The sequence below is a fragment of the Dipodomys spectabilis genome, unplaced genomic scaffold (assembly GCF_019054845.1).
Source record: "Dipodomys spectabilis isolate Male_0828 unplaced genomic scaffold, ASM1905484v1 ptg000312l, whole genome shotgun sequence".
Classification (NCBI taxonomy): domain Eukaryota; kingdom Metazoa; phylum Chordata; class Mammalia; order Rodentia; family Heteromyidae; genus Dipodomys; species Dipodomys spectabilis.
Window position 1 is genome coordinate 3,962,558 of NW_024870989.1, and position 72,089 is coordinate 4,034,646.

The 72,089-nt window shown below is 40.4% G+C and overlaps 1 pseudogene; it reads left to right on the forward strand.

Moving 5' to 3' along the window:
- Positions 1–32,271: 32,271 nt before the first annotated feature.
- On the forward strand, positions 32,272–38,587 carry LOC122127788 (annotated as a pseudogene).
- Positions 38,588–72,089: the final 33,502 nt, after the last annotated feature.

Below are 72,089 nucleotides of genomic sequence, written 5' to 3' on the forward strand. Positions count from 1 at the left end.
TAATGGGTACATTTCTTATCAAGCATTGTTGCCTCCCACTTTGTTTCCTCTTACCATCCCTAATAAGAAATGTACTCATTACCTTGCTCATGTACTCATGTAATTGTAACTTCTCTGTAAGGTATTTTCACAAATGTGTGTGTGTGTGTGTGTGTGTGTGTGTGTGTGTGTGTATGAATACAAATAAAAGAGATCTCATAGAAAAACAAACAAGAGAAAAAGACTGAAAATGAAAAGTAAAATGGAAAGGGAACCCGACTTTTGGGCCTAGCAGAAACTCAGCAGATCTGGAAGGAATTGTTCTGCATGGTGTGGCAATATTTCCTGGAGAATGTTTGCAGGGAATAGAAGCAGGACTGGTTTTTGGTTGTTACCAGTGGCTTTGTGCTTGTTTTGCTCTGCATCCAGCTCAGTGAAAGCCTGAATTGAGGGTGAGTGAAAGATTGACTCCTACCTAATTCCCCCAGCTCAAGTAAGACACCAGGTATAAGAAAACAGGCGTGGCCACATGGTTCCACGTGGAACCTGTCAGCAGGCAGGTTCCAATCAGTGCCTGGCCAAGGATATAACACTTGGTCCCCAGGGGACAATAGCCCTTCATCCAGAGTAGAACATTCAACTTGTGGGCCTGGTCAAGGACGTCTCCTTGTGGCCTAAGAGAGCATAAGCCACTTTTCATTTTCTGCTTCCTTGTGAAAACAAGCCCTATATAAGTCCAGCCAAAATATAGTCCCTCGAAAAACCTCCAAACCTGAAAGGTCTGTGCACCTTGCTGGCAATAAACAGTCCTCACCTGTTGATCATCGAGTCTGGCCTATTCCTTTTCTGTTTTCCTCCATTTTCCTAACAGTGAGAATGCTGAAATAGGTATGTGGTTTCAGGAGACAATCATTCCCAGGTTGCCAATGGATGTTCATGGCTACTTCTAGATTTTAGGTCTGCTCCTACTCTATTCTTACTTTGAGGTTACCTGAGATATCCTTAAAACAAATTCCCCTCATTAGTGTCTAAGACAACTTAATCACTGTTATTTCAATTCTTACAGGGTCTGAGAATGAGTCCATCAAAGCGGGCTTAGAGATTAAAGAATTTTGTTAGGTGCTACAGAAGTTGTCCTGCCAGGGACAAAGTGTAGACTTGGGAGCTAACACTATGACCCTAAACATGGACACAGCCTAGGCTAATGAAGGCAAAAAACACAAGCTGGTACAAGCTGCAAAGTTCTATTAATATGATAACATCAACTTTTTTTTTTTCAAACAAGGGACTTTTACAATAGCAGTTTCCTGTTATTTCATTCCTCAGTTTCAAGCAAGAGATTATTGCATTCCTCAGTTCCCCATAAGAGGTTAATATCCTGACTCAGTGTCCTTGCTTGGTCTTGGGGTCTTTTATCCTAAGGGATCCTTACATTCCCCCTTCTTTCTGTAACTGAGTCAAATTCTTGACTCTTCTTCCTGACTCAGGAGGCTTTACTGGGCCTGAAGGGCCATCAGCTTGACAGTCCCAATTATTTTTTCTATAAGTGATATCAAAGAGTTAACCACACAGGAACCAGTAATAACAAGTAGAAGAAATAGTATAATTGCTGGTGGCTAGGGATACTAGCCACCAGGCCAAAAGGCTTTGAACTCATACTAGATCTAGTTTAGCGGATGGGTGCTGGTGGAGTCCTTCACACAGTTTATCTAGAACCTTTATGTTTTCTTCTCCAGCCGTGATTCATTTACACAGTATCAGCACTCTTCCCTTAGAAAAACATAGGTTGCCTCTTTGGAAGCTGTGAGAAGGTCTAGTGCCCTATAATTCTGCAAGGCCACCCCCGCTAGAGAGTTCAGTTGTCTTTGTATGCATGCCAGAGACACTGAAGAGGCATGAGTATCCTCATCGACCCTCTCCTCAAATTCCTGAGCTAGTTTTAAACTATGTCTTACAGCACCTCCAGAAAAAGCTGCTCCTCCAACAGAGGTAACCAGACTCACCCCTAACAGTATAGGAATAAAATCTGTCCTGTTGGTTAAGAGGTGGGATAACAATCTCTGAAAATTTTCACTTTTGGTACAAAGATTTAATTGGGGAACTGCTGTTATCAAAATCCAAGAGTCCAAGGTTGGATTAATGTATGACCATAGGCTTCCATTGCACCAGAACATAGTAGGAGAAGGGGTGTGACATCAAGATGCCTGAAGCATTTTGTCATATTCCGCAAGTTGAGTTGGTTGGTAAAATTAAATTGCTACAATCAGGGACATTACAATAGCAGAAGTAAGAAAACTGTCCCCTTGTCTCTTTGATTCTAAACTGCCAGTGGTAGTTAACAGCATTTAGAGCACAGAAGCATAAATCAAAAATTATGATGAGATAAGTCTTAGCTTGAGAGGCTTCTCAGTGTCCTTATACACCATCCATTTGTCTCTTCTGGTAGCCGGGCCACCTTAAGTGTTGAAGCGTGGATCCAGGACCAGATTTCATTCACCTTGACAGTGGTTGGAGCTGTTAGGATAGCAGTATAAGGTCCTTTCCACTGAGGAGAGATAGTTTGTTTTTGATGTCATATGACCCACACAGTGTCTCATGGTCAGTAATTATGGCCAACTACAGGGGCTGCCTGCAGGAGTGTCTGAAATTGGGAATGGAGTTCCTGTTGAACAGTCTGCAGTGCCTGTAAAGACTGGAGCAGTCATCTATGTCAACATTGCAGTTTTTAAGCGAGGACACAAGAAGGATGATGGTCTCCCAAACATCATTTCACAGGGCATAAACCCTTTGGAATAGAGAATGCAATGGGAGCGCAAAAGGGCAAAGGGAAGGAGTCATTCAATCCTGGTAAATTTAAGAGAATCCTCTCTCACAATGAGTCTACCTGGCTGCTCTAATTAGCTAAACCAGCATCTAGATTGAAGTGAGCATATCCTTCCTCCCTACCATACAGATAAACATAAAAAATAGTTCCACATCAGTTCACCCATCCTGACTCTATGTATATGAAAGCTAGCTTAATTTCATACCAACTTACTCATAAGCTTCAGTTCACCCATCCTGACTCTATGTATATGAAAGCTAGCTTAATTTCATACCAACTTACTCATAAGCTTCATTTTTAAGACATACTCCTACCATTTATTACATACTTAAACTTTCTGGGGTTTGTCTTCTTCCCCTTTTCACTGTGACAAACATTTTAAGACAATCCTTATTTTTATATCCTTTTTTTTTTTTAATCCAGAGGAGATTTTTTTTTCAATTCCTTTCTAAGGCTTTATTTACTACACTCTTTCTTTCCCTGAGTTTCTTTGTGGCTTTTGGGCCCATTTTGTTTCTTTGGCTTGAGGAACCAGATTACCAGAACTGCCTCAAGGCATCCCTTGGGTGGAGAATTTTGTTAGATTTTTATTTCCAATAGCTGGGGTGAGTTTCATTCCTCTTACTACCTCCATTGATAAAGATCTCTCCTTTATAGCCATTGTTGGAAGCGGCCTTTTACCACACCCGAACCAAGCAAGGCTTTGATTGTAGAGTGGATTTCTAGTTTCCTAATCCTTGAAGTGCCTGAGGCAAGCCAGTGATATCATCCTTGCCCTCAATATCTACTGTGGGAATAGAGAAGAGTTAGAGGATATCACTGAAATAATATGCCACAGACTCAGTTTCAGCAAATCCAAAGCAGCTTTCCACTGGGAAGCAGTCAGAGGTGATGGAGTCAGGCAGGAGTCCAGTCCACTGTCACTATGGTCAACATGGTCAGGATGACAACATAGATTTCCATCCATATGACTATCAGGCCGTCCTTGAACTTTATCCAGAAGGGTGGGTAGAAGCAGCAGCAGGGTCCCTCACCGGCTCAAAAGGATTATCACACATTTTTCTGGGCTGCAAATTTCTACTAAGACTGGTTAAAGATATGTGGCATAGGTTGATAGGCGTGTGTCCAGCTGGTTTTTAAGGCAACATTTGAGGCAGTGGCCCAGGACAATTGACCAGGGTGACAACTTTTATTAATTAGATAGTTCTTTTAATAAGGCTTGTAACCATTTCCAAAATGTGCAGTCTCCACGCTTATACAATGTTAGCACTATGTCCCATGCCTCTTCCTTTTCAGGTAAGGAAAAAATTATTTCCAACCCCTTTTTGTGGCTATCAGTACTTTAATACAAGAACACATACACAAAGACATTAGAGAGGGATATGATACAATTCAAATAACATCTGGAGCTTGATAATATTGTGCAAATGTGAATGTCTTAGAATCAGTAAATGAGAGTGGTTATATAAGATGTTAATAGTATGTTCATAGTAAAAAAGCAGTGAAGAAGTATGTGGGAACTCTCACTACTCTTTGCAACTCTTCTTTGAGTTTAAAATAATTTCAAAACAAGAAGGCTTTCAAGACAAGATATGGCTTAAGTATATCCATCCCATTTTTTTGGTTTTGTTTTTGAGAAAAGTGTTAAATCTTTGAAGAAGAAGCATTCACCCAATGTGAGACAAAACATTCAAATCCAACTATGACTCCCTAACCTGTGGCATATATCTCTGAATTTTTTATTTCCCTATAACTTCTCAAAGTTCAAGATAGTTCTCAATTTGACACTTCGAGATTTGACTCATGGAGGTAGTTGGCACCAAAGGTGAGCATGTAAGAAGCAACATTAGCCAGGCACCAGTGGTTCACACCTGTAAACCTAGCTACTGAGGAGGCTGATCTGAGGATCACAATTCAAAACCAGCATGGGCAGGAAACTCCCTGCGATTCTTTTTTATTTTGGGGTGGGGGTCGTGTCGTGGGGCCTGAATTCTGGGCCTGGGTGCTGTCCCTCAGATCTTCAGCTCAAGGCTAGCACTCTACCACTTGAGCCACAGCGCCACTTCTGGATTTTTTTCTGCTTATGTGGTGCTGAAGAATCAAACCCAGGGCCTCAAGCATGCAAGGACAGCTCTCTACCACTGAGCCACCTTCCCAGCCCTCCCTTCGATTCTTATCTCCAAATAATCACCAGAAAACCAAATAGAGTTCTCGCCCTCAGCTGAAGAGCACAGGGACAGCGCCAATCCCAAAGTTCAAGCCTTACTATCACCAAAAAAAGAGAGAAACAACATTAAAGCTGTTTGTTTTTTGGGCTTTGTGTATAAGCTACACATTCCTCAATTGTGAAATCAAACAGTTTTGCATAATCTCCACTTATTTATGATGCATTCGGCTTTGCAGCAATAAATAAGCCCCATGATGAAAGTACCTCATTCTGTTCACAGCTTTGTACCCAGTATTCAGGACAACACTTGATATTCACTGAAAAGAAAAGAGGCCATTATAATAAGAGATAATGCCTCGATAAAAGACATAAGGTCTGGGGATATCAACTTTCCACCACCCCCCTACCTCGAGAGCCCTCAAACAAGCCCAGATGAGCTGGTTTCTAAGATGATGTCCAGGTCCAATAGGCACTTTGGGCAGGTGACCTCTCTCCTGGGGACAAAGCAGCCAAAGTTTTGCGAAACTATTGCTGGAAACTTATTTTGGAACTCTTGGGGCAAAAGAACACTGAGAATTGCTTTGATGTGCTGATGTTTTCATCATTTTCTTGGTACTTCAAAGACATAATAGTCGAGAAGCCAGCAGCAACAGCTAGCTCTGCTCAAAGCTTCAGGGTAATCCGTTTGTATGACACTTCTAGCTCCACTAGGATTAAGGTGCACTCCCATCCATAGATGGTGAATTTGCCAACACAATGCTACAAATGACCAGACTTCGTTTCTTTAGACAGCCTAAGAAGTTTGTGTGTAAGTAATAGGTAGCTACCTCTTACTGTCCCCTCCAATGTCCCTGGAAACATCAGCTTTTGATGTCACATTGGCAATATAGGAATTGTCTACATGACCAAGGGTGGAGCCACAAAGAAGGCACTCCAGCCCAGGAATGCTAGCTAGTGAATTGAGAGGCCTCATGGAGGGAAGACCATATTCCAAGCAATTTCCAATCTATGACTCTTTCTCTAAGCTCTTTAGGGAGGTCTTCCATTTCACTGTTGTCTTTTTCATTCATTCCATATTAGCTGCAGCTCTGAGTGCCCAGTCAAAATCCTGGCAGATGGGATTGGGCAGAAACCTGAGTTATTGCCCAAAGAGGTATTATGTCTCATTCTCCCTGGAGACAGAATGCATCTTCCAAGAAAGCTTGCTCAGCCTCTTGGAGAGGAGCACACATGAGCTGAATCCTGACAACAGGAGGAAGAAAACTTCAGAGGAGGTTTCAGGAGCCAGGGGGCAGAAAAGTCTTTTTCGTTTGTTTGTTTTATTATTAATAAGTTTTATTGTTAAAATATTGTACAGAGGGGTTACAATTGCATGAGCAAGGTAATGAGTACATTTCTTATTAAGCATTGGTGCCTCCTTTTTTTCCCCTTACCATCCCTACCAGCCCACCCCCCCCCCCCCCGCTGAAAAGTCTTTACGTTACAAGGGACAGTCACTTCCATAGGAAGTGTCTAAAGACTAGAAGTGCCCGTGGACAGTGCCAGCTGGCAAAGGCAGACTCAACCATCAGTTGATTTCATTCAGGCATAACATCCCAGTACTTGTAATATTCAGTTGTTGAAACTCAGGGGTTTGAGGACAACACAGGACTTACATCCAAGTTCACTGTAGAAAAAGCAACTGAAATGTGCTCTTTCCTAAGGTTGTAAACAAGTAGCCTTATTCAAACACCAAACAATAAAACCAGATTACATTAAGTCAGGAAGCAGGTGCAGGTAGTTCTCTTTTTTTATTTCTTTTCTTTTAAAATTTATGTGTTGTCATGCGTATTTGTGTACATGCACAACAGACCTGGGCCTGTACATGGTCCCTGAACTTTATTACTTAATGCTAGCGTGTTCTGTCACTTGAACCACTGCTCAACTCCTAGTAGTTAATTGAAGGTAAGGTTCTCGTGGGCTTCACTCTTACTAAGCTGACTTTGACCCACGATCCTCAGATCTCAGACTCCTTAGTTGCTAGGAATACAGGCTTGAGCTATTGGAATCCAGAGGTTCTTTAACTGCCAGGAATGGGATTGATAGATGACTAGTTCCAAGGTAATGATGAGATTATGCATGTCTGGGTAGAAGGTGAGAAAAGGGAGAAAGGATGTAAAAAGATTGGAGCTAGAACATGGCAGGGAGATGCCTCATGTGGTGAAGGCTTCGGTAGGGTCTAGTGGGATGAAATCACAGGCTTTGAGACTGTCAGTTTTGGCTGCCTCCATCTTGAAACCATGGACAGAATGGGTAAGCTTTCTAGGCTAGAAACCCTTTGGGTGATGACACAAACCATAGGAGATGTATGAAGATAAGAAGTCACCCAGGGGTGGCTCACACTTGTAATCCTAGCTACTTGGAAGGATGAGATCTGAGGATTGTGTTTCAAAGCCACCCTGGGCAGGAAAGTTCATTGCCTCTTATATTTAATTAACCAGCAAAAAATTGGAAGCAGAAGTGTGGCTAAAATGGGAGGCTGACAACCTTGAACAAAAACAGCTAAGGAAGAGCATGAGGCTTTCAGTTCAAACTCCAGTACTGGTACACAAAATAGAGCATAGATAGACAGACAGAGAGATTAGATAGATAGATAGATAGATAGATAGATAGATAGATAGATAGATAGATAGATAGATAGATAGATAGATAGATAGATAGATAGATAGATAGATAGTTGGATAGATGGATGGATGGATGGATGGATGGATGGATGGATGGATGGATGGATGGATGGATGGATGGATGGATAGATAGATAGATAGATAGATAGATAGATAGATAGATAGATAGATAGATAGATAGATAGATAGATAGATAGATAGATAGATAGATAGATAGGTAGGTAGGTAGGTAGGTAGGTAGGTAGGTAGGTAGATAGATAGATAGATAGATAGATAGATAGATAGATAGATAGATAGATAGATAGATAGATAGATAGATAGATAGATAGATAGATAGATAGATAGATAGATAGATAGATAGATAGATAGATAGATAGATAGATAGATAGATAGATAGATAGATAGATAATGGACTAATGGACTTCAGGTACTGTAAGGAATATCCTATCTCAAGTTGGGAGACATGGACTGGAGATTGGGGTGGTTAGTCTTCAGTGTGCAACCATAAAGCTTCCCTATCTGATAGAAACCTGGTGGGAAGACAAAGCCATGCCAGTGTGTCAGGGTGATGTCAGGACCAGCTCTAAAGCAAGAAGGCTATCAGAATCTGTGTTCTGCCTACGAAGAAGAGAACTCATTGTTCTAGAAAGTGAGGGAATTGATACCTAAATTACCCATCTTGAATAGAAATGGAAGTGGAGTTGTTTTTATGATAACTTAATATTCTGTCTAAGAGCTATTTCTGTACATACTACCTCCTAAATAAAAGCAGGTTTATTGACAAAAATACCAGTTATGTATGATTATACATTTCAATAAAACAATTGTAGTACTTAATACTTTAGGGAATATATGTTCTGAATATAATGTTCTGAAAATGTTGTTATTCCCTATTTTTACCTGATACATAGTGTACTATGTGCTACCACATGATGTTCAGATGCATGTATAACATGGCATATTTTTTAAATCAGAGTAATTCTAGTGTGAGTTAGTGCAAAGTAGTCAATCAGAACATGTAGTCTATAGAACTGGCAGATGGCATGATCAGCTGCCAAAAGTTAGCTGACATGGATATGGGGGAAGAGGGCTACAGAAGAATAAAGAGTATGCTCAAAATGTTGAGTACATAAGGATGGGGCAATAAATCTTTGAAGTCATAACATTACAAGAAACAGAAAGGATAGCCACCAATTGGAAAGCCATCTTCAAGGACTACAATTCTCCCTATTTAACCCAAGACCAATCTCTGTAATGAGGAAGATGGCCAAGATGGGTGACCTGGGCCGAATTGCCCTTTTCTCTGTGGTGTGTCTATAATATGTTCTCTTTGTCATTTTTCTCGTCTACTAAACCCTTCGATCATCTTTACATATGTTTTCTTCTTACCTAATTCTCCTTATGCTGGATGCAAGGACCCAGGTTGGATAGCTGTCTTATAATTTGTGGTAACATGTAATGGATTCCATTAAGTATGTTTTATTCTGATTTAGGCTCAATGAATGGACACAATTCTATCTGTCTGTCTGATCTGTTCAAATACATCATTTATAGTGAACACAATAAAAATTCTGTCTTCAAGCCTTAAATATTTGTCATTACCTATCTGTCACCCTTGTATGTGAAGGTACACCTGAACCTCTTCTTCCTAAGTGCACTTTATACAAACATTTGGGACTACATAATTTCTTGAGCATGGTTCTGGTTGGATGAAGACAGCTATTTGTGTTTAGAAAGTATTTCAATATGTTGCTTAGGTGAGTCCTGAACTTGAACTCTAACTCAAGCTCACTTGAACTTCTGGCATTAGGTTCCAGAATAGCTAGAACTATAGACATATGAGACAAGCAGAAACGGTCAGATAAGTTGATGCTAGGCGAAATGAACCCCAAGATAACTCTATTATTTTTAACACTTTGTTTTTGTTTTGGTTCCTGTGTCAAGAATACCTTTTCCTTTCAATATGCATGCAGTATTTTAAGAATTGGTTTCCAGTTAGTTGAATACATTCAGTAATAATTTTATCACCTAGGTTATTTTTCCAGACCTTGCCTAGGAATGATATATGGTGCTGAGGCATGCTTGCCCAGAATATATTCCTCTCTCTGTGACTTTCTTTGAGGAATATTCAGATGGGTCAAAGATGAGGCATATTTCATTACTTAATGTATTTTGTCAAGCTGTCCACAAAACACTTAATTAATTTGCTCTCCCAACAATAGATTCTAATTTCTTGCTTTCTCTGCAAATCTCACAGTATTAAAAAAAAACAAAAAAGAAAAAATTTCTGCCAGGTGCTGGTGGCCCACGACTGTAATACTTGTTACTCAGGAGGCTGAAATCTGAGAATTGTGGTTCAAATCCAGCCCAGGCAGGAAAGTCTGTGAGACTCTTATCTCCAATTAACCACCAGAAAACTGGAAGTGGAAATTTGGCTCAATGTGGTAGAGCTCTAGTCTTGAGCAAAAAAGCCCAGGGACAGTACCTGGACCCTAAGTTCAAACTCTATGATCAACAACAACAACAATTCTAATAGACACAGAGAACTCTTCTGATATTTGCTAAAAGCATATTTCTTTGTCCCCTTGCTTATACCTCAGAAAGTGAGACAACTGAGAATTAAGGAATTTAAAATTAAAAGAGAACTCAACCTCATAGGATTTCTATCTTGCCACATTAGCAACACTGCTCCACCAGAGCCTTGCGTTACAAGAGAGATAGTATATATACAAAGAAACTTGTGTGAAATAAGGAAGGCAGAAGGAGGCTGTCCTCTGCTGCCCTACCAGCATCCCAGGACTTGACTCCTGGTAAGCAGAGACACATCAGTGTGGAAGACAGATGACTTCGAGTATTTTTATTCTCTAGATAGAACTGGAGTATAGGGAAGTGGGCACTGAGCATGGAGCTAGTTAGCTGGCAGGCAGGAAAAGAGAATTTTCTTATTTGAAGGTCAGAAAAGACAAATGAAGTGTAGGTTCACAGCTGGAGTCATAGATCCAAGTGCCAGCATTGCTGCTTACCAAGGAACTCAGGCTCATATCTCTGAGCCTCAGTTTATTTATAGAGTGTTGAGTACAGTGTACTGTATCATCCTTGGCATTTGGGTGAACTGTAAAGGGAAACATGCAGGTAGGCAGAATCCAGGAGGCACATCAACTCAGTGAATGATTTTATTTCACAAATCAAGTGAGGCTTAAATTGAGGGCTTCCACATGTGTGCACCTCCTCTTCTAAGATCCCTAACAAGGGGCTAGGACATCTCTGTGTCTCTGTCGCACTTTCGATCCCCTCTGTTTTTCCTTTCAGTGTCTTTTCCAAGACAAGCTCTAGTGCATTAAGCAGCCTTTAATGTAGGCAAAAGAAACACTGAGAAGAAGTTCTGAAATCCCACAAACCAGCTATTCCCAATGCTTAGACAAGAATCTCTCACTGGCATTACTGATGATCTTGTCTAATGTAAAATCTCACCTATCCCCTAGGGTCATTAAGGCCAGCGATGGACACAGCTAACACCATCACTTTGTTGCCTGTATTTTCCATGTCACATATTAGTGAGATACCCCTTCAATTGTTCAGCTATCTTGGGGAGGGCAGAGATACCTATGCCAGCAACAAAGAAAGGTACTTTCTGCTTTATTAAGCTGGCACAGGGAAGAGCTTCTCTGTGGAACAAGTGGCCAAGGATGCCGCTTGCTTCTAATGCAACCCAACCTGCAGCCAGCATTCAGGGTTAGCTCTGTCCACCACATTTAACAGAACTGAAAAATGTGGCAGAATTTCTGTTATTTCTGAAAGACCAGGTTACGCTTTAATCACTGGTTGTAATAGCTAATCTGAGAGGGTGATCTATCCCACTGCCCAGGGGCCTTGAAAAATTAGCTCAACTTCAAGGGTTACCCACAATGATTTCCATGGTGTCAAGTGAGTACAAAATCAGCAGAGTGGGAAACAAATAAAAATAGATGCATTTGGGGATATTCCAGTTTCCCATCCAGGAAACACGAATTCAATCAATCTTGAAAATACATTCTTAAAATATGGCTGCAGAATTTTAGCTCAAAAACATGAAGGAGAGATGGGAATTCCATTGCTTATTTGTCAAGACTTTTGCTTGGGGCTGGCAAAAGGTGAGCTGTTTTGTAAGACATTGGTTAGGGTGAAGCCCTGTCTCTGAGCAGGGTAGGAGAAGGGCTTTAACGCCCATGATAGCAGAGGTTGGCAAAAAAATTTTCAGGGGACTGTAGTAAGGGCAGGGATGGTCTACATCCCAGTTCAGCTGCAGATATGTCTGAAATCTGGCCTGCGGTTTCCATTTTTAGTGTCTCAAAGCCATACTTGACATTCTTCCTCGATAAATTGCCATTGTCTCTGAAGCTCTCCTATTCATTCTAATTGCCTATTATTCCCACCAGAATATAAATAAGATAAATAAGCCATGTTTGCTGCTATTGCAATTTGTTGAAATTCTTATCTCTTTCTAAAAATTCCTGTATAGATTTGATGGCTAAATGGTTATCTAGAAATATCTGCCCAGTATCAACTTTGATAATTCAGGAATTTTTCTCTTCCTTTTCCCTTTTGTTTCCCCTGAAGATTGAACCAAAGTCTGTGTATGCTACGTAGGTGCTATAGTATTTGAGTTATGTCCACAACCCCTTTTGTTTAATTTGGGGGTTATATAGTTTTGCTAATCTACTAGGGCTGTACTTGAACAAGAAATCTTCCTACTTTGGCCTCCAAAGAAGACAGTATTATAGGTATATACCAGAACACATAGCAATTTTTTATTATTGTTTTTTATTGTGAAAATACCACACAGAGAGGTTACAATTACATGGGCAAGGAAATGAGTACATTTCTTATCAAGCATTGTTGCTCTTCCTTTGTTTCCCCTTCCCATACCTTCCCATTTTATCCTCACTTCCCCCCTCCCCACTAAAGTGGCAAAGTTTTTTTTTGCCCCATGACCGACAAAAATAAAAAATAATGAAACACATAGAAAATTTTTCTAGCTAAAATCTCCACAGGATCTATTTGTATGTGAAAGAATTTTCCACAATTATTTGAAACTCATTAAAAAAAAAAGAATGTACCAAAAAAACGAAAAAATCACATAGTACATTAAAACTGCAACAACAGGATGGGAAGGTGGATCAGTAGTAGAGTACTTGCCTCTATTTATTGCAACCATGAGGCCCTGGGTTCAATTCTTCAGCAACATCTAAACAGAAAAAGCCAGATGTGATGTTATGATTCAAGAAGAAGAACATTAGCCTTGAGCTGAAGAGCTGAGGGACAGGCCCCAGCCCAGAGTTCAGGCCTCATGACCACCCGCCCCCTGCCAAAAAAAAATAAAAACAAGTAAATTTTTTGTATTTTCTTCCCACTATGATATATCCCCTGTTGTCACTGTATTTGATTTTGGTACTCTGGTATTTTATATACATTTATCTGAATAAGGAAAAGGAAGGGGAACAACAGAAAGGTGAGAAAAGATGACAGAGCAGCAATATACACAGAATAATATGTCGGAAATGATTGTACAACTTGGGGGGAAGGTGTAAGTGGGGAGGGAAAGTATGAGAAAAATGAGGGAAGTGGTAACATGTTTGACAAGAAATGCACATTCTACCTTACTTAGGTAAATGTAACACCTCTGTACATCACCTTGAAAATAAAAAAAAAAATGAGTAAACATATGAATGATTAAGTGTTTGCAGCTGCACTAGTTCAAAATACAGTTACCTTGATGGAATGCCGTATGCATTAAATAATTGATGGTGATGTAATTAACAAAGCAGATCTGTAGAAGGTGCATTTCTCCAATGTTTCAATTATAGAAGATGGAAAAGGTTTCAAAGTAGATCACAGGACAACATCATTACTGTACTAAATTGCATGGAAATGCACATTTTAAAATATCTAAGTTGTTAATAGTAGATCTACTATGTGATCTTGTCCATATTTATTGCAATCATTAAGAAAGCTGTAGGTCCACCAATGATGAATGGGTAAAAGAATAACACAATCCCTATATATGTGTGTGTGTGTGTTTGTGTACACATTTTTGGTTATGGGGCTTGAAGAACTGGGCCTAGGCGCTGTCCCTTAGCTCTTCAGCTCAAGGCTAGCACTGTACTTGAATCAAAGTGCCAGTTCTGGTTTATCTTGTGGTTTATTGGAGATAAGAGTCTCATGGACATGGAGTTCCGGGAAGATGGCAGAGGAGAAGCTGGAGTCTAAACAAGCTCTCGCATAGAAAGCAGTTTTAGAGTTCCAGTGAACAGTCCTAAGCCAGAGAATCACACCAAGTGTGCCATCACAGAAAAGAGAGTCAGATCAGAGAGAGAAAATCCAGGCTAGGAGACAGATCTGAGCTCTTACTAGCAGCTGCGGCGGCGGCGACGACTGTAGTGGCCATACCTGAACCACAGAGAGTCTGGGATGAAGGAGCCAGATGCAGCGGGCAAATAGATTCTACTCAACACCAGCAAGAACCGACAAGGAGTGGACATCTTCATCCTGCAGTTCGGAGAACCAGAGACGACCCAGGAACCAAGACTCGGCAGGAGTAGAAGCCTGACATCCTCACTCCTTCCCAGGGACCAGAGGAGGGAAGGTCACCCCTCCCACCCCCCCATGTACTGGAGATCTCCATCTTGGATACCAACAAAGCTTGGCGGAGCTGCTAGCTCCAACTCAAGCCTTGGAATAAAACGAGTCATTTATCAGGTCAAAAGAACTTAACAGCAGCGTCACCTGCCAGACTCAGCTCCACCCAGGGAAAAGTCACGCAGCTCAGGTGCCAGCCCTAGGAGTGGCTTTCTTCACTGAGTAATCAGAGCCAGAGGCTGCCCCTCCCTTTAGCAGTCTCGACATCAGTAAACAGAAACCCTGAGAGTGGCTCCAGGCTGGGCTCTGTGAGTTCCTCACAAAGTAGCCCGCGGAAAAGCTACTGTTTGTTGAAAGGCCTCAACTCTACCCAGAACCTAGCCTCATCACTGCAACTCCCTCTTTTGTGATACTCAAAGCAGATCTGCCTCCCATTGAACTAGCCTGGGAGGAGGATCGCCAAATCCTGGGTAAAGCAGAGCATGTTTCTGCCTGTTTGAACAAACTGACTTAAGAAACCATCCAAGCCACAGGATCACAAGCAGACCAGAGACTCCAACAAGAGGCTGGTTACAGACACAAGGGAGATACAGGATTTTTCCCACCCCTCCCAAAAAAATCAAAGAACTTTTTGTTATTTCTTCTTCTTCACCTTCTTTTTTTTTTGGTACCTTATATAAAAAAATTTTCTTTTCTAAAACTTTTTTTAATCTTTAATTTTTGCCTTTTTTGAAAAAAAATTGTTTTCCACTAACTTTTTTTTCCTCTTATAATTTTTATTTTAGGGATACGTGAATGTGCGTTTTTCTGCCTTTTTTGGTTTTCTTTCTCTTTTTTTCTTTTTGATTACCTTTTTGTTTTTTGTTTAGCTCTACTGGACTTCTGATCTTTTTTTCTTCCTTTCTTATCCTTTTCACCTTTTCCTCTCTTTCGTTCTTCTTTATGTGACTTAATTGTTGTCCTGCACATCCTCAGATAAACCCATAGTTGACTATTAGACAATATCCCCCTTTGTGTACACACTTAATCCACAAATTTATTACTCAATTCAAAACTTCTGAGACTAAAATTCCTTAATAGCAGTACTACCTCTTTATACCTATATAATATTTTAAGCATTTTTATTTTTAAGTTTTTCACATCTCCTTTACATCCCTCCCCTTCTCTCAATATATTCACGTTCTTCTCTAAATAGATTGTCTTCGTTCTGCATAATATTACTAATTTTTACTTTTATATTTTTTCTGGTCTTTTTTCTTTTCCCTTTCCATTTCTCTCTCTCTACTTTCAGCCTACACAACCTATTTCCTGCTTTGAGATTAGGACTTAGTTAACTCTCCCTGTGCCTTCCACATCAATCTATTACTTTTTTTAATCACATCTCTGCCTAACCCTAATAATTTCTGGTTGTCCAAATTCTTCTTCACGGTTCGTAGCCCATTAACATATAGTTGTTTGATGTTGAATAGATGTATCTGTTGAACTAGATTGTATCTGTAGACTATTGTCTGTGCAAATTCAGACTTTGGTTGATGCTTGCCGTAAGATAGTGTACTAGCACAACACTGGTGCACTTTTCATCTCAAATGGGCAGAATAAGTCGGAAAAACACAAGAAAAATGGCAAGTCTGGGTATCTCAATTCCCACTCTTGATAATCAGGGGACAGAACAGATAATGAATAATCCAGAGGAGAGTGCCCAAATAGCTCTATAAACACTGCTGGCAAACATGATAAACGAAAAGACTGAAAACTTAAAAGGAATCAGTATGAGCGTGATAGGGAGAGAGAGGAGGCAACCCAAAAGTTTAAACAGGAATATCATAAGCATGAGGAAGCTACTCAAAAATTGATACAGGATTTGTGTGAGCAGCTTGAGAATACTCCAAGAGAAAGGCAGGAATGGCATGAGCAGGCTCAGATTACTCAAAGAGAACTGCAGGAATCCCACGAAAGGGAGGAAGCTAACAAAGAGTAATATAGGAAATGAGAGAGCAGGATGAGAATACACAAAGATCACTAAAGGAATTCATGGCATCCATTAACAAAGAGCTGAAGGAAGTCAGGGAGACCGCAAAGGCAATGCTGAATGGAACCTAACAGAAGGAATGGGAGTCCAAGGAAAACATAACAAATCAACTAAGTGATTTGAGAATAAACACTGAACACCAAATTAAGGAAGTAAAGAAGTTCATACAAGATCTAAAAGAAAGCTTCAACAAAGAATTTGAACCCATCAAAGCTGACCAATTAGAAGGAAAAGAGATAAAAAACAAAGTAGAAAGTCTTGACAGCAGGTTAGACCATCTCAGGGATTGAAGACAGCCTAGATATTACAGAGAAAGAACATACAACCATCAAAGACAAGTCCAAGAAATATGATAGATCTATCCAACAACACTTGGAAGACACCATCAGAAGACCTAATCTAAGGATAATGGGTGTAGAGGAGCACCTAGAAACAGAAGTTAATGGTCTAGGAAATTTGTTTAACAGGATCCTAACAGACAACTTCCCAAACATGCAAAAAGATAGGCCTATTCAAATACAAGAAGCCTTTAGAACCCCATATAGACCAGACCAGAATAGGACATCCCACCGTCACATTATAATCCACACAGGATCAACTCAGATCAAGGAAAAGATCCTTAAAGCTGTCAAGGAGAAAAGATTAATCACTTATAAAGGGAAACCAATTGGAATAACCTCAGATTTCTCAGCAGAGACAATCAAAGCAAGAAGATCCTGGAATGATGTATGCCATGCCCTAAAAACAAACAACTATCAACCAAGAATACTGTACCCAGCTAAACTCTCCTTCATAACTGAAGACCAAATAAAAAACTTCCATCACAAAGAAAAATTGAAACAATATATCTCCACCAAACCAGCCCTACAAAAGATTCTTAAAGATGTCCTACACATAGAAAACCAACAAGACCACAATAAAGGCCAAGAAACTGCACCCAAACTGAGAATCCAAGAACCATAGGAAGAACCCAGTTTTCGCAGCCCCCAAGAAGGTGGATAACATGGCAGGAACTCCCAAATATCTCTCAGTCCTATCTCTTAACATTAACGGACTGAACTCTCCAATTAAGCGACATAGACTGTCTAGTTGGATTAAAAAACAAGATCCTTCGATCTGCTGCCTTCAGGAGTCACATCTTGCCCATAAAAACGAACACATTTTCAATGTTAAAGGCTGGTACAAAATCTACCAAGAAAACAGACCCCATAAACAGGCGGGAGTTGCACTCCTAATATGAGATAAAATAGACTTCAAATTAAAATTCATAAGAAAAGTTAAAGAAGGTCGCTACATACTAATTAAGGGATCTCTCCTTCAGGAGGATATTACAATTCTAAATATCTATTCAACAAAAAATTGAGCACCCAAATGTATCTAAGAAACACTACTCTCCCTCAAAACCCACATATATCCAAAGGCATTAATTGTTGGGGATTTTAACACACCACTCTCCCCACTAGATAGACCAACTCGGCAAAAACTCAACAGATAAACCGCCGATCTAAACAGCTGCATAGAACAACTAGATTTAACAAACATCTACCTAACATTTCACCCAGCAGAATCAGAATACACGTTTTTCTCAGCAGCCCATGGAACATTTTCTAAAATAGACCACATTTTAGGCCACAGACAAACTCAGAAACATTGAAGTTATACCATGCATTGTCTCTGACCACAAGGGAATAAAATTAAAACTCAACACCAAAAGCCACCAAAGAAAGTCTGGTAACACATGAGGCTGAACAACACACTGAAGAATCACGAGTGGGTCATGGAAGACATTACAAAGGAAATTCAAATGTTCATGCTATTCAACAAAAATGAACACAAAAATTTACAGCTCCTCTGGGATACAGCAAAGGCAGTACTCAGAGGCAAGTTTATAGCTCTGAGCTCCTACATCAACAAATTGGAGAGATCTGAAACCAACAATTTAATGACACATCTAAATCTCCTTGAAAAAGAGCAGCAAGATAAATCCCAATCCAGTAGAGGGAAAGAAATAATTAAAATTAAATCAGAATTAAATGAATTAGAGTCGAAAAGAACTATAGAAAGAATCAACAAAACTAAGAGTTGGTTCTTCAAAAAAATTAACAAAATTAACAGATGCTTAGCAAATCTTATTAGAAAAAGAAGAGAACACACCCAAATTAATAAACTCAGAGATGAGAATGGAGGCATCACCACGGAAACAACCAAGATACAGAACATTATAAGGGAAGACTTCTCAAAACTTTATGCTAATAAGTTTGAGAACTTGACAGAAATGGACCTTTTCCTAGCAAATATTGACATACCAAAACTAAACCAAGATGAGTTAAACTATCTTAACAGTCTCATATAAAGCATTGAAATAGAAACAGCAATAAGAGACTTCCTGCTAAGAAAAGTCCAGGACCAGATGGTTTTACAGTGGAATTTTACAAGGCCTTCAAAACACACCTCACACCAATACTCCTCCAACTCTTCAATTAATTTGAAAGGGAAAGTTCACTACCGAACACATTCTATGAAGCCATCATAACCCTCATCCCAAAACCAGGCAGGGACTTATCAAAGAAAGAGAACTATAGACATATTACTTTGATGAACATTGATGCAAAACTGTTCAACAGCCGGGCGCTGGTGGTTAACGCCGGTAATCCTAGCTATTCAGGAGGCTGAGATCTGAGGATCACAGTTCAAAGCCAGCCCGGGCAAGAGAGATTGTGAGAATCCTATCTCCAATAAACCACCAGAAAACTGGCAGTGGCGCTGTAGCTCAAGTGGTAGAGCGCTCGCCTTGAGCTGAAGAGCTGAGGGAAAGCACCCAGGCCCAGATTTCAAGCCCCACAACTGACAAAAAAAAAAAAACAAAAAAACTATTCAACAAAATTTTGGACAATCGACCTCAACAATTCATCCAAAAATCATACACCACTATCAAACAGGATTCATTTCAGGGATGCAAAGCTGGTTCAATATATGCAAATCAATTAATATTATTCATCTCATCAACAGGAGCAAGAATAAGAACCACATGGTTATCTCAATAGATGTAGAAAAAGCATTCGACAAGATCCATCACCCCCATATGATGAAGATTTTGGAAAAATTAGGAATCCATGGAACATTCCTCAATACAATAAAGGCTGAATATGACAAACTTACAGCCAGCATTATATTTAATGGTGAAAAACTAAAGCCATTTCCTCTTAACTCAGGAACAAGACAAGGACGTCCACTCTCTCCACTTCTCTTGAATCTAGTATTAGAATGCCTAGCTACAGCAATAAGACAAGAGGCAGACATGAAGGGGATCTAAATAGGGAAATGAGAAATAAAATTCTCCCTCTTTGCAGATGACATGATCTTGTATTTAAAGATCCCATAGACTCCACTCCCAATTACTCAAACTGATTCAAAACTTTGGCAAGGTAGCAGGGTATAAAATTAACCCCCCAAAATAAATGTCAACAATGAGAAAAGTGTGGCTGAAATAAGGAAAGCAACTCCATATGTAATAGCCCTACAAAAAACAAAATTCCTAGGAATTAACTTAACCAAAGAAGTGAAGGACCTCTATGATGAAAACTTTAAAAACTTGAAAAAGGAAATCAAAACAGAACTGCGAAAATGGCAAAACCTCCCATGCTCCTGGATTGGAAAGATTAACATCGTGAAAATGGCAATACTTCCCAAGGCTATCTACCAATTCAAAGCGATACCTATCAAAATTTCAACCTCATTCTTCAAGGAAATAGAAGACGCAATCTAAAAATTCACATGGAACAATAAAAGACCCCAAATAGAAAAACGCTCCTCAACGGAAAGAACACTGCTGGAGGAATATCAATACCAAGTTTCAAACTCTACTATAAAGCCATAGTAATCAAAACAGGTTGGTATTGGCATAAGAACAGACCTCAGGACCAATGGAATAGAATTGAAAACCCAGAAATGAACCTACAGACCTATAGCCATCTAATCTTCGATAAGGGAGCTAAAACAATAGAATGGAACAAAGACAGCCTCTTCAGTAAATGGTGCTGGAAAAATTGTTTAACTACATGTAGAAAACTAAAGCTAGATCATTGTCTATCACCCTGCACCGGAATCCACTCCAAATTGATCAAAGACCTCGAAGTCAAAGTAGACACTCTGAAAACATTACAGGATCGAATAGGAGAAACCCTAGGTCTTCTTGGCTCAGGCCGAGATTCTCTTAATAGAGACCCGGAAACACAACAAATCAAAGAAATGTTGGACAAATGGGATTGCATGAAGTTGCAGAGCTTCCGCATGGAAAAGGACATAGCTAGCAAGATCAATAGAAAGCCCACGGGTTGGGTGAAGATCTTCACTAGCCATACAACAGACAAGGGACTCATATCTAAAATATACTTGGAACTCTAAAAATTAAATCCCCCAACAACAAATCCTCAAAGAAACAATTGCCCAATAAATAACTGGGCTAAAGACTTGAAGAGAAACTTCTCTGAACAAGAAAGAAGGATGGCCAATAGACACATGAGGAAATGCTCAACATCCCTAGCCATAAAAGAAATGCAAATCAATACAACATTGTGATACCTCCTCACTCCAGTTAGAATGGTAAAAATCAAGAACTCTAACAACAACAGATGCTGGAGGGTCTGTGGACAGAAGGGAACCTTACTGCATTGTTGGTGGGAATGTAAACTTGTTCAACCACTTTGGAAAGTAGTATGGAGGTTCCTCAAAAGACTTCACATTGAGCTCCCTGATGACCTAGCAATCCCACTTTTGAGTATTTACCCAAATGTTTACAAACAAGACCATACTAAAGCTACCAGCACAACTATGTTTATTGCAGCATTATTTACCATAGTTAAGATATGGCACCCACCCAGATGCCCCTCAGTAGATGAATGGATCAAGAAAATATGGTATATGTACACAATGGAATTCTATGCCTCCATCAGAGAGAATGACATTGCCCCTTTAGTTATGAAATGGAAAGACTTGGAAAAAATTTTATTAAGTGAAGTAAGCCAGGCCCAAAGAAACATAGGTCCCATGGTTTCCCTTATTTGCAATATCTAGTATATGTATGAGTCAACCGGAAAAGTTCAGATAATGTGATGTTAGGAAAATAAACCCTTAGATATATATTTTAATGATTTTTTCTTTCATGTATTTGTTTCTAATGCATTTATAAGATTATTTGTTTGTTGCTTTGTATGTCCTTCCCCCAGAGTATAACCCCTGCTTCCACTATATTTGATGTCGGTATAACTTGTGGAGGAGATGGGGAAAAACAAGTCATTTAAGCAAACAGGTGGACCTGTTGCAACCATGAGAAGTACAAGTTGTCATGTAGAAAACGAGCTTTACATCGTTGGTGCAGAGGGGGGGGAGAGGGGGAGGATTGGGTAGGGAGGTGGGGGGAGGGCTGGGAAGAGATGTGAAGGATAAACAAAGGAGGAGGCTGCAATGCTTGATAAGAAATGTAGGCATTATCCTGCAATGTAATTGTTACCCCTCTGTACAGTATGTTCACCAAAAAAATGAAAAAAATAAAATGAAAAAAAAAGATTAAAAAAAAAAGAGTCTCATGGACTTTCCTGCCTGGCCTGGCTTTGATCCTCAGATATCAGCCTCCTTAGTAGCTAGAATTACAGGCATGAGCCACCAATGCCTAGCATACAAAAATGTTTGCTAATATCTAAAAATTATAGTTCAAATATTTTATCATAAGTATGAACTTAACCATGGTTATTTTTTGATAATGAGGTTCCATTTAGTATTGTCACTACATGTGCAACATGGACTGATTAGGCAGAGAAGTCTGTGATATTCTTATGTCCAATTAAGCACAGACAAGTTGAAGTGGAACAGTGGTTCAAGGAGCACAGTACTAGCCTTGTGCAATAAAAAGCTCAGGGACAGCACCCAGGCCCTGTCTAAGCCACAGAATTAGCACACACAGCAAACTCTCTCCCAATTTTTGTTTCAGCTGAGTTGAATAACTCGTGTTGTAATAGCCAGAATTCATCTTTGCCATTTACATTTTGTCAGATGAACTTTTCTATTGACACTAATAAACTGAGTCATCTAAGGAGACCCACAAACACTCACTTGTTGCCTGCTAATTCATTTAAGTACCACTATTGTGAGTAATCAAATCTCTACAACTTTATACAACTTTGTATTAAAACTTAAAAACACAAACCTTCAGTGTTTCTCAGGCCTTTTGCCTCTGTGCATCTCCATTGTCTCCTTTTATGTCTGCTAATCCTGAGGCTTGAAATCTGAGTCCCTAAACTGTTTGATAAAAGCCTAATGCCCTATAATTTGAGCCACAGCCCCACTTCTGCCAATTTTGGGCTGTTAATTGCAGATAAAAGTCTCATAGGCTGTCCTGATAGGGCTGGTTTTATCTATGATCCTCAGATTTCACTTTTCTGAGTATCAAGGATTACAGGTGCGAACCACCAGTACCAAGCTTATATGTCACTTTGATATACAAAATTTAATCAATTAAATCCCCGAAGTTGTAGGGGTTTTTAATGACAGCAACAAAATTAATGCACATACTATAATTAGAATATGCAACCAAAACTTTTAAGGAGAATAATGATTTGTTCTATTTCTGCATATAAATGAACGTGTTAAGATCTCTATAATAAAAGCTTTCAGGATACTGATGATATATTCATAAATCCCAGCTACTCAGGAGACTAAGATCTGAGGATCATATGTATAGCCAGTCTGGGTAGGAAAGTCTGTAATACTCTTAACTCAAATGAACCATCAACAAACCAGAGGTGGAGCCAGGTCTGAAGCAGTAGGGCACAAATCTTGAGCAAAAATGTATGAGGACATTGTCTAGGCCCTGAATTCAAGCCCAGGAAAGGCACAAAAATTAAAGTTAATTAATTAAAACTTGAACCCAGATATTTTGTAGACTTTTTTATTGTGAAAATACTATACATAGGGGTTACAATTAGATGGGCAAGATAATGAGTACATTTCTTATCAAGCATTGTAGCCTCCCCCTTTGTTTCCCATTCCCATCCTCTCCACACCCCGCCACCTAATCCTCCTCCCCCATCACAGTTGTAAAGTTTTCGACATAACGACTTGTAAATCTCATTGTTGCAATGAGTCCAATTGTATCCTTATTTAAATGATTTAAGACACACAAATGCTTGAAATATATGGGCCTACATTGCTGACTGTCTTTCTAATAAAGACTGAAATAATAGTTTATTATTCTACTATTATTCAATTATGCATGTTAACTTAATAATGGATATCTGCTGCCTGCTGGCTGTGTGTGGACAGGATGTTAGCTATGTTTGGCAATATGGACATAGTTTTGCCAGCTTTGGATGTCACATTTTGTGAAGGGACAGATAACAAATTAAAGTGTGATAAACATGTTTTTCCGTCACTCACATCTCTTCAAAAATCAGCCTTTATCATCCTTAGAATATTTTTTTAAAATTTCTACTAAAGCATTCCTCTACACATTTCCTGCAAATCCAATCTACATTTAATCTACATTTCCCCAAAATCACTTGAAGAGGCTCACCCTTACCCTTCTTCTCTAATTAGCTTATCTGGGGCAATGGAAAAGGACAGCCAACAATTTGGGTTTGCATTAGCCAAAAATCTCAGCTACTTAGGAAGCAAGGCAAACTCAGAAAAAATATTATCAAGATCCTATCTCAGGATCAAACCCACCTGTAAATCCAACAATTCAGAAAGATAGATAATACGATAATGGTTTGAGGCTTGCCTTGGGGTTGTAAACATGGAACCTTATAGGAAAAATAACTAAAGTTTAAAAGGTATGGCTCAAATTGCTAGAGTGACTAACTACAAGGTGTAAAACCCTTCATTCAAACCTCAGAACTACCAAAAAATAATAAAAGACAAAAAACCGGACAGTTCTGACAATTCTTCAGTGCTGATGATGTAGGTTTGAGCCATACTCTGAGAATCACTGTTCTAATTAAAAGCAATTAACTTCCAAAAATGACAGATTTACCTATTTTTATCGTTGTGGTAAACACAGTCAAGGGCAGCTTTGTCCTTTGATGAATCTGGGAAGATTCCAGAGAGTCTGCCACATAGTGGTGGAAGCATGTGTTAAGAAAAAACTACTCAGCTCATGGACCAAATAGGAAGCAAACAGAGCATGAGGATAAATGAGAGGAACAGACCAGGAAAGGGTATCACTTTTAAAACCCCAGGTCTTTCAACTAGGTCTTTTAACCTTCAAAGATTCCATCGCTTTAAAAGTCTACCAAATTAGGAACTTAACAATGGGTTGACTTACTGATGAGGACAGAGCACTCAAATGCAATTACTTCACTGAAGCTGCATCTCTGAACATTAATCGCTACAATGGATGACTATCCTTTTTGGAGACATTCCAGGTCCGAACCATAATGAATATGATTTTAATGAGTAGCATTAAAAATTGGAAAAATTATGTAAGTATATCCTAATTTCTATTTAAACAATATTAACTAATACACCTTAGAATCCTAACGACCGCCTCTCTAGTCCTATCCTCACCAAGTTTTTAATCTCCTGTTACATGGGGAAAAAATTTCAAGCCCCAACTTTTTCCATGTATGTCTATCAAACGATGAGATTTGTCCCACCATCAGAGATCTGGTTACTGATATCACTGAATGCCAAAGGAAATCAGTCAGAAGACCACAGAGACTGCCATTGAAAAGAAGAGGGGGGACCATGAATGCACAAAAAATAGAAATTTAAGGCTTAAAAATAGTTTAGAGGTCATGCACTCATTCTCACACCTGTAACCATAGGTACTAAGTCTGAGATCTAAAGATAAGAGATTGAAAGCCAGTCTTAGGAAGAAAGTTTATGAGACTCTTATTTCCAAGTAAGCACGGAAAAGGTGAATAAGCTACATCACAGTAAAAGGTCCTGAGTTCAAGACCACATAACAGCAAACACAAAATAAAGTGATTTAATTGGAGGACAGAGGGCTGTGCATATGTGGGACTTGCCAGGGGAAGAGAGGATCTTTTCAGCGAGCCTGTCCTTTGCTCAGGGTTGGGAGAGATCTCCCGGGAAGTAGTTCCTAGCATACCTACAAGTTAGTCTCTGGCTTACCTGTGTGTGTGTGTGTGTGTGTGTGTGTGTGTGTGTGTGTGTGTGTCCCACTATTAGGTCTTGAAAAATGGATCTCTCATTCTTACTGGGGTTCTTTGTTTTATTTTGTTTTGGCTTGTGGCTGGTGCTATGCCATATAGTTATGCCTCTAGTATCATTATTTTTGCTAGTTAATTGGAGATAACAGTCTTGAAAACTTCTCAGCCTAGGCTGACTTTGAACGTTGGTCCTCAGATGTCAGCTTCCTGAGTAGCTAGAATTGTATCCATGAGACAATAGTGCCTCGCATAAAATATATGTTTAATTATGTGCTCATTTTCTTCTGAGGCTGAGTAATATAAAAATGAATATGACATCATCTTTTCCTTCACTAACCTAAGAAACTATTCTTGTTTGACAGTGCTTTCGTAAACGTGACTTTTCACTCCCAGTCTGCTATGCAGAAATTTTCCTTTTATTTATACATTTTTATTTATTTATTTTTATTGTCAAGATGATGTACAGACAGTTTACCCAAGTTGTACAGATCATTTCCAACATATTGTTTTGTTTATATTGTTGTTGTATTGGTTCCCCCCTTGACCTTTGTCTCTTCATTGTGTTACCAAACGTTTCTTTTAAAAATGCTATTTAGAGAAAAAGGTCACTAAGCATGGAATTTTCATGTGATTGTTCATTACTCATTCTTGTTGGCAGCGAGGGCTGATGGTGAGGGTGCCTGGGTACACAGGATCAGAGAAGCTTCAGAAATTCCTGCCTGGATTTGACCAGAGCTAGCACCACCGGTAGCCACTGTCAAAAGGCAGAAGCCACATTCTCAAGCAGAACTCATGAGGGAAGGAGATCATTAAAAACACTGCCATAGCTGGGTGCCAGTGGCTCATGGCTGCAATCTTAGCTACACAAGAGGCTGAATCTGAGGATCACGGTTCAAAACCAGCCTAGGCAGAAAAGTCCATGAGACTTTTTTGTTGTTGTTGTTCCGTCGTGGGGCTTGAACTCTGGGCCTGGGCGCTATCCCTCAGCTCTTCAGCTCAAGGTGAGCACTCTACCGCTTAAGCCACAGCACCACTTTTGGTTTTCTAGTGGTTTATTGGAGATAAGAGTCTCACGGACTTTCCTGCCTGGGCTGGCTTTGAACCACGTTCTACAGATCTCAGCATCCTGAGTAGCTAGGATTACAGGCATGAGCCACCGGTGCCCGGTCCGTGAGACTCTTTTTTTTTTTTTTAATTTAATTTAATTTAATTTTATTTGTGAACATACTATACAGAGGGGTTACAATTACATGGGCAGGATAATGCATACATTTCTTACCAAGCATTGCAGCCTCATCCTTTGTTTACCCTTCACATCCCTTCCCAGCCTTCCCCCTCCCCCCCACTCAATCCTTCCCCCCCCCCCCCCCCCCCCCCCCGCCGACATTGTAAAGCTCGTTTTTGACATGACAACTTGTATTTCTCATTGTTGCAACAGGTCCACCTGAATCCTTAAATGACTTGTTTTTCCCAATCTCCTCCACAAGATATACTGACATCAAATATAGTGAAATCGGGGTTATACTGTGGAGGAGGGACATACAAAGCAACAAAAAATAATCTTATAAATGCGTTAGAAACACATGCATGAAAGAAAAAAAAACATTAAAATACACATCTAAGGGTTCATTTTCCTAACATCACATTACCTGACCTTTTCTGCTTGACTCATACATATACTAGATATTGCAAATAAGGGAAACCATGGGATTACAGGCATGAGCCACCGGTGCCCGATCCGTGAGACTCTTATCTCCAATAAACCACCAGAAAACCAGAAGTGGCGCTATGACTCAAGTGGTAGAGCATTTGCCTTGAGCTGAAGACCTGAGGGACAGTGCCTAGGGTCAGACTTCAAGCCCCATGACCAACAAAAGGGTTTTTGTTAGTTAACTGGAGACAAAAGTGTCAAAGAGTTTTTGGCTATGGCTGGCTTCAAACCACAAACCTCAGATCTTGTCCTCCTGAGTAGCTCAGATTTCAGACGAGCCACCCTTGCCAATATCTTTTTATTTTATTTTATTTTATTTTTTTACTTTTTTTTTATTATGAGAATTCCATACAGAGGAGTTACAATTACGTGGGCAAGATAACGAGTACATTTCTTATCAAGCATTGTTGACTCCTCGTTGTTTCCCCTTCCCATCCCTTCCCATACTACTCCCCTCTCCCCAACCGATCCTCCCCCAAGTTGTTAAGTTCGTTTTTCGACATAACAACTTGTACATCTTATTGGTGCAATGGGTCCACCTGTATCCCTAGTTAAACGATTTGTTTTTTCCCTTCTCCTCCACAAATTATCCCAACATCAAAAACAGTGAAAGTATGGGTTATACTGTGGGGGAGGGACATACAAAGCAACATAGAAATAATCTTATAAATATGATAGAAACAATTGCATGAAAGGAAAAAAAAAACAAAACAAAACCCCTGAATACGTACCTTTGGGTTCATTCCCCTAACATCAACTTATCTCACCTTTTCTGGTTGACTCAGACATATACTAGTTATTGCAAATAAGGGAAACCATGGGACCTATGATTCTTTGGGCCTGGCTTACTTCACTTAATATAATTTTTTCCAAGTCTTTCCAATTCCTAACAAATGGGGCAATGCCATTCTTTCTGATGGAGACATAGTATTCTATTGCGTATATATACCACATTTTCTTGAACCATTCATCTACCAAGGGGCATCTGGGTTGGTTCCATATCTTAGCAATGGTAAATAATGCTGCAGTAAACATAGTTGTGCTGGGAGCTTTAGTGTGTTGTTGATTGTGAACATTTGGGTAAATGCCCAAAAGTGGGATTGCCGGGTCATAGGGGAGCTCTATGTGGAGTATTTTGAGCAACCTCCATACTGCTTTCCAAAGTGGTTGAACAAGTTTACACTCCCACCAACAATGCAGTAAGGTTCCCTTCTGTCCACATCCCCTCCAGCATCTGTTGTAATTGGACTTCTTGATTATAGACATTCTAACTGGTGTGAGGTGGTATATCAATATTGTTTTGATTTGCATTACTTTTATGGCTAGAGGGGTCGAGCATGTGTCTATTGGCCATTCTTCTTTCCTATTCAGAGAAGTTTCTCTTTACTTCTTTAGCCCACTTATTTATTGGGCAGTTGTTTCTTTGAAGATTTGTTGTTGGGAGATTTAATTTTTTGAGTTCCAGGTATATTTTAGATATAAGACCCTTGTCTGTTGTAAGGATAGTGAACATCTTCTCCCAATCCGTGGGCTTTCTATTAATCTTGTGAGTTATGTCCTTTGCCATACAGAAGCTATGCACTTTCATGTAATCCCATTTGTCCAACTTTTCTTTGATTTCTTGTGTTTCTGGGTCTCTATTAAGAAAATTTTGGCCTGTGCCAAGGAGAAGTAGGGTTTCTCCTACTCCATCCTGTAAAGTTTTCACAGTGTCTGCTTTGACTCTGAGATCTTTGATCCATTTGGAGTTGATTCTGGTGCAAGGTGATATATAAGGTTATAGCTTTAGTTTCCTACAGGTAATTAATCAATTTTGCCAACACCATTTACTGAAGAGGCTGTCTTTCTTCCATTCTATTTTTTTTAGCTCCTTTATCAAAGATTAAATGGCTATAGGTCTGTAGGTTCATTTCTGGGTTTTCAATTCTATTCCATTGGTCCTGAGGTCTGTTCTTGTGCCAATACCAAGCTGTTTTGATTACTGTGGCTTTATAGTAGAGTTTGAAAATTGGTATTGCTATTCCTCCAGCAGTGTTCTTTCTGTTAAGGATCGTTTTTGCTATTTGGGGTCTTTTATTGTTCCATATGAATTTTTAGATTGTGTCTTCTATTTCCTTGAAGAATGAGTTTGGAATTTTGATAGGTATCGCATTGAATTTGTAGATAGCCTTGGGAAGTATTGCCATTTTCACGATGTTGATCTTTCCAATCCAGGAGTTATTTGTCACTTTCTAAGTTCTGTTTTGATTTCCATTTTCAGGTTTTTAAAGTTTTCATCATAGAGGTCCTTCACTTCTTTGGTTAAGTAAATTCCTAGGTATTTTATTTTTTGTGGGGCTATTCTAAATGGAGTTTTTTTTTCTTGATTTTAGCCACACTTTTCTCATTGTTGGCATATAGAAAAGCCATTGATTTTGGGGGGTTAATTTTATACCCTGCTACTTTGCCAAAGTTTTGAATCACAATGAGTAATTTGGGAGTGGAGTCCATGGGATTCTTAAAATACAAGATCACCTCATCTGCAAAGAGGCAGAGTTTTACTTCATTTTTCCCTATTTGGATCCACTTTATGTTTGCGTCTTGTCTTATTGCTGTAACTAAGCATTCTAATACTAGATTGAAGAGTAGAGGAGAGAGTGAGTATCCTTGTCTCTTTCCTGAGTTTAGAGTAAATGGCTTCAGTTTTTCACAATTGAGTATAATACTGGCTGTAGGTTTGTCTTATACAGCCTTTATTGTATTGAGGAATGTTCCATGGATTCCTAATTTTTCCAGAACCTTCATCATAAAGGGGTGGTGGATCTTGTCAAATGTTTTTTCTGCATCTGTTGAGATAAACATGTGGTTCTTATCCTTACCTTTGTTGATGTGATGAATTATGTTTATTGATTTGTGTATATTGAACCAGCACTGCATCCCTGAAATGAATCCTGTTTGATTGTGCTGTATGATGTTTTTGGATGAATTGTTGAAGCTGATTTTCCAAAATTTTGTTGAGAAGTTTGGCATCAATGTTCATCAAAGATATGGGTCTATAGTTCTTTGTTTGATTAGTTCCTGCCTGGATTTGGAATGAGGGTTATTATAGCTTCATAGAATGAATTCGGTAGTGAACCTTCTCTTTAATTTCATTGAAGTGTTGAATGAGTATTCGTGTGAGTTCTGCTTTGAAGGCCTTGTAGAATTCCACCGTAAAACAGCAGAAGGGAGTTCTCTGATTACTGTTACTATTTCAATTCTTGATATGGGCCTGTTAAGATGGTTTAACTCATCTTGGTTTAGTCTCTGCATGTCGATATTTGCTAGGAAAAGGTCCATTTTTGGCAAGTTCTCAAACTTATAAGCATAAAGTTTTGAGAAATATTCCCTTACAATATTCTGAATCTTGGTTGTTTCGGTGGTGATGTTACCATTCTCATCTCTGAGTTTATTTATTTAGGTGTGTTCTCTTCTTTTTCTGATAAGATTTGCTAAGGGTCTGTCAATTTTGTTAATGTTTTTGAAGAACCAACTCTTTGTTTTGTTGATTCTTTCTATGATTTTTTTGGATTCTAATTCATTTATTTCTGATTTAACTTTCTTTATTTCTTTCCGTCTACTGGATTGGGTTTATCTTGCTGCTCTTTTTCAAGGAGGCTCAGCTGTCTCATTAAATTGTTGGTTTCAGCTCTCTCCAATTTGTTGATGTAGGAATTCAGAGCTATAAACTTGCCTCTGAGTACTGTCTTTGCTGTGTCCCAGAGAAGCTGGTAGTTTGTGTGCTCATTTTTGTTGAATATCATGAACAATTGAATTTTGTTTCTAATCCCTTCCATGACCCACTGGTGGTTCAACAGTGTGTTGTTCAGCCTCCATATGTTACCGGACTTTCTTTGGTGGATTTTGGTGCTGAGTTCTAATTTTATTCCCTTGTGGTCTCAGAGAATGCAAGGTATAATTTCAATGTTTCTGAATTTGGACAAATTTGCTTTGTGATCTAAAATGTTGTCTATTTTGGAAAATGTTCCATGTGCTGCTGAGAAAAACGTGTATTCTGATGCTGCTAGGTGAAATATTCGGTAGATGTCTGTTAAATCTAGTTGATCTATGCAGTTGTTGAGGTCTGCGGTTTCTATGTTGAGTTTTTGCTGAGTTGATCTATCTAGTGGCGATAGTGGAGTGTTACAGTCCCCAACAATTAATGTCTTTAGATCTATATGAGATTTGAGAGAAAGGAGTGTTTCTCGGATAAATTTGGGTGTTCCATTGTTTGGTGAATAACTATTTACAATTGTACTATCCTCCTGAAGGAGAGATCCCTTCATTAGTATGTAGTGACCTTCTTTATCTCTTCTAACTAATTTTAATTTGAAGTCTATTTTATCTGATATTAGTATCGCAACTCCTTTGCTTTGTAGATTTTGTTCCAGCCTTTCAAAGTCAAAATGTGTTTGTTTTTATGGTCCTTGCCCAATTTCTATACAAGCTGCCCAACACCTTGCTACCTTGTTATCATCTCCACTGGGTGAGAAGCACATGTGAAGGCTACTCTGATCTAATTCACTTAGCAAAGAAAGGCATATGCAACGTGAGTAATTTTCTACATTCTGGAGTTGGAAAGTTAAGGTATAAATGATTCTTGATTTCTAGATCCGTTGCTGTTGGTGAGAAGACAAACATACTCATGAAATATTTTTATTTATTATTAGTATGATCAATGAATTAATTCAGATCAGGCATGAAGAAGCACCAAGCTCTTCTCCATGAGTGGTACAGGGCTGACGCTGGATGTGATGGAAAAAGATGGGGTCAGCTGAAACAAAGAGGCTACCCCTCTTGATCTTTGCACTGTTTAGCCAGTATGTCTGAAAGAAAACCCCTGTCTCTGCCAGATGCTTGTGGCTCATGCTTATAATCCACGTTATTCATGAGGCAAACATCTGAGGAATGAGGTTCAAAGCCAGCCTGTGTAGGGAAGTTCATGAGACTCATCACTAATTAGGAGCCCAAATATCTGGAAGTGAAACTGTGGCCAAATTCTGCTCTTGACTAAAAATCAAACAAACAAGAAAAAATAAACAAACAGAAAAACTGACTGAGCCAGTCACTGAGATCAAGCCCAAGACCAGCACAAAAGATGGAGGAGGAAGAGAAGGCCTCTTCCATACTAGAATCCGCACTCCGCACCCCCATAGAGAGTTCTCAGAGGGCTGGAGCTGACTCCTCTATGTAAGTGTCAAAGAGCAGAAATGGAGAAAATGAGCATTTCTGGTGAAAGGAGCACTGGTGCAACAGCAAGCTGGGGCAAAAGGGAAAGGCTCCAGCTTGGCATTGCCAATTGCACAGCAGTTATCCCAGGCGTTTTTATGGCTGAGGCCTCTGGACATCTCCAAGGCAGAATATCTCTATTTTAGATTATAAAAAATACTGTGATACTTCATGAGCTGAAACCTTTAAAATGGAGATATTTGATAACTATTTTCCTATACACAAAGATGATATCTACTGCTCATTTAAAAACAAATCCAAGGAAAGAAATATAATTGCAATGGGAGAGTGCTTGCCTTACATGCATGATGTCCTGGGTTCCATCTAAAGCACTGGAAAAAAAAAATGAGAAAACATGGAAAAACCGCCCAGAGTTATCAGAGCATAAAAAGAGCATGTCTGTGCAATGGAGGCAAAGTCTCTCTCCCAGAGAAGTTGTCTTTTACTTTGGCGTTGAGCCGTCCTGTGTGCAGGCTCCTTGACATCATATCATGGCCCATCGCCCCTGGAACAATAAACACTGTGATGAGGTGACTCTACCCCAGAGGTAGGTACCAAAATTATAACCTACTCAGAAGGACTAAAGAATGCATAAAGATCTTGGGTTGGCTTTGTGGAGCTTCGGACTAGGCCTGGGGAGTGATATGACCTGCAGACTGTCCAATGGTCTTGAGAGACATATAGTTCATTCCTAAAGACACTTCATTAATACTTACATAACCCACATCAACTAGTGCCTTCCCTCCCATGGGCCTGTCTTGTCTAGCAAGGGTTCTGATGGTCTTTTCCTTCAATAAAGTTATGCTGTCTTACCTCTTCCTTTTTGTCTGTAGACTCTTTCCTCAAACAAAGGAGACAAAGGACCTGATCCAGGTGTTACATTTTATTTTTCTTGTCAGTCGAAAGGCTTGAACTCAGGACCTAGACACTGTCCCTCGTGGCTAGTGCTTTTCCACTTTGAGCCACAGGACCACTTCTGGTTTTCTGGTGGTTAATTGGAGATAAGTCTCAAACTTTTCTACCTGGGCTGGATTGAAACTCTGAAGTTCACACCTCAGCGTCCTAAATAGCTAGGATTACAGGTGTTTGAGCCACCAGTGCTGGACAAATGGTTGTGTGTGTGTGTGTGTGTGTGTGTGTGTGTGTGTGTGTGTGTGTGTGTGTGTTGGTCCTAAGGCTTAAATTAATGCCTAAACGTTGACTTGGATTTTTTTTTTTTTTTGCTGAAGATTAGTGCTCTACCACTTCAGTCATAGCTCTACTTCGGGATTTTTGGTGGTTAATTAGGGATAAGAATGTCACTGAATTTTCTTGCCTGGACTGGCCTTGAACTTAGATCCTCAGATCTTAGTCTGCTGAGTATCAAGAAATACCAGCTAGAGCCACCACCACCACAGCTGAGTATTGTATTTTCTTCCATTCTCTGCTAATTCATGATAAAGAGGCTCTTTCCTAAATTCCCATAGATTTTAGAGTGCTGTGTGGAACACCAGCTATGCACAAGTAATGAAAGCTGAAAATCTCAATGGGAAAATGGTGCCCTTCTATGGATATTCTGCATCATTCACTATAGTACTGAGCAGTCCCATATGCAGACACTATACATCCCATCACCATGGCACTGAGCAGTCTTGTGAACAGAGCCATAGACATTGGATCAATATGGCCCTGAGCAGTCCTGTGTGTAGACCCAAAAGATATCAAATAACCATGACCTTGATAGTTAAGCATGTGACCCCTACATTAGGATAAAAACCCAACAGTGAAGACTTTCATAGGGGAGGCTGGACATGAGGGATGTGTTTATTAGAGGAAAGTGGCTGCTAACAGATCTGAAGTGGGTGGGTGACATGGTGGAGTAGGGTCTTGGAAAGCCTCTACTGGGAGGTATGTGTCCATGGTGTCTTCAAGGAGCAGATGTGTCAGTGTTAGGGAAGAAATGACTAAAAGAAGGATTCAGCTTGTTTCCCCTGTGGTCTATGGAATTCATTTACTAGGAACAATCAGGATATAATCTGTGTATGAGAAACAAAGGTTTCACCTATCATCTACTCAATGCATGGGGATGAGACTCTGGTCCAGGGAAACCTTGTGCTGAGTGGCTGACATCACTAAGTCACACATCTGTGAGTACCCATCATGTTTGCAGACTCAACACCTAGGTATACCATGTGTGATTGAAACAAACGCATTCCCGGTGTGTCCCTTGGGCACTGATGATACTCTAGCACAGGTTTGGTGGCAACACAAAAAGGGCTCAAGATAAAAGCATTCAGGATCCACCAGCTTTGGTGCCCAGGAAGTTGAAAAAAAGGTCTGTTTTGAAGCAGGCCATCATGTTGATACTGAAAACCTAATAACTGAATCACATCTTTTGTCTCTATGATCTCAAAGAATGAGTTCATGGATATAGAGGGAAGAATAAAACAGCAATGATATATTGAAGAAGAGAATATCAAATGTCTTGCTAGACAGGAGGGGTCCTAAGGGAAGGTACTTACTGGGATGCTTTGTACAGGGTTTTATTGTCTGTAGGAGAGAGCTATGTGACTCTCAAGGTCATAAGTCAGTCTGTGGCCATATCCATCCCAGACCCAATCAGAGATGTCACACAGCCTGTATGAGATATCTGCATCCTTTAGCCCTTTTAATGGATGTCTGGTCCAGCAGACACCTGTGAGGCTCAATCAGGTCACTGTTCACTTGGAAGTCTACTAGTGGCTCAATTGATAGAGCTTCTCTTTGAGCTTTGTGTTGTGTGTTGTGTGTGTGTGTGTGTGTGTGTGTGTGTGTGTGTGTGTGTGTGTGTGTGTGGTTAATTGGAAATAGGTGTTCCAAGAACTTTCCTTCCCTTCTGGGCTAACACTGAACCATGATCCTCAGATCTCAGCCTCATGATTAGCTAGGATTACAGATGTGATCCATAAACAAAGGGCTGAAAAAGTAGTCTTTTAATAAATTCATTTAAAGGAAGTATGAAAACAGCACCATTACTTAAAATTCAATCACCCCTCAGTATCCTCATGGAATGGGCTCGAGGACCCCCACCAATAACAACATCTTCACACACTCAAGTTCTTTATATAAAATAGTATTTGTATAGAACCTACAAATAATCTGCCACACACATTCAAGTGTCTCTACATGACATCATACTTATTAACAGGTACATGCTATGTAGCCAGTGGTTTTACTATAGAGTACAGTACAAGTATATGAGAAGAAAATAGTGTATAATTATTTCCCTTGACAAGCCACATTTGGTGGAATGTACAGTGTTGGCATGTGCAGAGACAATAGCAGGTGAATTAAAGGTGAACCTGAAGATGAAAATTGGCAGGAATGGAGACGAGAAACATGCGAGGAGGTGGAGAAGGAATGGGTTAAGGCCTGAGACATTTGGAACTTGCGGACTGGAGAAGAGGAGCCAGTGGCCCAATTAACAGTACTGGGGAAGGAAAAGGGATGAAGAGGAAGGATTAATTCACATATATTTGTTCTTATCCTGTCAAGATTTATTTAGCTTCCTTCAGAATTGAAGTTCTAAGAGAATTATCAGAATTTTCAAGTCCATTCCTTACTAAGTCAGAAATGGATTTCATCTCACAACAAGATGGTAATCACAAAAATATTCAACATCTCCATGGAAGTTTTAAAGGGTAATATCAATCAATGACTTGAATTACCTTGACAAGGAAGACACCTGTAAGGGTTTATGGGTGAGTAACTTTAAAAACTCCAACAATGACAACTGGCTCTTAACAGCCCAACACTCATCATGAAGCAAGGAGCTCTTCCTTCAATGTTGTCTTTTCCATTTTTTGTGAAGCAAGATTACCATATTGTTCCTCTGTAATTTAAGAGACAGTGTCGAGAAAGAGAATGTATAAGTTTGAATCACCTCTTGATGACAAGAAAGCTGAAGCAATTTGATTGTCTCATGACTGTCTCATTGACCAAGGGGCAAAAAGGGTAGTCACAGTTGAGTGGCATTTTCCATCCACACTCCAAATGCATTTCTACTTTCTTCTGCCTGTTCTGAATCCACATAAGCTAGCTTATATTGACAGCATCAGTAAAGACTGACTAGCCCCGGAGGATTGGCAGGGATGGGATGGTGTGCAAAAGGCGGAAGTGACCAGGAGGCCTGAAAAGAAGGGAGGGCTGAAGTGAGAGAACCACTACTAATCCCTCTTCAAAAAATCCCTCAATGGCTGAACCAATCTTTTCTGTTTCTATGTCTCAAATGCTGTAATTTCTGTAATGAATGCTGAGAGTCATTAAAATCATAAGCTCTGCCCCTAAGTTTCTTGTCAATTATAGGCCTACGTCAACTCTTGTCCCCACAGGCAAAAAATATGTTCCTCGGGCCACCATGGTGGACCTAGAGCCTGGAACCTTAGACTCAGTGAGATCAGGACCATTTGGCCAGAGCTTCAGGCCAGACAACTTCATATTTGGTATGTCATCCTGGTCTATGGGTCCTAACATCCAGGCACTCCAGTGCTGGGCTGAGCCTTTATACACCTAGATATTGTCCTCAGCTAACCCACCTATTCCAGTCCACTGGAGTCATGCCCCTGGCCACTCAGACAGCTCAGATCAGTGCCACTCTTCAAGCACTCTATGACAAAGTAGCTTCTAAAGGGAAAGATCAGCAATCAGGGAAAGCCTCCAACAAGGTTTCAGCGCTGCTGGTCATTTCAAAGTCCCGGCAATAACAGAGAACTACTTCAGGACACCAGAAATCAAAGCACAGCTATGTGTGAGCAAGGTGCAGACAAGTGCTTGCAGCTTAGCTTTCCTATGATCACACTGTGCTCCTGTCCCTCCTGTGAAAATAACTACATTTCCAGTATTGAGGCAGGCTCTGTTCTTCATTTCTACAAGTAGTTGATTTGGGTTAAAATGTATCTTCCTCCACATTGTCTTTATTTCTTTAGAACCTGGGTGATTTGTAGGGTCCCAGATACATTGAAAACATTTCCTTTATTTCACCAAAGTTATCTAAAGTAAAAGCAAAGGTTGGCTCAGAAGAGTCCTATTGTCTTCACAATACAAATGTCACAGTAAATATTCTTGGAGTGTGTGTCTCATCATGTCTGATAGGCCAGAGCGGGGCAGCCAATAACTGGGCCAAGGGCTACTACACAGAGGAAGCCGAGATGGTGGAGCCGGTACTGGATGTGGTGAGGCGGAAATCAGAAAGGTGTGACTGTCTACAGGGTTTCTAGCTGGCCCACTCCTTGGGAGGTGGCACCAGGTCAAGTATGGGCACTCTGATTCTCAACAATATTCAAGAAGGGTACCCAAACCGCATCATGAACACCTTCAGTGTCATGCCCTCCCTGAAGGTGTCAAACACAGTGCTGGAGCCCTACAACATGATCTTCTCTGTCCACCAGCTGGTGGAAAATGCAGATGAAACTTTCTGCATCGACAACGAGGTCCTGTACAACATCTGCTTCTGTAACTTGAAGCTGCCCATGCCCAACTATGGCGACCTGAACCACCTGGTGTCAGCCACCAACAGCGGGGTTACCACCTGCCTGTGCTTCCCTGGCCAGCTGAATGCAGACCTGCACAAGCTGGCCTTGAATCTGATGCTCTTTCCCGCCTGCACTTCTTCATGCCTGGCTTTGTGCCCCTGACCAGCCGTGCCAGCCAGCAGTACCATGCTCTCTCAGTGCCCGAGGTTCACCCAGCAGATATTTGACGCTAAGAACTTGATGGTCACCTGTGATCTCCGCCATGGCTGCTACCTGACAGCAGCTGCCATCTTCCGAGGCTGCATGTCCATGAAGAGGTGGATGAGCAGATGCTCAACGTGCAGAACAAGAACAGCAGCTATGTTGGAGACTGGATCCCCAACAATGTGAAGACGGCTGTGTATGACATCGCCCCTTCCCTCCCCCCCTCCACATGGACTCACGATGTCGGCCACCTTCATCGGCAACAACATGGCCATCTAGGATCCCTTCAAGTGCATCTCAGAGCAGTTCAGTGCCATGTTCCAGTGCAATGCATTCTTGCACTGGTACATAGGTAAGGGCATAGATGAAATGGAGTTCACTGAAGCTGAGAGCAATATCAATGACCTGGTGTCCGAGTACCAGCAGTTCCAAGATGCTACTGCTGATGAACAGGGGGAATTTGAAGAAGACTTGGTGGAGGAACTAGTTTAAGACTTCCCATTGCTAGCAGTGCAACAGGAGTGTCAGAGCCTGCCTACTTCTCAAATTAATGGTGCTTTCCTGAGCTCCTGTTGTCCTGCAGTGGGATTCTTGCTGTGTATCATTATGCACAGCCTTTCCTGTCAGGAACTCACGGGTGGTGAATGTAAAAATACAGATTACTTTTAAATATGATTGTATGAAAGCCTTATTTATATAAATAAAGAAGTATACATTTTATACTCTTAGTCCTTATTCTTCTTAAGAATCCCTTTTATTCTTTCAATGTATTTGAAATATAAAGTTGGCCAGCAGGATTTAATCTTAGCAATATAGGACTGGTGCTCAAGAGGAGTTTCAAATTCATGGTGTTCCTGCTATTTTGAAGAGGAGGATGACAAACGCCAATATTTTTTATTTTCCCTGGCCCAGTTTTAAAGTTAGCAATCTCTCAATAGCATGCCAGTAGCAAAAAAGCAGGTTGAAGAGAAAGAAAACCAAATCTAGATGTTACAATTTTCCTAGTACCAATTTGATGTTTGTAGTACTGAAATGATTGACGTTCAAGGCTTGTCTGGGCACTGAGGTAGCAGGGCCTCTTCCTCCTTTATTCTGACACAGGACTGGCTATACCTGCCACCCATTACACATTCCTCTTTGGGAATGGAACCACAAAAGGCAGTTATGAATACTGGCCATTACAGATCTACTTCTCCTTCACACAATGGTAGGTTCTTGTCTCATGCCCCATCAGAGGGATTGCAGTCACATTCCCCAGAAACAGTAGCAGGAACCCCGATCCCTGTGCTTACAGTTCAGTTTACAGTGAAGCAGAACTCACAGGATGAGTGCAAGATCTTGGTTGCCAGGGTAGTTTCTCAAGGCATCTGGCAACATTAAGGACAGAAGTGAGTCTAGCTGTTTGAGGGAGTGAAAAGCTGACCAGCCCCATAGTGTATCAAGAACTGCTTGATTCTCTCCTTCCAAGTGAAGGAGAGAAGGGGAGACATGGCCCAATGACCCATTCTCATACTCACTTTTCCAGCATTCAAAGCTATCTGAGGCCCACGGGGAGTTGTAAGGACAAAAGGGATGCATGGAGCTAGCCTGTTGGGTATGGTTACTTTACATGAGTAAGATAGAAATCTCAATTGCTTAGAACCTACAATGGCCAGGAAGAGGTCAAACACTTCTGTTTTCACTGGAGGCCAAATCAGTCAAGGGTTCTTTTTGCAAGAATCTTTCACTCCTCTTGCAGTGAGGCTTCAGGTAGGTTGTCTGTGCCAGGCATTCCTCCATGGCCACCAATAACCTGTAACCCCCTTTTTATTCAGAAACAGGACCTATGGGAATCCAGCAACTTTTAGAAAGCTCTAAGAAAAAGATACCACTGGGTGAGGTGCAAGTTCCTTGCTGCTAGTAAAGTTGGGAAATAGTAAGTTCCCTAAGCTTTCCTCTACCAGGCCTGAGGTTGGAGTAGGTTGGAGATGAGTGGGGTATAGATCTTTAAGCCAAGCTGATCTCACTCATGAGAAAGTAAACTTCCCCAGAGGGTGATCTGTGACTAGAAGCAAGATGTTTTCTGTCCTTGCCCCAAGGCATATCAAAGTGCAAATAGCTTCCAATGTGGGAGTCCTAGGGAGTAGGTGTTGGCCAGCAAATTGACATTCCTGGATCTCTAGTCCTGGAACTGATCAGGTTGGATGATCTCCAAATCCAATAAGGCTGCTGGGTCAGAACTGAAGGCAGGTCTGGCCAAGGCACTCTCACTCCTCAGTGGGTTAAGGACTGAGGCCAAGCTGTGATGGAGGCCCCACCTAGCATATCTACCAGTATTTGACTAAGAATATTTTTGTTTTCTCTTAAGTACTTATTTATGAGCTTTTTCTGGTGGCTTTGGATTATTACTTTACACTCTTGACGAAGTAGTTCTTGTTTCACAATTAATGACTCTTGCCTCACCCCTCAGAAAACTCTTGTTGATAATTTTATCAGTAGATCACCATATATTTCTCAGGCACGGCTTTTGTTTCCTCCTAGCCAGAGCTCTGCACTAATTGCCACACAAGCCAACATTGAGGTGACTCCTATAGACAGGGTGATTATTTTGTCCAAATGCTAAGTGCAGCATCTCACTTATTCTCATGTACCTTGGTAACTGTATCAAATACTTAATAGAGTCCTTGACTAGTATGATAACCAAAGCTCTGGGTGAAGATGAAACTCAATGGTAGAGTACATCCCTGGCATGCACAAGACTCTCTGTTCAGTCCCCAGCACCAAAAGGAGGAAAGGTAACAAATGTTAGAAAAGTGGGGTTGAAATTACGAAAGCAACTCCATTTGTAATAGCCCCATAAAAAAATAAAATACCTAGGAATTAACTTAACCAAAGAAGTGAAGGACCTCTATGATGAAAACTTTAAAAAGTAAAAATGAAATGAAAACAGAACTTAGAAAATGGGAAAAACTCCCATGCTCCTGGATTGGAAAGATTAACATCGTGAAAAGGGCAATACTTCCCAAGGCTATCTACAAATTCAATGTGATACTTATCAACATTCCAACCTCATTCTTCAAGGAAATAGAAGAGGCAATCCAAAAATTCATATGAAACAATAAAAGACCCCGAATAGCAAAAACGCTCCTCAACGGAAAGAACACTGCTGGAGGAATATCAATACCAATTTACAAACTCTACTATAAAGCCATAGTAATCAAAACAGCTTGGTATTGGCACAAGAACAGACCTCAGGACCAATGGAATTGAATTGAAAACCCAGAAATTAACCTACAGACATATAGCCATCTAATCTTCGATAAGGGATCTAAAAAAATAGAATAGAAGAAAGACAGCCTCTTCAGTAAATGGTGCTGGCAAAACTGGTTAACTAATTGTAGAAAACTAAAGCTAGAACGTTATCTATCACCCTGCACCAGAATCCACTCCAAATTGATCAAAGACCTCAGAGTCAAAGCAGACACTCTGAAAACATTACAGGATGGAATAGGAGAAACCCTAGGTCTCCTTGGCGCTGCCCGAAATTTTAATAGAGACCCAGAAACACAAGAAATCAAAGAAATGTTGGACAAATGGGATTGCATTAAGTTGCAGAGCTTCTGCATGGCAAAGGACATAGCTAGCAAGATCACTAGAAAGCCCACGGATTGGGAGAAGATCTTCAGTAGTCATACAACGGACAAGGGTTTCATATCTAAAATATACTTGGAACTCAAAAAATTAAATCCCCCAACAACAAATCCTCAAAGAAACAACTGCCCAATAAATAAGTGGACTAAAGACTTAAAGACAAACTTCTTTGAAGAAGAAAGAAGGATGGCCAATAGACACATGAAGAAATGCTCAACCTCCCTAGCCATAAAAGAAATGCAAATAAAAACAACATTGAGATACCATCTCACCCCAAGAAGAAAGAAGGATGGCCAATAGACACATGAAGAAATGCTCAACCTCCCTAGCCATAAAAGAAATGCAAATAAAAACAACATTGAGATACCATCTCACCCCAGTTAGAATGGCAAAAATCAAGAACTCTAATAACAACAGTTGCTGGAGGGGATGTGGACAGAAGGGAACCTTACTTCATTGTTGGTGGGAGTGTAAACTTGTTCAACCACTTTGGAAAGTAGTATGGAGGTTCCTCAAAAGACTCCATATAGAGCTCCCCTCTGACCCAGCAATCCCACTTTTGGGCATTTACCCAAATGTTTACAAACAAGACCACACTAATGCTACCAGCACAACTATGTTTATTGCAGCATTATTTACCATAGCTAAGATCTTAACCAACCCAGATGCCCCTCAGTAGATGAATGGATCAAGAAAATGTGGTATATACACAATGGAATTCTATGACTCCATCAGAAAGAATGACATTGCCCCATCTGTTAGGAAATGGAAAGACTCAGAAAAATTATATTAAGTGAAGTAAGCCAAGCCGAAAGAAACATAGGTCCCATGATTTCCCTTATTTGCAATATCTAGTATATGTATGAGTCAAGCAGAAAAGGTCAGATAAGGTGATGTTAGGAAAATAAACCCTAAGATATGTATTTTATATGTTTTTTTTTCTTTCATGCATTTGTTTCTAACGCAATTATAAGATTATTTCTTTGTTGCTTTGTATGTCCCTCCCCCACAGTATAACCCCTGCTTTCACTATATTTGATGTCGGTATAATTTGTGGAGAGGAAGGGGATAAACAAGTAGTTCAATAAGGATACAGGTGGACCTGTTGTAACAATGGGAAGTACAAGTTGTCATGTCGAAAACGAACTTTACAACTTGCGGGGGGTGGGGGGGGGTTGGGTGGGGGGGCAGGGAGGATGGGAAAGGATGAGAAGGGTAAACAAAGGAGGAGGCTACAATTCTTGATAAGAAATGTACTCACTATCTTGCCCATGTAATTGTAACCACTCTGTATAGTATTTTTACATTAAATAAAATTAATTTTTGCAGCAAGAAAAAACATAAAATAAAAATAAATTGTAAAAAAATAAAAAATCAACAACAACAACAAAAAAAAACAAATGTTAAGCTCAGAAGACAAAATATTAGGACTCATGGAAAAACACACAGATTGGCACTGAAGAGTTGTGTCATGAGGGAATACTGGTAGAATTTGTAGGGGGAAAGAAGAGAGCCCCTTGATGAATGTACCCTTTTAGAAAGCAGAGGTAGGAACAGAGAATGAACCTCTCGTAGTCATCCTAGGCCATGGAAGGAAGAAGCCCTGACATATATGTTGCTATAATGGGACCAGAGTCTAAAGTGGCACCACCATACCAGGCCACGGCCCAACAAGAACAGGTTTGTCAGAAGGACCTTCTTGCACTGGAGAGATTTCTTTTGACCACTTTGGCCTTGTTAATCATATTTCCTTACGCTGTTTCCTTTTTCCTTCCACCTTGTCATACCTATAGCAGATCCTGTCCAGGAGTCCCATTCTCTCTAATCTCATTCTCAAAAAGTCTCCCAGTTTAGAGCTGTACATATCCTAGACCAAAAAAGTAGGGGGTGGTTATTCTGTCAGACATAGAATGAAACTAAAAGGTATCTTTGAAGTAGACTTTGATAAGGTTCTCATATGGACAGTGTTTTGTTGATAAGTCCTGGAATTGCGACCTGCTTTAGATCTAATTCTGAGATGATAGTGGAAGACAACTGGTGATAGGACTTCATGGACCGCTGTGATTTCAAAACCTTGGCAGGTACATCCCCATTCATGGATGTGCTATCAGCCAACATACATATGTCTGTTACAGGAGTGATGACTGTGAAAAGGAATTTATTGGCGACAGAGGAGACCAGCCTTTAAACAAGTTGTTGCCTTTCAGTGTGAGGCAGACAAAGAGTGCCTATGGATACAGAGTAATTTCAGGAAGCTTCCTCCAAGTCTTGTTATCACAAAATCATCTGAGAATAACTGTAAACCCAGAGGTGAGAGACATGTGCTTTGTGCTTTTGCACCACTGCTTTGCTGCGTGGCTCTTTATGCTCTTCTGAAACCTCCTTCTGAGCTGGTCCACAATGTTCCCAGGAGGTGGGAAGCAGAGGGGACTTGGCAGCTAGGCTGCTAATCACTCTGGCCACACTGACTTGGGCTGGGCATGTGCTGGGCATCTGCTGCATTCTAGTGGTATGTGCCCAGTGGGAAATTTTGCTCTTTCTAAGAGCAATTCCTCTGTCCTTGGGCCATCTCCCAGGTCAGGATGTCTTTATCTGCAGAGGCTGAAGCTTTGCCATAGCTCTCATCTTGACAGGTGTCTTTCTGTTTTTCAATTTTCTCTTCCTTCCTTCCTTCCTTGCTTCCTTCCTTCCTTGCTTGTTTCCTTCCTTCCTTCCTTCCTTCCTTCCTTCCTTCCTTCCTTCCTTCCTTCCTTCCTTCCTTCCTTCCTTCCTTCCTTCCTTCCTTCCATCCTTCCTTCCTTCCTTCCTTCCTTCCTTCCTTTCTTTCTTTCTTTCTTTCTTTCTTTCTTTCTTTCTTTCTTTCTTTCTTTCTTTCTTTCTTTCTTTCTTTCTTCTCTCTCTCTCTCTCTCTCTTTTTCTTTCTTTCCTCTCTCTTTCTCTTTCTTTCTTTATTCTTTGTTTGTTTGTTTCTTTTTTTTTTGTTGTTGGTCATTGGTCTTGATCTCTAGGCCTAGAAACTGTCTCTTAGCTCTTCGGCTCAAGGCTAGCTCTCTATCACTTGAGCCATAGTGCCACTGCTAGTTTTCTGGTGGTTTATTTGAGATAAGTATCTTAAGGGCTTTCCTGTCCAGGCTGGATTTTAACTGTCATACTTAGATCTCTGCCTCCTGAGTAGCTAGGTTCACAGTCATGGGCCACTGGTGCCCAGCTTGACAGCTTTCTTATTTGTGCAAGATAACAATGGCTATGTTGTGTTCTGTGAGGAGTTTCCCTATCATCCTACAACACTGATGGTCTTAGTGATGTGGCAGAGCACACAGCAATGGAGCTTTCTATGCATGCACATTGACTAGTATCTGAAAAGCCAGCTTGCAAAGGCCAGGAAAGCTCTACAATTGCATACATCTCAATTTGCACTGGGCATAACCAAATATTAAGTTCTAGTGTTGGTGGTTTTCCTTTGTATACAGTTTAAGCAGGTTGTTTCCAGATGTCTATCATTTAACTCAATTGACTCAATTAACTTATCTGCTCTTTCTATGGGTCTGACATAAATGTCTGCTTATCAGAGGCCAATAACTGATTTTAAGTCTAAGTGAAATCCAGCAAGTGCTCAGGCATGGTGACTAAGAGTGCTATATAGATAATGTACAGCTGCATAGTACTTGTGCTGCACACTTCTCATAACTTCACCAAATTCTAAATATTTCTTATAGAGAGGAAAGAAGCCATACTTTCATGGCTTCTTTGCATAGGTATTTGAATCCATCTAATGAGCACATCTTATATTTGTTTGCTTTTTTTTATAGTATTGTTGTTTGATTGGACTCAAAGCCTTATACATGCTAGGCATGCACTCTACCACACCTCCAGCCCCCTTCTTGCTTTCAGTATTTAAAGTAATTTTTGGGCATTGAGCCCATACACTTCCCTCAGAGCTGGGATTGCAGGCATGAACCACCTAGACAGAAGTATTTCTTGAGATAAGGTCTTCTTGTTAACACTTTGCCTAGACTAGCCTGGGACCTCAGTCTTGCTCATCTCTATTATTCCCCAGAATAACATGCCTATGGTTTGAAATGCTATAATCCCATTATTATTCTGGGTTCTCTAATTGGAGTTTTGTGATGTAGTACTAGAAGGCACTGCCTTATTACTTGACTTGAAATTATAAACCTTAATCAGTGGATATAATTCTGCTCTAGACTTTCAAAACCTCATATCAATGTGTGGACACTGCTTATTGTTAAACCATAGTTCAGGATATGTAGCATGACTTTAAGCTTCACTTTTTACACACACACGCACCCACACACACACACACACACACACACACACACACACACACACACACACAAAGACACACACACCATTGTCTTCTGTGGTGACTTTGTACATCTTATGTGAGACCACCTCTCCTGTGCAGCTTGGAGTTTCTCTCACTAATCTTGCTGCTCTCCATCCTATTCCCTCCTCCACTGTCAAGTCTCTGACCTTGACAGTGGCTGAGGCTTGTAGAACTGGGGTTAGAAAAAGAAAAATGATAGATACAGATAGTTAAACAGAAACCGCATCTCTTGCACTTTTAGGTGATTTTCGATGCATGTTTTCATCAGATCCTCACTCCTACTTTTTCTACCAGCGTCCCACTGCCATGTTCTTCTCCTGGCTCCCACAGAAGGTTCAGCTGATATTATAGGAAACAGAAACATTGTGCTTCTGCAAAACCTGCATTATTGCTGCTTTGAGTGAATCTATTTTTGTCACGAGAATTTTTCTTAATGGAATATGGGAGAATCAGAAAAAAATAATTATTTAAACAATTTCACTTAAACTTTTTCTTTCTTACTCAGTTTATTTAAATAAACTTTATTTGTCTAAATGGGACATTACACAAAACAATCTTTCTGTATATTTTTTTTTGCTTATTTCTCTGGGATCATGTCTCAATTTCTTAAACATTTTGATGCTAAGATCCACATTGTGGCAAATATCCAAAATGGAAAGGAAAGGAAGTGAGAATGCAGATCAAATAACATCTTACATCATCCACTGTCTAGGGCTGCTATTTCAACTATTGGATTGATGATGGTCAGTTTGCAGATTAATTGTCATGAAATGGCCCTTACATCATTTATAAAACTGAGTAGCTTGGGTTCCATTTGTAGCATTGGTCTTTTGATGTCTGCAGACTATGTGTCTGAAGGATGCAAAAGCAAGCTCCTCTCCACAGAAGTGAGATCTCCTCTCATGATAGAGTGAGATAACGTGGGGAGTTTTCAAAGGAACAGGCTATTACTCAGCAGTCCGATACTAGAGGATTTAGAGAGAGCAAAATAAACCCCAAAACTGCCCCTAGAACTTGACCTCTTCCCACTCAATCCTTCCTTCTTCAGATAATAAAGCTGAGTAAGCTGAGGAAGGCAGCACACTACTTCCTAATTCAGATCTTGTTGCCTGGTTTTCTGAGACAATTCCTACTCCTTTCTATGAGGGTCTGACTTATTATCTGACCTTGTCAAGTGTCTTCGCAAAAGGAATTCTGTCTTCATAAACTAATTTTGTGGCAAATCTTTAACTCAGTTCACCGATGATCCAGTGGGAACAAATAAAAATTGAGTATGCTGCATTGTGCACCTTTTAATCTTTGTGGGCTTTAATTGTAAGTTTTTAAAGTTATATATAAAAACCAGGAGCCTGTTAGTTCATGCCTGTAATCCTAGCTACTCAGGGAGCTGAAATCTGATGATTGCAGTTTGAAGCTAGCCCAGAAATTAAAGTCTATAAGACTCTTATCTCCAATAAACTACTCAGAAAAAGCTGGAAGTGTTGTTGGAACTCGGTAGAAGACTAACCTTGGAATTCTATTTCTCCATCAGAAAGAATGACATTGTCCCATGTGTTAGGAAATGGAAAGACTTGGAAAAAATTATATTAAGTGAAGTAAGGCAAGCCCAAAGAAATATAGGTCCCAAAGCTTCCCTTATTTGCAATAACTAGTATATGTCTAAGACAAACAGAAACTGTCAGACAAGTTGATGTTAGTTCAAATGAACTCCAAGATAAGGATTCAAAGGTCTTTTTTTTTCTTTCTTGTGATTGTTTCCAACATATTTAAAAGATGATTTCTTTGTTGCTTTGTATGTACCTCCACCATGGTATAAGCCCTGCTTTCACTGTATTTGATGTTGATATAATTTGTGGAGGGGAAGGGAAAAAACAAATCGTTTAAATTGGGTTAGAGTTGGACCCATTGCAACAATGAGATGTACAAGACGTTATGTTGAAAAACAAACTTTACAACTTTGGACGGGTGAGGGACTGGGGTGGGTAGGGTGGTGGTGGTAGGAGGGTGTGGGGGTAGAGAGGGGAAGGGATGATATGGGGAAACAAAGGAGGAGGCAACAATGCTTGATAAGAAATGTACTCATTATCTTGACCATGTAATTGTAACCCCTCTGTATGGTAGTTTCACAATAAAAAAGAAGCTCAGAGACAGTGGCCAGGCCCTATGTTCAAGAGCCATGGATAGCAAAGAAAACCCTATATATACCTAACAAAGTTGTACACATTTTTCTTTTTAGGTCCATCATGATCTCTTACAGCTACATATACTGCAGCTGGAATTTTGGAATTCATGAAACTACAGCTTTGTGGCCTGGGGAGGTCTCTCCTGACAAGTCATTTCTACAAAGCTTTGATGGGTCGCTGTGTTTTAACAAATTGAGTTTCTGTTCAACTCATATTTACAAATGAATTCACACATCATCATGGCACTCTTCCTCTGAGGAGGGCTGATGGTAAATTTAGCATGGATCTCTAAAACAGAGACATAACTTCATTTGACATTATTATCACACCAGGCAAAAATAGAAATTGCAGTTATAAAACAATGTATCAATCTTGTATCAATCCTGGTATTGATTTTCATCATAGACTTTGAGACCAGAATTTTTTATATATGTACAAATATATCATGGGATAAGTATGGAATAGTGGACAGTTTTTGATTCTTATGTGTTTATGCACCACAGCTTTATCATTAAACCCCAGTGTGAGCTTTTTAACAAGGCCTGTGCCATCTCATTTAGAATACTCAGATATTAGTGTAGCTTGCTCATTTAAAAGAATTAATTCTTGCAGTGTAAAAACATTACTAACCTTGGGGGCAAATGGCAAGTTGAGATGAGGTCGGCCTCACCTAATGAACTATACCTCACACCAGTTGCTGGAATCATCTTCTGCAAGCCCTGTACTCCTGTGTTCTTTATAAACTTCCCAACAATATAATCTAGAGGGATACAGGTGGTTCACATCTGTAATCCTAGCTACTCAAATGTCTGAAATCCATCCAGACGATCTTGGCAAGCTCAATTAGAAAAGTCTGTTAAAGGCTGGGATGGTGGCTCCGTGGTAGAGCGCTTGACTTGCATGCCTGAGGCCCTCGGTTTGATTCCTTAGAACCACATAAGCAAAAAGAAAAAAAGCCAGAAATGGCGCTGTGGCCCAAGTGGTAGAACGCTAGCCTTGCGCTGAAGAGCTAGGGACAGTGCCCAGGCCCAGAGTTCAAGCCCTACGACCAGACCCTCTCCCCCAAAAAAGAAAAGTCGGTTAAAATTGAGCCTCCAAGTGCTTAGTGAAGATAGGACTGGAAGTGTGATTCAAATAGTCAAATGCCAGCCAACTAAACAGAAGATCTTGAGTTCAACCCTCAGGACTTGTGGTGGGGAGTTACATGGTGGGCAAGGGGAGATGCAGGACTATATTCCATCTTGATAGTGTTCAGAGGATGGGGAATTAGTAGGAAGTGTCTCAATGGCTGTTTTCAGTAAAGCCCTGGCTTAGAACTCTGTATATGAAAACTTGTAGTGTTCTTCAATGGTCAGATTCAAACTACATAAAAAGAATCACTTTGTATATATGTAGGTATAAGTTCATGCTTTCCTCTACTGTGTGAAATCAGAACAAGAAACCACCTCTGAAAACAGAATCAGCTGTATGGCCGGGGAGGAAGAAGCAGATTCCCTATATAGTATAGCATCAACCTCCCTGGAACTACAAAGCTTGTAAAAACAAACTCCAGCAAAGCATTGGCTGTGCTTTATGGCAATTTCTTGTCCCCTGCAAAGGCCACCTTCCCCCATGCCTGCTTTGCTCTCCAATCTCCTGTAGCATTAGCATCCACCAACACATAATGGGATACAGGCATTGGGATGTTTGATGATGTTTCTTTCCAACCTCATGTCTTAAATAAGCCTAGCTCCATATCCCTAAGTTAATTTAGTCCAGTTTATAAGACCTTAGAAAATACCCGTTGTTTCCAGATTCAATGTGTAAAGTCTCCTAGCAGGGGCAGGTTATAACCCTTAATCAATAATAATTCAGTTACTACCAAACAATCTTGTGCCAAGTTCACTCTGAATTTTCTCTTTCTTCAACACAAGAACGCCCTAAAGTCAGTATGATCCTTGGGTATTCAAAGAGAAAGTTGGAAATGCTACATATAATGGTCAGAGTGGCCAAGAGCCACTGTAAATACCCAAAGCACTTCTGGCTATGTCATCTACAACCGGTGGCAGCAGCCACCTCTGCGTGATATCCAGGCTGGAGGTAAGCTTTTACAACATGCAGCCAGTAGATCCACAGTCTACCTTTTCTGGGAGAAGGCTTTTTAACAAATCTTAGCTTTTATGATTTGCACGTTTTCTGTTTGGCAACTTGCAATCTAGAATAGATTTTTGTCATCTGCTCACACATGCAATGTTATTACTTGTTCCCCATTTATATTTTTTAATTTAGAAATTTAGTGAATACTTTCATTAAGAAGCCTAATATTGTAGCGGTAAAGGGCCCAGCCATTGGAGTAGGAGCATCCATATTGCCTCTTTGTGATGTGGTTTGGGCCAAGGAAATCGCTTGGTTCCAAACACCCTATAACCACTTCGGACAGGATCCAGATGGCTGCTCTACTGTTATCTTTCCCAAGATTATGGGAGGCGCATCTGTGAGTACCTTGGTTAAAAAATTATTTTAGACAATTTCTTTTTTTTGGGGGGGGGGGGGTCCGGTCGTGGGGCCTGAACTCTGGGCCTGGGCGCTGTCCCTCAGCTCTTCAGCTCAAGGCTAGTGCTCTACCACTTGAGCCACAGCGCCATTTCTGGCTTTTTTCTTTTTGCTTATGTGGTGCTGAGGAATCGAACCCAGGGCCTTGAGCATGCAAGGCAAGCGCTCTACCACTGAGCCACCTTCCCAGCCGTATTTTAGACAATTTCTTAAGAATCTATGGTTTGGGTGTTGTTCTACTCAGAGTACCCGGTGTGTTCTCTGAGGACATTTCATCAAATCTATTTGGTTCAGGTAGTGCTGTGAATCCTTCCCAGGAGGCCATTCCTCCTATGAGGAGCCTCCAGATCTGTATAAATCACACTGATACACAGTTTTCTATCAAGAATTGTTCTTTATCTTCACAAGCTAAAGGCTGCCCTTTTAAAGTGGCAGTGGGAGGCGATGCACCAGTTGCTCACACACACACCTGTAATACTAGCCTTTTGGGAGGCTGATACCAGAATTGCAGTTTGAAGCCAGTGTAGGCAGAGAAACCCAAGAGATTCTTATTTCATTTAGCCTGGAAAAAGCCACAAGTGGACCAGTGGCTGGAATGGTAAGAGTGCCAGCCTTGTACAAAGGTTAAGAGCCAAAGGACCTGACTTCAAGTCCTAGTATTCACAACCCCAACCCTGCACCTGTACCCATATACTTCCCAAAACAGACACACAAAAGCAATTAGGGAGCAAACTTACATAAATAAAAGAAGGGGGGAGAGGGATTCAGTATAAATTTGTGGGTTTTTTTCACTATTTAAGTTAGCCCATTCATGATGAGAGATTGTGCTTGCTTTTTCTCAATTACATATACCTGTACCTTACTTCTAGAGAGAGACTGACTTTGTAGAGAGGAGCATCCACAGAGATTGAACCCTGTTGAAGGGAGGGACTGGATGTCAGGTTGGATAGGGGGACAAGTGCAACTCCTCCAGCTCCATCACTGGGTGCCCAGAGTTTAACCTGGCCAATTGGCATGATGCTGTCTTCATACCCATCAGTGTGGCGAGTGCATGGAGGATGACTGTAGCTGAGAGAGTTGCAGAAGGAACTGACAGCCCACAGCTGGAGTAGCAGGACTTCCCTTTGGGGTTCATAACTAAGTTTACCTCTGTGTCACTGGGACCTACATCCTCATGCATAAACATCCAGGATCTGGGGGTATCATTTCCTTATGGAACCTACAATGAAGGGAGATAGACAGTACAATTTCAGGCAATCTTGGGAGCAATTAGAGTACAATGAAGAAGAAAATGTGTGTCTCCTCTCTGAAATTCCAGAGGGTAAGAGTAACTGAGGAGAGAAAACTGTCAGTCACTGCTGAGTGGGTAGTGTTGAGAAGGAAGGCACATTGGAGCTGGGAGTCGCCTGTGTAATCCTAACTATTTAGGATGCTGAGATGTGGATGATCATTATTCAGGGCCAACCCAGGCCAAAAAGTGGGTGACATCTCCTCTTAAGCTAGGGATGCATATCAGCTTCATTAAAATAGGAAGCCTAAAATAGGTGAGTCCAGGCCCTGGCATCTACCTGGATAGGAAGCAAGATCACAACTTAAAAATGACCAGCACAAAATTGGAGTATAGGTCACCTACCTACTAAGTACAAGACTCTGACTTCTAACATGAGTACCATGAACAAGTGTAAGCTTGGTGACCTCGTGTCCCAGTGAGATTCGCTGAGATGACTGTAGCATCTGTTGCTCTGTGGACTGCTGGCAAAGAGGAAGAGTCTGTTGACATTCAACAATCTATGCCTGCAAAGACAGCAAATGCTGAGTGGAACCCTTCACGATGTCTAACCATGGAGGTATGGTGGGCACTTTTGTTCCTCAAAGGGAAAGAGAGCAGGAATCTGCAGGGCCAGATAGACTCCTGAGTGAGAGAAGGGTGGGCAGAAGTAGGCAATGGTGAGGTTGGCATAGGGTTTGTGTTAAGTGACTAATATGACTTCAATGGAAATGTTCTGGCTTTGATTAATACGTTTTATGACATGTGCATTGAGGGAGAGCTGGGACAGCCCAGAGAAACACTAATGTAAATTTTCCATAGGTTGAAACTTACTCTAAAGTCTAAGATTTTTTTGAAAAGTGAAATGTGGAGAAGTTGATAAAAGAGCACAGCCCCCCAGTACTGGCACTGTTCTTTGTAGATGTACCTGCCCTAGCCACCCTTCTACTGGTGGGTGCTTGTCCCCAAGGTGTCTCATGCCCCATTCCTTTGTACTGCTCAAGCCAGAATAGCTGCTGTTGGGCAGGGAGGATCAGGAAACCCTGTGGCATTCATGTACCAATAGTGCCTCCTTCCCTTGGAGGTACAACACATTAGAGAGCTCTGCAGCACCCTGTCACTGCTATGAATTGGAATTTCCAACACTTGGGCTTTGCCTGCATTAGGGTCCCACACTTTTAGACCAGCCTTTGGGGGACTTTTGAGACCTGGAGCGCAAGACAGGGAGGCCTGCAGGCAGTACCTGTTCCCATCGGAGAAGTGAGTTTGCCACAAGGAGCTAACAGGCTGAGAACCTTGGGAATGAGCAGTGCAGGGTGGCCAAGACTTGGTACTCTCCACTAATGCCAGGTATTCACTGATATTTATATGCTAGCCCTCTGTGTCCACCAAACCATTGCCACTTGGCATGTTGTTTGATAAGTCAGGAAGTGATTGGCCAGCAACCAAGAATGAGCAGTGCTAATGGGTTCATATGGTTGAGTGCACTGTCCCTTTATGACAAATTCCCGGTAGATGTGAGTGTACTGTTGCTTTTGACAATTATCATCATCAACCCATCCCTCCATTTATAACTCAATTCACATCCTATGTCCTATGCCCAGCAGTCCAGGTTCACACTCAGTACTGGTCAGACACAATACTTTGATATCAGGTAGATGACTAGTGAAACCCCATTTTGGGTTATTTTCTTTTTGTCACTATTGTATGACACTGTATTGAAGTTGCCAGTCCCCTCATTGTCTTGCATGCCCACACTGTCTGACCACAACCAATCCTGAGCCATTTCTAAAAGCCATAAGTTCTTAGTAAGTATAAAGGTGTCTTCTCAGAAATTCCATGCCGAATTTTCAGCTCCTGTCTTTTCTTCACCTGTAGCTTGGCATACCTTCATTGGGCAGATTATTGAGTTTTTCTGAAACTTGGCCAGCAATCTGAGAAGTGTAAGGGTTGGGCTCAGTCTCAGCTTCCTGCTTCCCTGAAATTCAGGAGTCCCACAAGGACAAGAAGGTATTCTGCCCTCACCTGTGAGGGCCATGTTAACACAAATTGGTATGAGGTCAGGTCCCATAGTGCTCTACCTGACATTGAAATGATGTTTTGTCCATTTTACTATGCTGTGTCCACCTAGCCCGACCAAATTAAGGGTAGAACTTTAAGCTCGTTGTGAGTTATTACTGAAGAAGGTGACTTGCTAACAATTAAATGCTAATTCTTTCACTAAAGAATCCTTATTTCAGGAACATGGTCTGATCATTGTAAGCAATAATCTGGGGAGTGTATGGATGTGCAATGGTATGGGAGGATGAGGGTCAAGTAGACTAAGTAAATTTGGATAGATAAACACCATCTAGCAAAATGGCATTTTGGAAATGGAAACTTTGTACTGAATAATGACAGTGGTAGAATTCTTGATGGTTCATTGTATTTGGAAAGATTCAAATTTGTTTGAAGTCTCTGCAACATAAGCACCTGCACCTTAATTAATACTCGGTGTACACAAAAAGTGCATGAGTGTGTGAAGTTGTGCACATACACACACATACGCAAAGTTGGAATTGAAGAGTTGCTATTAGTACAAACCTGGGACTAAAGACCCTGTGCTACAAGAAGGACAAAGTGACCTATACTATGACAGCTATTGCTCAGATTGTAGGGTCACTTTAAGCTATACATACAGCCCTTCTTTTGTGATTATTTTGAAGGTGGGATCTCAAGACTTTTCTGCTTAGGCTGGACTTGGAACCACCATCCTCCAGATTTAAGTATCTAAGATTACAGGTGTGAGCCACCAATCCTGGCCTACTACTTGTGTGTTTAAGTGGGAAACTTTTCACAGCTTTGAATTAGTCATTTACACTCTTGGGAAAATTCAGGAATTCCTTTCAATGTCCTGCACAATCAGGCATTTGGAAAAGAGAAAAGCACAAGTCAGGAAAGTCTCCCTAGTAACAAACAGATGTGTATGGAGCTAGCTTGAAAGAAGCAAGATGGGCCACCATAACAGTATGATGGCTAGAGACAGATGGCTCCAGTTAGACCAGATGAAGAGAACCATGTAAGGGCATGAATAGAAGACAAATGGGAGAGAGTCATGTTAGCGCTATTGACTGACCTTCAAAAGGCAGAAAACATAAAAAGTAGTAACGAAGCTAGGCATGCTGGTACATGCCTCTGATCCACATACACATGTAGCTTAGCCCAAAGGCCTACTTAGACCCGATCTCAAAAAAGAGAAAAGTGACTGTGGAGAACATAATGGAACCAGTATCACTGGGTTCTCTGAACCTGAACATGTTGGCATATACTGTGTTGAGAATATAGTTCCTGCTTGACTGGGGGATTAAGCTGTGGTTTCTCTACTGTATGTTGAGAAAGAAAATGATGCTCTAAGATGGGAAAATTCAGTGGTCCTAGGACCCTTCTCCTTTATCCATTCTCAATTCTCTGCCTTGAAGAACTGACTTAATTTAAAAACAAGGTTTAGTGACATTTCTAATAAGTGTTTACTTATAGACCATCCTTTTCCCCCAAGGAGAGGCTGCTAGTCAACCTTTGGCTTAGCAGAACCTTCCACACTCTTCAGATGCTCATGACCTGCCCAAGACTGTGGTCAAATAGCCAGCCTCACATAGGATCATGTTCAGAATCTTGCAAGGCTTTCTGCTGAGGAACAGGTTTCCTGCCACTGTGTTCATCCCTTCTGCCCCTCTTAAAGGAGAATCAGCCACATATGTGCCCTCCAGCATTCGCTCGTGTGCTCTGTGCACTTGTGGAAGTAAAACAGTACTGGAAACTGTAGTGTCCTGTAAGCACTATTCATGACGATTGCATCTCTTGAGAAGGGAGTCTCTATCAACAATTTGTTTACCTGAAGACCAGAAGCTCTTGGTCTGGTTTTCAGCACTGCCAGGGAAACAAAGAAGGAAGTCATCATTTGACCCATTCTCACCTACTCACCCAGAGGGAGACTGTTTCTGGAATGGTGAAATCCAAACACTTTCCTCTGAAACCAAAATGAAAACTTTGGACAAAGTTAAAGTCAGTGTAATGTGTATAAGCATGTATATATGTATATACTACATGTTTTAAAAACAAAAGAATGCTCACTTGCACCATACAGTCATGGGATGTCATGTGTCAGACTCACTCAGTATGGCAATAATTTTGGGAACATGAACGTCTTGGTCGCTTTTTCTCTTATAGTTATATCCACGTGTTGAAATGTGATCTCTAAGGTGATATCCAGCAGCAATACCCTCAGCCATTAGATCATGGTCTCTGTATCTCATGAATAAGTCAATTTTCATAAGTCATATAGGAAAAGAATCCCCAGACAGACATTCTATGCCTGGCTCACTTCCATAAGATTACCAATTATTTGGCCTTATTTATGGCTTATTTTATTGCATATGAAGAGTTCACACATGAGAGCTGGCTTTAGAAGACAGAGTACAGAAAAAGGAAGTTAGAACAATAACCACAAACCAAAGAGATGTTTTTTAGTTCACAGTTTTGGAGTCCATGTGATTCTCAATAAGGTTATATCTCTTAATCGCCTAGCTATCTTCCCATTGGATTATGATCCTACACAATTTATACTTGGTGTCCACTAGCACAACCCCTCTCCGAGGGTCTGGGATTAGTGAATACCCATCCTCAGTGTTGACATTGAGGAATGAGGCCCCCTCTGTCTGCTTGCATCATGTTTCACAACACATCACTCTGCTTCCTTTCAGGCCAATGAAATGTTGATCAGTGGATAAAAGCTCACTGCATAGGAGATATATGGCAAAGACCTGGTGTCCCAGGTTTCTGGCCAGAGATGTCATGGTTCTAATCAAGGAGTTTGCCTGCTGTAATATAGTTGTTCATGTAGTTTTTTCTATTACATGTTAGTTTTTAAAAAATAAAATCTTGGACAGGGAAGCTGGCCCCGTGATAAAGTGCTTGCCTACATGTAGTTAACCAGTTTTGCCAGCACCATTTACTGAAGAGGCTGTCTGTCTTCCATTCTATTGTTTTAGCTCCATTATCAAAGATTAGATGGCTATAGGTCTGTAGGTTCATTTCTGGGTTTTCAATTCTATTCCATTGGTCCTGCGGTCTGTTCTTATGAAAACTAAAGCTAGATCCTTATATATCACCCTGCACCAGAATCAACTCCAAATGGATCAAAGACCTTGAACTTAAAGCAGACACTCTGAAAACATTACAGGATGGAATAGGAGAAACCCTAGGTCTCCTTGGCTCAGGCTGAAATTTTCTGAATAGAGACCTGGAAACACAACAAATCAAAGAAAGGTTGGACAAATGGGATTGCATAAGGTTGCAGAGCTTCTGCAGGGCAAATGACATAGCTAGCAAGATCAATAGAAAGCCCATGGATTGGGAGAAGATCTTTACTAGACATACAACGGACAAGGGTCTCATATCTAAAATATACTTGGAACTCAAAAAATTAAACCACCCAACAACAAATCCTCAAAGAAACAACTGCCCAATAAGTAAGTGGGCGAAAGACTTAAAGAGAAACTTCTCTGAAGAAGAAAGAAGGATGGCCAATAGATACATGAAGAAATGTTCAACATCCCTAGCCATAAAAGAAATGCAAATCAAAACAACATTGAGATATCACCGCACTCCAGTCAGAACAGCAAAAATCAAGAACTCTAACAACAACAGATGCTGGAGGGGATGTGGACAGAAAGGAACCCTACTTCATTGTTGGTGGGAATGTAAACTTGTTCAACCACTTTGGAAAGCAGTATGGAGGTTGCTCAAAAGACTTCACATAGAACTCCCCTATGACCCAGCAATCCCACTTTTGGGCATTTACCCAAATGTTCACAATCAACAACACACTAAAGCTCCCAGCACAACTATGTTTATTGCAGCACTATTTACCATAGCTAAGATATGGAACCAACACAGATGCCCCTCAGTAGATGAATGGATCAAGAAAATGTGGTATATATACACAATGGAATTCTATGCCTCCATCAGAAAGAATGGCATTGCCCCATTTGTTAGGAAATAGAAAGGCTTGGAAAAAATTATATTAAGTGAAGTAAGCCAGGCCCAAAGAAACATAGGTCCCATGGTTTCCCTTATTTGCAATATGTAGTATAGGTATGAGTCAAGCGGAAAAAGTCAGATAATGTGATGTTAGGAAAACGATCCCTCAAATATGTATTTTAATGTTTTTGTTTCTTTCATGCATGTGTTTCTAACGCATTTATAAGATTATTTCTTTGTTGCTTTGTATGTCCCTCCCCCACAGTGTAACCCCCGCTTTCACTATATTTGATGTCAGTATAACATGTGGAGGAGACGGGGACAAACAAGTCTTTTAAGGATTCAGGTGGACCTGTTGCAACAATGAGAAGTACAAAATGTCATGTCAAAACCAACTTTACAATGTCGGTGTGGGGGGGGGAGGGGTGATATGATTGGGTGGGGGGGAGGGGGGAGGCTGGGAAGGGAGTTGAAGTGTAAACAAAGGAGGAGGCTGTAATGCTTGGTAAGAAATGTATGCATTATCCTGCCCATGTAATTGTAACCCCTCTGTACAGTATGTTCTCAAATAAAATAAAATAAAATTAAAAAAAAAAAAGTGCTTGCCTAGCATGCATGAAGCCCTGGTTTCGATTCCTCAGTAACCACATATCCAGAGAAAGCAGAAGTGCTGCTGTGGCTCAAGTGTTTGTGTGTTAGACTTAACAAAAAAGCGTAGGGACAGTGCACGGCCACTGAGATCAGGTCCCAGAATTTACAAAAATGAACAAATTAATAGTTGATCAGCTGTTGCCACTTCAGACCATAAAAAAAGGGTAACAAGAGTCAGGACTGTTGCTCCAAGAGCTCATGTCTCTGCCCACAAACCGGGTGATAAGGTTCATGTCTCTCACTTTCCAATAACAAGAAAAACCTTAAATCATGAATGGATCAATAAAATGTGGCATATATGTATGAGGTTACATATATATATGTGTGTGTGTGTGTGTGTGTGTGTGTGTGTGTGTGTGTGTGTGTGTGTGTGTGTGTACACACACAAACCCCACTCATCCATCAGAGAGCATGATTGACTACCATTTGTAACAATGTGGAAAGACTGGGAAAACATTATATTGTGGGAAGTAATCCAGACTCAGAGAACACAGGCTGCATGGTTTCCCTTATTTTTGGCAGCTAGACTGCTCCAATAAATCAAAAGCAAATGCACTGGATTTTGGCTGAGGGTTACAGATGAATGATCTGAAGCATAGTGCACTCTATGAAGAGAAGAAAGTCTGATTTTTATGTTCTCTGAAGAAATGTTTAATGGTTTGCCAAGAAAATAAAACAAAACCTCCAAAAGTTTGTCATCTGAGTGGACCAGACTGAATACTAGTCACACACAGTTTAGACTAAAAATCCAAGCCTACTGACGTCACAAATAAATATGTCTTGTTAAAAGTTTTAATCTGTTTCTATTTCCTGATTTCCAGACCAATAATTATTGTCTTACAAGGGATTATGAAAAACAAAACATCCATTTGTGGAAATGAACATGAGGCTAGTTGTTCTTTCTCAGAAGTTTGTCTCAATGAAAACAAATAACTAAACTTAAATGCTTAGGAAAATAAATGTATTACTCCATCATACCATAAAAAGAATGTAATCTGTGAGCAAGTAAACATGACAAACAAAAATAAGGCAAATAACAGAAGTTTCAGTGAAATAATTTTTTTCTTTCTCATTGCCATATTAAACCCTCCACCTCTGTGTTCTTCTGGTAAGCAGATGAGAATCTGGCAGAACTTTTAATGACCAGAGCAGAAGGGACATCTCCACAAAGGCCAGATGAGCAGAGTGAGTTGACAGGTACCCAAGGTAGGTGTTTCAGTATGGGAAGCTTTTGGAACGATCCTTTCCTCATAATTCAGACACATGTTCATGGCAAGGTCCAGAAATGTCGAAGTAAGGCTTATAAAGTTCAAAGGTGAAAAATCAATAATCTAGCATAAGAGTTAAATCTTTCAAACAGGAATGTGGTAGTGCATGACTGTAATCCCAGAATTCATGAACTTGAGGCAGGAGAATCTTCAGTTTTAGTCCAGCTAAGCAATAAAGCCAGGTCTTGCCTTAGGAAGCTCAGGTTTCCTATCATCACTTGCCAAAGAATAACTACTTGCACGAGAATCACCATCTGAGATTTCCATGGCACCCTTTCCATCTTCACATTAATTGCCTTTAATAGTTTCTTCTCTGTCACTGTCCATTTCCCAGTTAATCAACTGCAATTCATCTCCCTTGTCCATATCTTCTGCACACAAATTATCCCTGCCTATTCTAGTGGCATTCCCATTGTTTCTCTGTATTTTAAACAGTGTCTTATCTTCATCTAAGTGATCATTTTCACTGGAACTCCATGGTATATTTTTGAGATCAATGTACAAGATGTGGTTGTTTCTTTGGTCTTGGAGATAATTCAGTATTTCAATAATTCTATACTTCAGGTGTCCTGAAATCCTTTTCCAAACTTGAGCCATGATTCAGAGAGGGAGGCAGAAACTGTGCCCACTGTCCTAAGAATTGCTCTTCTGGCCTGTGGTGGACTCTTTTGGAAAGGATGGGTACTCCATGTCCCACTTCCTTTTCCTCTTGGGTCTGTTGGTGTCATCACCAGAGACATGGTATCAGCCCGCACTAGAATAATTCTTTGGAAAGAGTAAGACAAAACCCAATAAAGGAAGCACAAGGAAAGTATATGGTGTTAAGTGTGAAAATAGAAAATTCATAGTGAAGCAAAATTTATGGGTGTCAAACCTTCATTTCTAGAGACCTTGAAGGTCAAGCCATCATACTAGTTTTCATGTGTGTGTAACATTTATCTTCAGGCTCTCCTAGTGTTCATATAAGTCCTACTGACCACCAGGAGTCACTGGGAGTCCAGGGTACATTTGGTGCATGTGTGGAGGGGTCCTCCTGGAGGTCCTTTTTGGCTCTGACAGGCCAGGGATGAGGGCAAAGAGCCAAAAAGGCAAAAGGGCAAAAGCCAAAAAGAGGCAGCAGTAATGTAGGGGAATCTGAAGCAGTGGCTACAGTCATAGCCTGAAACCCGAGGGACTGCAGCATGGACACTGCAACCTTTGGAACTCATGCACTCATGGGGAGCTCAATTAGAATGCACAGAGCAGGGGAAAGTGGGGTATCCTGAAGCCAACCTCCAGACAGCTGTGGCCGTGCAAACCGAGGATTGATAGCTGAGAGTGGTCATTCCAGAGGCTGAGTGCCTGGAGGTAGGTCAACATAGTGCTTACTTAAGCCCTAGGGTCACTTGATAGGGAAATTTTTTGTTTTCTTTCCCCCTGTCTAAGCTGCCTTCCTACCATCACCCACACACCTCACTTCCTTTATAGCAAGAGCATAGGCAAGAGGCACCCCACTCAGTTTAGAAGAGATTTTGCAGTGGGAACCTAATTACCCCTACCTCTTCAAGAGGCTGCAGCTTGAGCTGTCACTGGCGTGTCATGTGCAAACCCAGTGGGCAATCAAAAGAATGCATGTGCTGCTGAACAGAAGCATGAGAAGCTGAGACGATTTGCATGTGGTGATGGAGGTGTGGCCCAGTTGGTAGACTAATAGCCAATGAACCAGAGTCAGGTCCTAAGTTTGAGTCGCCATCTAGCACCAAAGAAGAAAGAGAAAAAATCCCTTTGTGGCAGTTTTACATTTGACATTCCTTCTGTACTCTCACTAAATATATCTCTATATACCCATGAGTAATAAATTTACTCCTTTTGTGTTTGGATTGGGCTACATTTTTACATTACTGTATTTAGTAACCCAGGACCTCATCAATCATACTTCCACTCCATTCTTCTGTTTTTCCTTTTTTCATTTTCGTTTTTAATCTATTCCAGACCAGTGCTCTGTCCATCATCTCTTTTTGCCCACATCCCTACTTTTTGCCTTTGTATCTTTATTGGATTTTCAAACCTCATGCAATTTCCTGCCAGAAGTGGTCTCCAGTGGTGGTTCTCAGATCCCAACCTCCAGACTTGTGTAGTCATGATCCAGCAGCATGCGACTTCTACTTCATTTGTGCTGGTGAATTTTCTGGTGATGTTCTGTGGTTCGTAACCCATATCCTTCAGCTCTCACCCCCCTCAGAATCAGGGGTTTCAGGTTCAAACCACCAGCCTATAGCTTAAGACATGTTTCCTCTTCTTTTTCCCTTTTTAATCTTGCTAATTTTTTAGAAATTGAGAGTTTCAATAAAACCATGGATTCAGGGCCTGGGAATGTGGTTTATTTGTAGAGTGCTTGCTTACCATGCATGAAGCCCTGGGTTCGATTCCTCTTTATCACATAAACAGAAAAAGCCAGAAGTGGCACTTTGACCCAAGTGGTAGAGCACTAGCCTTGACTAAAAGAAGCTCAGAGACAGATCCCACACCCTGAGTTCAAGCCCCAGGACTGGGAAAAACAAAAACAAAAAGAAAAAATGAAAACAAACAAACAAAACATGGATTGCTGGTGCAGGTGATTCAACCTGTACCCCTAGCTACTTATGACACTGAGATCTGAATGTTCCAATCTGAATCCAGCCTAGGCAGGAAAGTCTGTGACTCTTATCTCAAATTAATGATAATAGAGAGATAGAAGTGCAGCTGAGGTTCAAGTGCCAGAGTTCTAGCCTTTAATGCAAGAAGCTCAGGGACATCACCCAACCAAGAGTTCAAGTTCTAGGCCTGCCCCACAAAATGTAAATAAATTTAAAAGTAAATTAATTTTAAAAATGAAATATCTCTATTTGTTGGAGATATGGCTCAGTCGGTTGAGCACTAGTCAGTGAGTGAAAGTGGCAAATACTGAGTTCACATCCTAGTTTGAGACCAGAAATAAACAGAATGGAAAACCAAAGAAATAGACTAATATTAACTGAGGGGTGGTATCAGGTCATAGGCAGGCCCTGCCTCCACTCCTCCCTCTTCCAGCCTTCTCTGTCTCAGCAGATGGGCAGCCTGGCCTGAACTGCAGGCAGGTGGAGGAGCTGCTGGTTTGGGGAATAGTACCAATACCCCCAGTTCCCAGCTCAAGTAGTCAATGAGGAAGGAGAGGATTGTGTGGGAAAGGCCAGTGCTGCTGCTACCTTAGACTTGATCTCATGGCTGACTCTCTGCCAACATGGTCACACCTCCCAACTCCCTTAATGTCTATTATTTTCCAACACATATTTTCTTTTTATTTTATAGTTTCTTCTTTTATTTTTAATGAATTTATTTATTTATTTTGTTATTGGTTCTAGGTAGGACTTGAATTCAGGGCCTGCCCATGTCCAGGACCATTTTTTTGTTGGCCATGGAACTTGAACTCTGTGACTGGGCACTGTCCCTCAGCTCTTCAGCTCAAGGCAAGCACTCTGCCCTTGAGCCACAATGCCACTTCCAATCTTCTGGTGATTTTTTTTGTAGTTGAGTCTCACAGACGTTCCTGCCCAGGCTGGCGTTGAACCACGATGCTCAGACCCTGGTGCCCATCCTAGACCAATTTTGTTCAAGGCAACTGCACCATAACATTTCAACCACAGCTCAACTTCTGGCTTATTTTCCTTGTTGGGTTGTTGAAAATAAGAGTGTCTTAAAAATCTGGTTTGCCTGGGTACTGGTGGATCATGCCTGTAATCTTACTTAAACAGGAGCTAAGGATCACAGTTCAAAGCCAATCTTGGTAGAAATGTCTGTGTGACTCTTATCTCCAATTAATCACCAAAAAATTGAAAGTGACGCTGTGGATTAAAATTGTAGAGTGTTAGCCATGAGCAAAAAGAGCACTGAACCACCACCCATGCCCTGAGTTCAAGCCCCAAGCCCAAAATAAATAAATAAACAAATAAACAAATAAATAAAAGCTTTCCAGTGTAGGTGTCTCACACCTATAAACTTGGTAGTCAGGAGGCTAAATTCTGAGGATCACATTTTGAAGCCAGCCTGGGCAGGAAAGTTTGTGATACTCTTATCAGAAATAAGTAGAAAAGCCAAACATGGAGCTGTGGCTCAAGTGGTAGAGTGCTAGCCTTGAGCAAAAGTAGCACAGGGATCATGAGTTCTATCTCAGGTACTTCCCTTCCCAATTAAATAAATAAATTAAAATGCTTAGGGCTTTGAGGAGTGATAAGATTGTTGAGCATTAGCCAATGAGCATCAGCACTAGGTACCAAGCTGGAGTCCTGCTCTGACTCGGGCATATGTGGGTCCTGCCACACCCACACCCTCACCATCTGGCTTACGGCAGAGACAGGACAAGCTATATGGGGAGGAGGAAGAAACTGCTGGCTTTAGGGAACTTTCAAGATGTCTCCAGCCCCCAACTTCATTAAGAAAGTGAGTCAGGAGTGGATTTTTTGCAGAGGCTTCTAGTGCTCCAGGGAGGCAGGTGATGTGGGAGCTAAGAATAGGGTTTAGTCTCTGCCCCTGTAGGGCAAGCAGGGAGCCTGGGCTGGTCCCCTAGACCTAGGGAGCCAGCAAGTTAAGGTAGAGTTTTGATGTAAGTGTCTGCCCCACATGTTGCCATGGAGCAGTGAAACCATTGGGTACCTGGAGCACAGAAAGTGCTTCTGAGCTCTGAATCTACTTGGGGAAGGCTTGGATTTTGTCATGGGGTCGAGATTGTTTGGGGGAGGTTTTCTGCAGCTAGGCAGGGTCCATGCCTGTGCTGCAGGCATAGGGCTGATGCTGCCTCACTGCTAGTTGAAGGCAGGCAGGAGGATTTTCTTCCTGGGCAGACTGTGAATCCAGATGTTCAGCTTGCTAATTTTAAGTACCTAGGATTGTATATTTGAGCCACCACTGCCTGACTCAGTTTTGAAGCTTTAATCGCTTTCCTTTTTTTCCATATTTTTACCTCCAGGAGCAGGACTCCCACAGGCCACCTGATGCTTTCACTTATTGGCTCTACTAACATAGCTAGGCCTCCCCACCCCTCTTTTCTTCCAACTTTCCTTTTATTTTTTGTTTGACATTGTTAAATTTCAATTAATGAATTTATTTATTTTTCTATTGCTTGTAGCACTTGAACTTAGGGCCTGGCCATTGTCCTAGGGTGATTTTGCCTCAGGTTAACACTATTAACACTTGAGCAATAGCTCAAGTTTTTGCATTTGTGTGTGTGTGTGTGTGTGTGTGTGTGTATGTGTGTGTGTGTATGTGTGTGTTAGAGACTTTTATTGGAAATAGGAGTCTCATTGAAATGACTGGCTTTTGGTGGGTGTGGGTCACACCTGGTACCCTACTTATTGAGATGAGATCTGAGGGTCCCAGTTTGAAGCAAGCCTGGGCAGGAAAGTTTTTGAGACTCTTAGCTTGAATTAACTACCAAAAGTCAGAAGTGGAATTGTGGCTTAAGTACTAGAATGCTTGAAAAAAAGCTCAAGGACAAAGCCCAGGCTTTGGCTTCAAACTCCAGGAATGCTCCTCACTGATGAATTATTTCAGGGTTTGGAAATGTGGCCTAGTGGGTAGAGTGCTTGATAATGAGCAAGAATTTGCATACTGATTTCAAGTGCAGGCCTGTGAAAGATAACTGGCCTCAAGAGGAGTCTAAAGTTCCTTTTCTTTTTCCTTTCATCAGTCTCTTACCATAACTACCTTAGGCTTCTCTGCAACTCTCACTCCACCTTTCAAATTCAGACAAGTGACTTCAAACTCTTCCCACTGAGCAACAGTTTAACTCTTAATGGAAGCATTTAATTTAATTTATGAGCTAATATTAACTGCATAATTATTTATGTTCTTACAATCCAAGAGAGTAACCGTGTTGGGAGCAAAATCAATATTCTACATGAAAAACTGTCTTAAAATATTTTCCAACCAGGAATAAAAATAGTGAACAGGGAGTCATTTATTGAAATTAGGGAAGGTGATTATGAAGCTTTCAAAAGTATCCAAACATATAGGATAGAAACAGATATGCTATAAGGAAAACATATCTCTACTTTCTCTAGCTGGGAAATTTTGTGTGTGTGTGTGTGTGTGTGTGTGTGTGTGTGTGTTTGCATCAACCACAGGTCTTCAACTCAGGCCTGGGTCCTGTCATCTGCTTATTCTGTGCAAGGATGGCAGTACACCACAGAGCCATAGGTCTTCTTCTGGATTTTTAGTAGTTAATTGGAGATATATAGCTCATATTTTCCTGTCTGGACTTAATCTTCTGATCCTCAGCAATCCTCGGATTAGCGTTACTGTGGTGCTACCACAAAGTGACAGTTCATTAAACTGGGAGCAATATGGAAGTACTTGTGCAAGATGCAAAGTAACCAGTTCATTAATTTTGGAGTAACACAGGATCATTGTTTCTGATGAGTTTATCAGAAGCCCAAAGCATAATCAAAACCTATTAGCCACACTGTATGAAGTATCACATATTTATGGTGTAGAATATATACAATGAATTAAATCCTTAATCAAAAGTCTTTGCTCTGTTTGCTACTTAAAAACAAATCACAAATAGAGTGTCATTGAAATGAAGTCCAGACTGGAGTCCTGCAGCAAGCAGCAGAATATCTGCTCAGTGAGCACAGGCCCTGAGTCCAAGACCAAGGACCATGAAGAAGTAGAAGAAATTGAAAAAGAGGAGGAAGTGAGGAACAGAATAGGAGGAGGAAGGGATGAGAGGAGGGAAAAGAAAAGAGAGGAGGAACGGAAGATGAGGCGAAAGAGGAGGAGGGGAAGAAAGGGAGGAAGGAGAGGAGAGGAAGGAAGGAAGAGGGAAAAAAGACTGGGGGAGGAGGAGGAGAAGACACACGAGGAGGAAGAGAAATGCAATATAACAACAAGAATTGTTGGCAAACATCTTGTATAAGTGATATGCATCTGCGTGGCAGGATTATTTTCTCATCAGACAGACAGCTTACACAGTGAAAATGTGGATGATTACCAGTGGCTCAGTCATTTTGTCCTCAAAGCATTACATTGAGTTTTTACACTGCATACTGACTGAATTTAAAGTTATCACAGATGCATTCAAATGAGGCAGGATGAGTGTGAGGACTTCCATGTGCAGTGTGGGTTGAAGATCTCTCAGGAATACGTTGGCTATGTTGGAAGGCAATCAGTGATAAGCCCATTGCTCCTGACCCTTTCCCGGGTCTATGTAACTGAGACTTCTTTTCAGGAGCAGGAAATAGAATGCACACTGATAAGATAAATTAAGCTCAAACAAGACAAACTGGAGACACACAATTTCTTCAAGGCTGAGAAAGTGGTGAAGAAAGACTGGAGGCAGTGGCCGAGGCCTGCCATCTGCAACATTGGTCAGCTATGCTGTCTCCTGCACAACAAACCAGATCAGGAAAACATTGGGGAGGGACAGACACTGTGTGTTCAGAAAAGAGAAACTGTGATACCACCACTTCCAAGTGCTTAAAATATATTACTATCTTATCAGACGTTAAGGTTTTTATATTCTTCAATAATCCTTTTTGGCAGCAATACTCTTTCATTCTCTCTCTCTCTCTCTCTCTCTCTCTCTCTCTCTCTCTCTCTCTCTCTCTCTCTCTCTCTCCCTCCCTCTCTCTCACACACACACATACACACACACACACACACACAAACACACACACACACACACACATAAACAAAATTAAAAAAAAACTAATTTGTTACCAAAAAAAGTAACAGTTAGCCAGGCGCCAGTGGCTCATGTCTATAATCCTAGCTACTCAGGAGTCTGAGATCTGAGGATCGTGGTTCAAAGCCAGCCTGGGCAGGAAAGTCTGTGTTCCTATAAGAACTCTGGGTTATTTTTCCAGCTTTGCTTTTATCTAAAGCTATTCTTTTAAGAAAATATAGTTTAAAAAGCAATAATAACAACCAGCTGGTCAACATTTATGAATAACCAGAAGAGGAATTTGAAGAATTTAAAGGCTCCTAATACAAAGTAATAAGATAATCAGCACATGTTGTACACAAGCAATGAAATATAAGACCATATGCCATAAATATGTACCATATGGACTAATCAAACTTAAAAAATGAATAATCTATAGCTAAGATATGGAACCATCTGAGATGCCCTTCAGTAAATGAATGGATCAAGACAATATGGTATATATACAAAATGGAATTCTATGTTCCCATCAGAAAGAATGACATCTCCCCATTTGTAAAGAAATGAAAGAGTAGGAAAAAATAATATTAAATAAGTAAGCCAGACCCAAAGAAACAGACTCCATGGTTTCCCTCATTGGTAATAACTAGTGTATGTCTAGTTTAGTCCTAGAAGAGTATCACAACAGCTCAATAGCTATGTACATATGGGTCATACAAGGTGATGCTAAGCAAAATGAACTCCAAGATGTGGAAACAAGAGGGTTTTCTTTGTTGGTGTTGTTTTTTAAGGTGCTATGTTTTTTCCTTTATCTTTTCCCTATGGATTATCCCTTGTTGTCACTATTTGATTTGGGTCACTGTGTATTGTATATACATTTATCTGAATAGGGAAGAGGAATGATAAAATGGTGAGACAAAAGACAGAGCAAACCAATGCAACAGTGAAACTCATGAGAAAATATGTTGGAAATGAACATCACAAGTTGTGGGGAGTGGTGAGAGGTGGGGAAGTGGGAGATAAAGGAGGGAGGGGATAACAATATTCAACAAGAAATGAAACTTATGTAAATGTAACTCCTATGGACATCACCTTGACAATATAAATAATTTTTCAAGGGAAATAACATCTTAAGGGGAATAACCATGTCTTGCTTTTGAGGTTTTTATTTTATTTTTACCCAACAAATTACACATTAGTATCCAAAAAATATTAATGATATAGAAATAGGAACTGTATTGATTAGATCATTACAACCATGTATATATGCTGAAGTGTCCTTCCATGCCCCATAAATTTGTCTAATTAAAAAAATAATACAACTAGAAGCATACAATGGGACATGGAATTGAAGATATATATGATTTAATTCAAACACTTGATATTTTGCCAACTGACTAAAAGCTATAACTGTCCTATTAAATACTGTTCCATAAACAGGAGCAATATATACATTAAACGTGTTCTTTCTTTGGGATTCTGGAAGTTTTGGTTTGCATCGTTGAAAAACTATTTAACAAAAGATCCAAAATGTCTTTTTTGTTTGTAAATCAGTCCTCTTAAGATTTTGTTAAATTTTGTTCAGAGTCACTTGGAAAAGCTTATATCACTCAGCAAAGTGAGTTATCAATGTTACCTTCAGCACTTGAAGCTGAAGTAGATTAAAATCGTAAGCAACACTAGGAAACAGAAAGACACAGAGGAACTGCAAGAACTAATGATAGGAACTCAGTATACAATGTTAACCATGGAACTCCAGCTGTGACCAGGAACATCTCAACTAACAAGCCTTTCTTGATGGATGCCCTATCTTGCGCTAATGAATACTGTATTTTATAATAGAATGAAATGTTCTATAATTTTGAAGCATCTCAATGTTGGGAACTTTCCCAAGAATTGTCAGACATATTTTGTTTACCAAGTCTCATCTATATGAAGCTGAGAAATGTGTCAAAGTATTTGACAAAAAAATGACTTTGAAATAAGTTATTTGCAATATTTAGTATATGTGGGAGTCAACCAGAAAAGGTCAGATAAGGTGATGTTAGGGAAATGAACCCTAAGATATGTATTCAAATTTTTTTTCTTTCATGCAATTGTTTTTAATGCATTTATAAGATTATTTCTTTGTTGCTTTGTATGTCCCTCCCAATCATTATAAACCCTGTTTTCACTGTATTTGATGTCGGTGTAATTTGTGGAGGGGAAGGGGAAAAACAAATCGTTTAAGTAGGGATACAGGTGGACCCATTGCAACAATGAGATGTACAAGTCATTATGTCGAAAACGATCTTTACAACTTTGGGGCAGGGGGTGAGCAGGGAGGATGGGGGGGGCAGGGGGAGGATGGGAAGGGATGGGAAGGGGAAACAAAGGAGGAGGCTACAATGCTTGATAAGAAATGTACTCACTATCTTGCCCATGTAATTGTAACCCCTGTGTACAGTATTTTCACAATAAAAAAAATCTAGAAAAAAATAAAATAAAATACCATGCTGAATTGAAGTGTGAACCATAGAAAAATAAAGTAGCAAGGCAGAAGTACTGTGGGATGGACTGGGAAGAGGCTAATCCAATTGTTAAGAGTTAAAGAGTTATGGTCCAAATCCTGAAAAGCAGTATCATAAAAAAATTAAAAAAAAAAAAACATTTCAAAGTACGGAACAATCCAGATGCACCTTAGTAGATGAGTGGATCAAGAAAACGTGGGATATATATATGTATAAATTCTATGCTTCCATCAGAAAGAATGACACCACCCCATTTGTTAGGAAATGGAAAGACTTAGGGAGAAAAATCATATTAAGTGAAGTAAGCCAGACCCAAAGAAATTTAGGTCTCATGGTTTCCCTTATTTGCAATAATTAGTATACATATAGGATAATCTTATCATATGAACTGAAAAGATCAAAAGCTGTGTACATATGACCATATAAGATGATGTTAAATGAAATGAGCCACAAGATATGGACACAAGAGGTCTTTCTTTGTTGCTGCTGTTTTAAATGTACTATGTGATTTTTTTGGTTCCCTTTGTATATTCTTCCCCCTACGGTACATCCCCTGTTGTCACTGTACTTGATTTTGGTACCCTGCATCTGGTATATACATTTGTCTAATCTGAGGAGGAGAAGGGGAATAACAAAACCATGAAATAAGGACAGAGGATGACCATTTCAACAATGTTATACACAGGACAATATATTGGTGGGGAGGAGTGTGGGAGGTGGAAGAGGGAAAAGATAGTGATAGAGCAACAACAATAAGGGAAGGGAAAACAAAGATCGACAAGTAATATACTCATTGCCTTACTCATCTAACTGTAACCCCTCTGTACAGCATTTTTACAATAAAATAAAATTAAAAATAAAAAAGGAAAGAAGTAATAACACAGAACTAATGTCATTGTGGGTTAAAACATTAGCCAGGCACCAGTGGTTCATATGTGTAAAACCTAGCTACTGAAGAGGCTGAGATGTGAGGATCTTGATTCAAAGCTAGCCTGGGCAGGAAAACCTAAGACTCTTATCTGCAATTAATCACCAAAAAAAAAAACAAAAACCCTGGATGTGAGGCTGTAGCTCATGTGGTAGAATGCTGGCCTTAAGTAAAAGAACTCACATACAGCACCCAAGCCCTGAGATCAGACCTCAGGACTGGTACATAAAAACAAAACAAACAAAAACATTATATATGCCACCATTTATACATTGTAAAACCAAACACAAGAATTGAGAGTATGCCTCATTTTTTTCTCTTTTTTTATTGTGAAAATACTGTATTGAGGGGTTACAATTACATGGGCAAGAGAGTGAGTACATTTCTTATCAAGCATTGTAGCCTCCTCCTTTGTTTACCCTTCCCATCCTCCCTCTCCCCACCCAATCCTCCCCTCCCAAGTTGTAAAGTTCGTTTTTGACATGACAACTTGTACTTCTCATTGTTGCAACAGGTCCACCTGTATCCTTATTTTCCCTCATTTTTCAGACTTCATTTATGCTTATACATTTTAGCACTAGAGTGTTGTTCTTAGTAAAAAACATTATCTTCTACACAGAATTATCAATTGCTAATGTCTATAATATCCAATTATATAATCATGAGACATAACTCAAGATTATAAACAAAGCATAATATGGCCACTTAGAACCAAGTCTCATTATATTCTTGGACCCTCCAAAATCCAAATAGGTCAAAGTTGGAAATCAGTGAAGTTTGTCGTGTCGGGTATGTGTGTGTGTGTGTGTGTGTGTGCGCGTGTGTGTGTGTGTGTCCTCTTCAATCAAGGCCTCGCACACTAACTTGGGTTCTTCGTTCAAGGTTGGTGCCCAACCACTTGGCTCACAGCTCTACTTCCATAAAGTTCACCTTTTCTTCCTTTATTCAACTCTCTTCTCTTCCTGGGTCTTTTATACCTTTTTCAGCAATTCCAGGTGCTAT